The 72089-nt window shown below is 41.9% G+C and overlaps 2 protein-coding genes across 4 annotated transcripts; one reads left to right on the top strand and one right to left on the bottom strand.

The window, feature by feature from the left end:
• Positions 1 to 36082: 36082 nt before the first annotated feature.
• LOC135473803 (DNA-directed RNA polymerase II subunit GRINL1A-like) lies at positions 36083 to 57579 on the bottom strand. 3 transcript variants are annotated; one of them, XM_064753700.1, is made up of 7 exons: positions 57521 to 57579; positions 54303 to 54456; positions 53361 to 53888; positions 46165 to 46426; positions 40552 to 40588; positions 38579 to 38633; positions 36083 to 36719 (listed from the first exon to the last, which is right to left on the bottom strand). In XM_064753700.1, exons 2-7 carry the CDS (start codon positions 54410 to 54412, stop codon positions 36611 to 36613), a joined length of 1101 nt encoding a protein of 366 aa, XP_064609770.1. In that variant the 5' UTR covers positions 54413 to 54456; positions 57521 to 57579; the 3' UTR covers positions 36083 to 36610. The 3 variants fall into 3 exon arrangements, with proteins under 3 accessions (XP_064609770.1, XP_064609767.1, XP_064609769.1); XM_064753697.1 differs by lacking the exon at positions 38579 to 38633 and having other exon boundaries at positions 40497 to 40588; XM_064753699.1 differs by lacking the exons at positions 38579 to 38633; positions 57521 to 57579 and adding an exon at positions 57412 to 57444 and having other exon boundaries at positions 40497 to 40588.
• A 294-nt stretch (positions 57580 to 57873) lies between these two features.
• On the top strand, positions 57874 to 68783 carry LOC135474062 (sugar transporter SWEET1-like). Its single transcript, XM_064754060.1, has 6 exons — positions 57874 to 58031; positions 60597 to 60674; positions 63669 to 63792; positions 66257 to 66418; positions 67063 to 67182; positions 68390 to 68783. The coding sequence occupies exons 1-6, from the start codon at positions 57964 to 57966 to the stop codon at positions 68492 to 68494; spliced, it is 657 nt and encodes a 218-aa protein (XP_064610130.1). The 5' UTR covers positions 57874 to 57963; the 3' UTR covers positions 68495 to 68783.
• The last annotated feature ends 3306 nt before the right edge of the window (positions 68784 to 72089 follow it).

Here is a 72089-nt window from a genome sequence, read left to right as displayed (position 1 = left end):
GGTCTGTATGTACATGGGATATTGAGATAAGTGGTCTGATCAGTATGTACATGGAATATTGGGATAAGTGGTCTGATCAGCATGAACATGGGATATTGAGATAAGTTGTATGGTCAGCATGCACATGGGATATTGGGATAAGTGGTCTGATCAGCATGCACATGTGAAATTGGGATAAGTGGTCTAATCAGCATGCACATGGAACATTGAGATAAGTTGTCTGGTCAGCATGCCCATGGGATATTGGGATAAGTTGTCTGGTCAGTATGTACATGGGATATTGAGATAAGTTGTCTAGTGTATATGTACATGGGCTATTGAGATAAGTGGTCTAATCAGTATGTACATGGAAAATTTAGATAAGTGGTGTGATCAGCATGCACATGGGGTATTGGGATAAGTGGTCTGGTCAGTATGCACATGTGAAATTGGGATAAGTGGTCCACTCAGCATGCACATGGAATATAGAGATAAGTTGTCTGGTCAGCATGCCCATGGGATATTGAGGTAAGTTGTCGGATTAGTATGTACATGGGATATTGAAATAAGTTGTCTGGTATGTATGTACATGGCATATTGGGATAAGTGGTCTGATCAGTATGTACATGGGATATTGGGATAAGTGGTCTGGTCAGAATGTACATGGGATATTGAGATAAGTGGTCTGATGAGTATGTACATGGGATATTGAAATAAGTTGTCTGGTATGTATGTACATGGGATATTGGGATAAGTGGTCTGATCAGCATGCACATGGGATATTGAGGTAAGTTGTTTGATAACTATGGACATGGGATATTGAGATAAGTGGTCTGGTCAGTATGTACATGGGATATTGAGATAAGTTTTCTGATCAGTATGTACATGGGATATAGGGATAAGTGGTCTTGTCAGTATGTACATGGGATATTGAGATAAGTTGTCTGATCAGGATATATATAGGATATTGGAATAAGCGGTCTGGTATGTATGTACATGGAATACTGGGATAAGTTGTTTAGTCAGTATCTACATGGGATATTGAGATAAGTGGTCTGGTCAGAATGTACACGGGATATTGAGATAAGTTGTCTGATCAGTATGTACATGGGATATTGGGATAAGTTGTCTAGTCATCATGTACATGGGATATTGGGATAAGTTGTCTGATCAGTATGTACATGGAATACTGAGATAAGTGGTCTGATCAGTATGTACATGGGATATTGGCATAAGTGGTCTGATCAGTATGTACATGGGATATTGGGATAAATGGTCTGGTCAGTATGTACACGGGATATTGAAATAAGTTGTCTAATCAGTATGTACATGGGATATTGGGATAAGTTGTCTAGTCAGTATGTACATGGGATATTGGGATAAGTTGTCTGATGAGTATGTATATGGGATATTGGGAGAAGTGGTCTGATCAGTATGTACATGGGATATTGAGGTAAGTTGTCTGATCAGTATGTATATGGGATATTGGGATAAGTTGTCTAGTCAGTATGTACATGGGATATTCAGATAAGTGGTCTGGTCAGTATGGACATCGGATATTGGGATAAGTGGTCTGGTCTGTATGTATATGGGGTATTGAGATAAGTGGTCTGATCTGTATGTACATGGGATATTGAGGTAAGTTGTCTGATCAGTATGTATATGGGATATTGAGATAAGTGGTCTGGTCAGTATGGACATCGGATATTGGGATAAGTGGTCTGATCTGTATGTACATGGGATATTGAAATAAGTTGTCTGGTCAGTATGTACATGGAATATTGAGATAAGTGGTCTGATCTGTATGTACATGGGATATTGAGATAAGTGGTCTGATCTGTATGTACATGGGATATTGAAATAAGTTGTCTGATCAGTATGTACATGGAATATTGAGAAAAGTGGTCTGATCAGTATGTACATGGGATATTGGGATAAGTGGTCTGATCTGTATGTACATGGGATATTGGGATAAGTGGTCTGATCAGTATGTACATGGAATTTTGAGATAAATGGCCTGATCAGTATGTACATGGGATATTGGGATAAGTGGTCTGATCTGTATGTACATGGGATATTGGGATAAGTTGTCTGATCAGTATGTACATGGCATATTGAGATAAGTTGTCTGGTCTGTATGTACATGGGATATTGAGATAAGTGGTCTGATCAGTATGTACATGGGATATTGGGATAAGTGGTCTGGTCTGTATGTACATGGGATATTGAGATAAGTGGTCTGGTCAGTATGTACATGGGATATTGGGATAAGTGGTCTGGTCTGTACGTACATGGGATATTGAGATAAGTGGTCTGGTCAGTATGTACATGGGATATTGGGATAAGTGGTCTGATTAGCATGTACATGTGATATTGGGATAAGATGAGAAAGAATAGGATATGAATTGATTATGAGGTACCCGAGGTAAAACAACATTACTAAATCTTTCTGGTCGCCTTTTTTGTATTTCTATTTGATGCCTTTGCAAGCAGTAACAAGTAAACGAATATTTGTGAATAAGACCTTTTCTTAGTTTTTATGCACTCCTGTATATCACCACAGGAGCCATTTTATATTCCATAAGGTGGCTGATAGAGATGATGTTGTATACGATATAAGTATTGTACGAGATACATGTAGGTGATGGGTATCCAGTTTAGAAATTCCATGACTAAGGTACATGTAGACAGATACTGTCCTAGAAGCAGTGGCTTCTGGGAAGAGTGGGGTTAGGTTTAGTCTTGTACGAGATACATGTAGGTGAAGGGTATCCAGTTTAGAAATTCCATTACTAAGGTACATGTAGACAGATACTGTCCTAGAAGGAGTGGCTTCTGGAAGAGTGGGGTTAGGTTTAGTCTTGTACGAGATACATGTAGGTGAAGGGTATCCAGTTTAGAAATTCCATTACTAAGGTGCATGTAGACAGATACTGTCCTAGAAGCAGTGGCTTCTGGGAAGACTGGGGGGAGGTTTAGTATTGTACGAGAGACATGTAGGTGAAGGGTATCCAGTTTAGAAATTCCATTACTAAGGTGCATGTAGACAGATACTGTCCTAGAAGCAGTGGCTTCTGGGAAGACTGGGGGGAGGTTTAGTATTGTACGAGAGACATGTAGGTGAAGGGTATCCAGTTTAGAAATTCCATTATTAAGGTACATGTAGACAGATACTGTCCTAGAAGCAGTGGATTCTGTGAAGAGTGGGGTTAGGTTTAGTATTGTACGAGATACATGTAGGTGAAGGGTATCCAGTTTAGAAATTCCATTATTAAGGTACATGTAGACAGATACTGCCTTAGAAGCAGTGGCTTCTGGAAGAGTGGGGGGGGGAGGTTTAGTATTGTACGAGATACGTGTAGGTGAAGGGTATCCAGTTTAGAAATTCCATGACTAAGGTACATGTAGACAGATACTGTCCTAGAAGCAGTGGCTTCTGGGAAGAGTGGGGGAGGTTTAGTATTATACGAGATACATGTAGGTGAAGGGTATCCAGTTTAGAAATTCCATGACTAAAGTACATGTAGACAGATACTGCCTGAGAAGCAGTGGCTTCTGGAAGAGTGAAAGGGAGGTTTACGCACTGATGTGTAGGCAGACGCAGACTGATATTGTCATCCAGGCAGGGTACCACCCCCTCGAGAACACCGAAGGGAAACTGGACAATGGTCATCTTCCCTGGGAGCAGAACAAAATACAGCAAAATATGGTATCAGCCTACCATCGCCTGTCTGGTATCTGCCTACCATCGCCTGGTCTGTATCTGCTTATCATCGCCTGGCCTGTATCTGCTTACAATCGCCTGGCTGGTACCTGCTTACCATCGCCTGGTTGGTATCTGCTTACCATCGCCTGGCTGGTATCTGCTCACCAACGCCTGGCTGGTATCTGCTTACTATCGCTTGGCTGGTATCTGCTCACAATAGCCTGGCTGGTACCTGCTTACCATCGCCTGACTGGTATCTTCCTACCATCGCCTGTCTGGTATCTGCTTACCATCGCCTGTCTGGTATCTGCTTACTATCGCCTGTCTGGTATCTGCTTACCATCGCCTGGCTGGTATCTGCTTACCATCGCCTGGCTGGTATCTCCTTACCATCGCCTGGCTGGTATCTGCCTACCATCGCCTGCCTGGTATCTGCCTATCATCGTCTGGCTGGTATATGCCTACCATCGCCTGACTGGTATCTGCCTACCATCGCCTGTCTGGTATCTGAATATCATCTCCTGGCCGGTATCTGCCTACCATCGCCTGGCCTGTATCTGCTTATCATCGCCTGGCATGTATCTGCTTACCATCGCCTGGCTGGTACCTGCTTACCATCGCCTGGCTGGTATCTGCCTACCATCGCCTGTCTGGTATCTCCTTACCATCGCCTGGCTGGTATCTGCCTACCAACGCCTGGCCTGTATCTGCCTACCATCGCCTGTCTGGTATCTGCTTACCATCACCTGGCCTGTATCTGCCTACCATCACCTGACCTGTATCTGTCTACCATCGCCTGGCTGGTATCTGCTTACCATCGCCTGTCTGGTATCTGCTTACCATCACCTGGCTGGTATCTGTTAGTCCTACGGACGCTATTAGAGCATTGTTCCGAAAAATATTGCAATGGTTTTAATTTTCAACTGAAGCACTTCCGTGGCCAACGGAGGGTTAGTTGTACATCTGCTGGTAAACTAAAAATAAATCCCTCAAAATTGTGTTTGTTCCTAGTTGAAGCATTAAATCTGGTATATGTTTTCTTCACCCAGCTGTCCACAATAAGCTGGAATACAGTGGATGTGATCATTTTGGCTGTATTTACCGGTGTGTTTATTTCAGTGTTTGTCGGTAGGGCGTGTCAGCACCATTCATCAGGATTTGTTCCAATCTAGTTATTGTGGTAATTCCCCTCAGCCGGACAATGGTCACTAGTGCGAATTTTTTTCTCCAGAGGCCACACCGTTATTCCTGGAGTAGTCACTTAACGGACGTGAGGCTTTCCGACTCTCAGGTCGAGATCTGTTGTCATTAGTTCATCTCATCCGTCACTTCAGGTCAAGGGAACGTCACGAGCACCAGTTTTAGATGGATAACGTACGGTTTCGCTTTTGTCGTCAGTACATAAACGTGGTGTCTACAGCCGACAGATCAACACGGAATTTGGTCCTCAAATGACTGCACTAATAAACTTGTCAGCACCGGCCACGTACGCTCCTAACCTCGGCTTTTAACCTTGTTTGAACAGCTTGAACAGCCAATAAATCTATCTGTACTGTTAAGGAAAACTCTTTACTCATGGAAGCCGGTAACTTATCAAATAAAGCTTCAATCGTTTAGAGCTTCGCGGATACGGGCAAGTTTATTTTATCTGGTCGACGATGGTATAGGATTAGGCCTATGTTCCTGCAGGCTCGTGTACAACTTCTCCACGACTAAAGTCGTACCTGCGGGCAACCCTCGATTCCCGTCTTTGCCAGGAATTGGTAAACTGTTTATATGTTAAGGGTTAAACGGTGCAAATTTTATTTCCTTGTTTTGATGGAAAATAAGCTGCCTATCTCCATGCTGTGGTGACGTCCAGTCCGCCCGCCCATATACCAGTAAATTCCAAGGAGAATTGGTAGCCTTGGGTTTTCCTAGGTGCTTCCGAAACCCCATTAGGATGCGTTAATGGCTAGTCGACCAACAGATCCTGTACACACCTGCCACAGGTATATCAACACAAAATGGCCACGAAAACATCCACAGCATGCATCTAAAGATCAGCTGCTATTGTGCATCTATATCCATCAGTCATTGCAACAGAACATTTGTTGTAAAGGTCACTAGAGGAGCAAATGTGAACAAAATATGTACCGTTAACACTAGTACGAGTGCTATTCTACTCGAATACAAGATCAAATGACGCAGAACTTCTCTTATGCAGTACAGCTCGCGGCTACTCGAGTATATAGTTTTCTCCCTAACAACATGCGCAATAAAGAGGGCGGTTTCTTCAAATATTCTTCTCATGGATTTTTTGGAGAACAAGCTTAACTGTATTCTCTGAACAACAACTTTTGAAGAGGAGAAATATGTTCGAAAAAAAAACGTAATGTTGTGGTTCCTCTTATCTGAATAATACAAAAAAAAGGTTAAAAAATGTTAAGTAAATGCGGATGAAGAATTATTTATCACCAAAACCGTGTTTACAAAATAAACTCCTGAAGCTAAGGTGAACAAGTGTTTTAGAACCTTGTTTTCTTGTTGTGTAGTGTTAATGCGCTATGCTTGTTTAACAATGGTCAATTCAGTATCAGTCGTGCTTGCCTATATCTGTCAATCTTTCGAAATGCATGAACTAGCCATTGAGGTTGTCTGCAGTGTGATGAACATAGATCTATAAGCCAATGACCCGTAAAAACATACAGCGAAATTGAAGTAATACGATGGACATTTTGTTCAGTTTATTCGTTACCTCGAAAGATCAGAACCTTGCTCTCCTTGTCTATGCATGTAGACGTCATCAATACGTAAACCCTTATCGACAACCAGAATCAATAAACCAAAATAATATTTCAAATCGCAGAAAGGGATACATACTTATTTTATATGCCAACAGTAACTGAGGAATGCACATGAAATATAAATCCACATATCTGCAGTCTATACATTTCCCGCAGAAAAAACAGTGAGTTCGATGTCGTTATAACAAACAAATATCTAAATACAACTGCCTTATGTAATAAGGTATTTCAACCATTCATTATCTTGAAATCATCACGGATTAAAGTCCACATTCTTCAAAATAAACTTCACATTTTCAGGTTATTTTTATACCCTTGTTATTCAAGTTCAGCATATGCTGATTTCCATTTCGGTTGCTAGTAGAAAGGTCTGCCATCAGCCCACAGATTTTCCAGGGCTCTTCCCGGTTTCCTCCCACCATAATGCTAAACATTCGAAATATCCTTCAGTACGGTGTAAAATACTAATAAAAGCATTAGTGAATAACGTTTGGTAGTACCAACGTGGTAATATGTATTGTACCAACATGATAACGCTTTGCAGTACCAACGTGGTAACGCTTTGTAGTACCAACGTGGTTACGATCTGTAGTACCATCTTGGTAACGATTTGTGGTACCAACGTGGTAACGGCCTGTGCTATCAACGTGGTAACGCCTTGTAGTACCAACGTTGTTACGCTTTGTCATCCCAACGTGGTTACGCTTTGTGATACCAGCGTGGTAACAATTTGTGGTATCATTGTGGTAACGATTTCAAGTATGAAAAGGACTGAACTTGTCCAAATACAACTCATATCACACCATAAGATGAGATTTCTAATAAAATGATACAAATCGAATGAGGAGGACTATGTTGTGATAAAGATATATGATACAACTTGTTTCAAAGATGGTTTGACAATAAGACGTGTGCCCGGAGCTGTTACTCTGCACAGCGCGCAACGGTCTCTTACGGAATGTCTCCCCGGAAGTCAATAAGCACCAGGCATAAGGACGGATCAAACGATGACCACTGATGTCTTACGGACTGTCACCCAGACCGTCAATAATCACCAGGCATAAGGACTGGTCAGACATTGACACTGATGTCTTACGGAATGTCGTACCGGCCGTCAATATGCACCAGGCATAAGGACGGGTCAGACGTTGACACTGATGTCTTACGGAATGTCGCCCCGGTCGTCAATAATCACCAGGCATAAGGACTGGTCAGACATTGATACTGATGTCTTACAAAATGTCGTACCGGCCGTCAATAAGCTCCAGGCATAAGGACGGGTCAGACAATGATACTGATGTCTTACAAAATGTCGCCCCGGTCGTCAATAAGCTCCAGGCATAACGACTGGTCAGACGATGACACTGAAGTCTTACGGAATTTCGTCCCGGCCGTCAATAAGCACCAGGCATAAGGACGGGTCAGACAATGATACTGATGTCTTACCGAATGTCGTCCCGGTCGTCAATAAGCTCCAGGCATAACGACTGGTCAGGCGATGACACTGAAGTCTTACGGAATTTCGTCCCGGCCGTCAATAAGCACCAGGCATAAGAACGGGTCAAACAATGACATTGATGTCTTACAGAATATTGCCCCGGTCGTCAATAAGCTCCGGGCATAAGGAAGGGTCAGACGATGACACTGAAGTCTTACGGAATGTCGTCCCGGCCGTCAATAAGCACCAGGCATAAGAACGGGTCAAACAATGATACTGATGTCTTACAGAATATCGCCCCGGTCGTCAATAAGCTCCAGGCATAAGAACGGGCCCAGGCATAAGAAAATGTCAGACGATGACACTGATGTCTTACGAAATGTCTCCCCGGCCGTCAATAAGCTCCAGGCATGAGGACTGGTCAGACGATGACACTGAAGTCTTACAGAATGTCGCCCGACCGTCAATAAGCTCCAGGCATAAGGACGGGTCAGACATTGACACTGATGTCTTACGGAATATCGCCCGACCGTCAATAAGCTCGAGGCATAAGGACGGGTCAGCCATTGACACCGATGTCTTACGGAATGTCGTCGCGAATAAGCTCCAGACGTAAGGACGGGTCAGACATTGACACCGATGTCTTACGGAATGTCGTCCCGGCCGTTAATAAGCACCAGGCATAAGGATTGGTCAGACATTGACACTGATGTCTTACAGAATGTCGCCCCGGTCGTCAATAAGCGTCAGGTATAAGGACGGGTCAGACATTGACACCGATATCTTACGGAATGTCGTCCCGGCCGTCAATAAGCACCAGGCATAAAGACGGATGAGACATTGACAATGATGTCTTACGGAATGTCGTCCCGGTCGTCAATAAACTCCAGGCATAAGGACGAGTCAGACGTTGACCACTGAAGTCTTACGGAATGTCGCCCCGGTCGTCAATAAACTTCAGGCATAAGAACGAGCCCAGTCATAAGGACGGGCCAAACAATGACACTGATGTCTTACGTAATGTCGTCCCGCCCGTCAATAAGCTCCAGGCATAACGACTGGTCAGACGATGACACTGAAGTCTTACAGAATGTCGTCCCGGCCGTCAATAAGCTCCAGGCATAAGAACGGGTCAGACAATGATACTGATGTCTTACGGAATGTCGTCCCGGCCGTCAATAAGCTCCACGCATAAGGACGGGTCAGACATTGACAATGATGTCTTACGGAATGTCGTCCCGGTCGTCAATAAGCTCCAGGCATAAGGACTGGTCAGACAATGACACTGATGTCTTACGGAATGTCGTCCCGGCCGTCAATAAGCTCCAGGCATAAGGATGGGTCAGACATTGACACTGATGTCTTACGGAATGTCGTCCCGGCCGTCAGTAATTAACTTAGTGTATCGTTTCCCCCAATCTTCGCAAAGACTCAGTGTAACTGCATCAATTTGTTATGATGTCCCTGATCGAAGATTATATAACGAGCACCAAGGAAACATTAACAAGATCACATTGCACGGCTTCCATCGGGAATGACTGAAGCCTGTAGGGAGATCACAGAATCACAGCTGGCAACAGCTGTAAACCACGTGATGTACGGTTTACTGATTGTATAGTGTACTGTAATTAAAATGGGTGTGTTTTGTGTGTGTTTATATAGTAGCAAAAGAACACCACACACTCAACTGATTTGTTTTATTCTTACTCGTACGACTGTCTCTCCACAGTGTTTAAACCGTTTTCACAGTATTTGTATCAGACACTGAGGCTACTGTTCCATGTATGGATATATACACACACAGATCAAACATCACTTATTTAGCCATTTAAACTACAGACAGGCTCTGCAATCTACCGATACTATGGGGACACGACACGACATAGTGTATGTTCATACCGATGAACCAACCGATGAAAGGGTTTTAGGGTAGTAATCTGTTTGAAACGAATATAAAAGACCACAGCATAGGGGATAAAACAAGAGCAGCGAGGACAATGTCCTAGTTAGAAAATGCTCATACGTAACTGGTGAGATACTGCCTCCTGTAAATTGTCTTCGGTGAGGGTTTTATTCCAACTGTTCATATCAGTGCTTGGATAATAGCAACCTACACAAGCCCTAACATCATGGCATATTTGGAATTACATAAGAAATACAGCGTTGTTCACAGCGCTATTGACGGTTACCCTTACTGGATTGTAATTCTTCGAGAGGCGAGAACTGCTCTTATTGGTTAAATAAATGTCGAGGATGACTTTTCCTGGACGCAAACGTACCATACAAAGGCCAAATTAATCCTCATTATGGAATACAGAGATGCCAAACAAATCATGATGTCGGACTACTGAAAAGCCAACTAACTTATGAAGACGGACTACCGAGAACCCAACCAAATCATAATGGCTGACCACAGAGAAGCCAATCGCCATGATCGCGTAGTACAGAGAACCCAACTCAATCATGATCACGGACTAGAGAGAAGACAATCAAATCATGATAACAGACTACAGAGAACCAATCCAAATCATAAAGACGGACTACAGAAAAGCCAAAGAAATCATGTTGTCCGAGTATAGAGAAGCCAACCAAATCATGATGGTGGATAACAGAGACGCCAACCAAGTCATGATGACACACTAATGAAAAGCCCACTTAATCATAATGATGGACTACAGAGAAGCCAAATTAATCATGATGCCGCACCACAGAGAAGCCAACCAAATGATGATGGCGGACTACAGAGAAGCCAACCGAGTCATGATGACACACTAATGAAAAGCCCACTTAATCATGATGACGGACTACAGAGAAGCCAAATTAAACATGATGCCGCACCACAGAGAAGTCAACCAAATCATGATGGCGGACTGCAGAAAATCCAACCAAATCATGATGACGGGCTACAGAGAAGCCAAATTAACCATGATGACGGACTACAGAGAGTCTAACCAAATCATGATCACAGACTACAGAGATCCCAAGCAAATCATGATGACAGACTACAGAGAGCCCAAGCAAATCATGATGAAGGACTAGAGAAAAGCCAATCAAATCATGATGGCGTACTACAGAGCGGCCAACCCAATCATGATGACAGACTACAGAGAAACCAAACAAATCATGATGATAAATGATCATGGTGCACCACAGACAATCCACTGATCTGACCACGAGACAAGTTCACGAACGTCTAGTTTACGTCAATCATGGCTCGCACATAAATGCACAACACATCAGCATTTCAGGTATGCCTAATGTACAAGAAATTTATCAGTGAAGCCTCCATTGCTAATCAGCTAGGATATAAAATATCAGAATATTTCAGATAACTTAAAATTAATTCAGACTGTTAGAGACAACTGGGACATATTCGTTAATTGAACAGACTCGATATTTACATAGATTATCCTTTCCGGTTAATTATGTTTATACGTACACATATAGGAATAAATATATCAACACAAACTGTATAACTCTTTTCATTCGTGCACTGGTTTGAAATATTTCCAGATATCACAGTGTATTTGTCTAACGTAGATTATCTAACGTAGATTATCGGATTTAAGATCATCATTTGGGAGAACAAGCGTTTTTATTTCAGTACTGGAGAATAGTAAAACTGATAGTCAGGAAACAGGTGATTTTACTTGACATATTAGCAAAATGGCTGGCAAGCCAGCCCTGTTCACATAACTTATTCTGAATCTTTTTCCGCATAAATAAGCTATATAAGTAACTGAATCCATATTTGAAGAAAGGTCCTGTTTGACAGGGCCGCGCAGCAGGCTGTTCGTGGACAATGTAGTGAACATACGAGGACTGAGATAGTGCAAAGTGATCAAAGAGATAACTCACCTTGCAGGTAGCGTAACAGTGCGCACATCGCTTCACCGAAGGTAAAATTCCTGAGGAGTACCGGTATGAGTGTGAAGGGCATACAGAAAACTGCCAGCAGCAGATCACTAACAGCAAGGTTCAGGATGAACGCGTTCGTCACCGTCCTCATCCGTTTGTTCTGCACTAAAGTTGTAATGACCAATGTATTTCCACCCAAGGCCAACGCAAAGATTAGCGAATACAAGGGTATCCTTACCAGCCCACCCCAGTCCGTGAATGGGGTGAGTGGTGGGAAACTAACGTTATAGTCTCCAGTGACATGGCTAATATTGTTCAAAACTCCGTCATCTGCAGATACAGATATGCTGAAGTCATAATCCAGCCCATGCCCATTGACTGAGCTTGTATTGATACCGACATCAACCTCTGACATTCTGTCTTTTCTCTCAAACCTGAAGGAAAATCTCGTAAAATTCCACGCGCTACGTTAAAGTCTTGGTCTTGGAGTGTAGTATCGAAAAATGAAACTATAGCCGCCTGACTGGCTTATTGCTACTGTGCCGGATTCCAGACACGTCGACGCAGTGTAGCCAGCAACTGCTCTCCGCAGCCTCAGCCTAACGATTCCGAGGAACTAACCAAGCGGGAAGACGAGTTAGAGAACCTACCAAAGTACGAGTCTGACTAGACAGGGCCGGGTAATGACATATGCGCGCAATTATCTGATGTGTTACAGACAGCCCTGTGATGATCATCAGTCAGAATCAAACATCCATTGTCGCTGCTAAAAAGTAAAACTAGCTTTCTGTACAGAATATGGAGGAATCGGAAGAATTCCAGCAGCACAGGTGATTAAAGCGAGATTCACCAATTAATGAAAAAAAAACCCTTGCCGGTAATGTAAGAAGATTTGAAACATGCCCAGTGTTAATATAAATGTAGGTCGATCATTTTAACAGTTCGGACTTTTCTATATATCAAATTAATAATACCGCAACAAACATTTGAATATTTCACTTATACCTTGTCTTCGTACACTTGTACGCGGGATGGTGGGATTATGGTGGGAGAAAAGAGCAGAGCCAGGGGGAACCCAAGACCATCCGCAGGTTGCTGACAGACCTTCCCACTTACGCCCGGAAAGGAAGCATTAGCTGCACTTGAACTCACAGCGACCGCATTCGTGAGAGGCTCCTGGGTCATTACGCCTCCTAGCGCGCTAACCAATAGAGCCACGGAATCACCCGCAGCAACAAGGAACATTAATTATCATGCATGTACCGCGTAGAGTGATTCTTCGTTTCCATTGGTCAGTACACGATCACATGATATTCCTCACAATATAATGTACAACGACCTTGAGCTCATGCAGGGCAACGTCACGCTCACAAAGTATAATACCACGTTCACAAGGCAATAGCCAATGATCCCATGCTGATATCAAACGTCCACGTGCGTTTATTCTACCACATACACCAGCTTTATGTCCTTATCTGACATCTGGTTGTTGTCCGTCGCCACTATCAATGTACAAATTAAACGATTTAAAACCACCAACTGAGCAACTACTCTGTTATGTTTTTTTGCTTTCTCGACATGTGATATCCGACTGATGCTTCGCGTTCATAGAATATCTCTTCTCTCAAACTGATAATTTCCGATATCCCATACTTCAGCTTGCACCAATTGCTATTACATAGCCGAAGCTCCCCAGTACTGACGTACATAGACAAAGTTGAGTGGTACAGACGTATGTAGCTGAAGTCGACCAGTACTGACGTCCAAAGCCGCAGTTAGCCAGTATTGACGTACACAGCCGAAGTTCCCCAGTACTGACGTACATAGACCGAAGTTGACCTGTACTGACGTATATAGCTAAAGTTGACCAGTACTGACGTACATAGCTTAAGTTGAGTAGTACTGACGTATACAGCTGAAGTTGACCAGTACTAACGTACACAGCCGAAATTGAACAGTAAAGACGTACAGATATGAAATTGACCAGCACTGACCTACATAGCCGAAGTTGACCAGTACTGATGTACACAGCCGAAGTTCCCCATTAATGACGTACATTGCTGATGATCAGTAGTGACGTACATAGCTGAAGTTGACCAATAATGACGTACATAGCCGAAGTTCCCTAGTACTAATATACACAGCTAAAGTTGACAAATAATGTCATATATAGCCGAAGTTCCAGATTAATGACGTACATAGCCGAAGTTCCCCAGTACTAATATACACAGCTAATGTTGACCAGTAATGTCGTACATAGCCGAAGTTCCCCATCAATGACGTACATAGCCGAAGTTTCCCAATACTGATGTACATAGACGAATTTCACCCGTACTGATGAACATAGCCGAAGTTCCCCAGTACTGACGTACATAGCCGAAGTTATCCAGTGCTGACTTTTATAGCCGAAGTTGGCCAGTACTAACGTACATAGCCGAAGTTCTCCAATACTGATGTAAATAGCTGAAGTTGACCAGTACTGACGTGCATAGCCGAAGTTTACCAGTAATGACGTACATAGCCAAAGATGAACAGTACTGACGTACATAGCTGAACTTGACCAGTGCTGACGTATATAGCTGGAGCTGACCAGTAATGGCGTACATAGCCTAAGGTCTCCAGGACTGAATTTTCTAAATACTAACGTACAAAGCCGAAGTTCTCCAGCACTAATGTACATAGCCGAAGTTGGCCAATACTGACTTTTATGGCCGAAGTTGGCCAGTACTGACGTACATAGCCGAACAGCCTCAATACTGAAGTACATAGCCTAAGTTCTCCAGTACTCACGTACATAACCCAAGTTTCTAAATGCTAACGTACATAGCCGAGCCCCTCAGTACTGAGCGAAGTTGGCCAGTATTGGTGTATATAACCGAACAACCCCAATACTGACGCACACTACCGAAGTTCTCAAGTACTGACGTACACAGCCAAGTTTTCCAAATACTAATTTGGCTGTTCTCAAGCGTACGTTCTCAAGTACTAACGTACATAGCTGCAGTTCTCCATTACTGACGTATATAACCGAAATTCCTCGATACTGATGAACATAGCCAAAGTTCTCCAGTACTGACGTACATAAACAAACACGGACAAAGTTCTCCCGTACTGGCGTACATAGCTAAAGTTGAATCGTAATGACGAACATAGCCGAATTTCACCAGTACTGACGTACATAGCCGAAGTTGAATAGTAATGAGGTACATGGCTGAAGTTGACCAGTACTGACGTACATAGCCGAAGTTGGCCAGTAATGACGTACATAGCCGAGGTTCCCCAATAAAGACTTATATAGCCGAATACATTCCTGAATACTAACATACATAGCAGAAGTTCCCCACTACTGATGTATATACGTACATAGCTGAAAATCTCTTATACTGATGTATATAGCCGAATTTCCCCAGTACTGACGTACATAGCTAAAGTCCTACAGTAACGGTGTACATAGCCGACGTTCTCCAGTACTGAAGTACATCGCCGAAGTTTTCCCAGTACGTGACGTATATTTCCATATATTTATTTATTTATTTATTTGATTGGTGTTTTATTCCGTACTCAAGAATATTTCGCTTATACGACGGGGGCCAGCACTATGGTGGGTGGAAACCGGGCACAGTTCGGGGGAAACCCACGACCATCCGCAGGTTGCTGACAGACCTTCCCACGTACGGCCGGAAAGGTAGCCAGCATGAGCTGAACTTGAACTAACAGCGACCGCATTGGTGAGAGACTCCTGGGTCATTACGCTGCGCTAGCGCGCTAACCAACTGAGCAATGAAGGCCCCTATTTCCATACAATCCCATTGAAAAACAATATAGGAAGCAATGGCCTCTGTGTGCTTTTACTGAGAGATTTTTGACGCTTGTCGAGAAGTGCCAAGTTGAACAAGACATGGAATGGGGACTGATCGAATTCAGGAAACGATGAGTTTCTCCCAAAATTTGTATACGTAAAATGCTGCACAAGTCAACCCAGTGAAATGCATACATACACTGATATAACCAAGAACAATAACTTCGTGCTAATCTATGACTGACAAAAACAGACCCAAGAAATTACATGTTTTTTTGTCATGGAATTTATTGCAAAGTCGTAAAAGTGTTAACGTAAACACTCATTGGAAGACTTTTTAGAGCTTTGGAAAAGGAAACATAGCCTGTGTTTGAACACATGTATAGACTACAAAACGCACACATGTAGCATAGCTACCAATAAATTAAACATAAATAGAATCTTTTCAACGATTACATGATAAAAGGGCATGGGAAAGAATGCTATTGTTTAGTTATTATACGTCACAGAGATGCAGAAGATCGAGGAATGCAGAGACATGAAGAGCAGGATAATGGGGCTGTCCTTCAAGGTAAAGGTGTAGTACAAAAAGTTGTCATTAGTACAAAGGTTAGAATGTGCGGTACAGAATGCTGTAGCCATTATTCGGGGTAAAGCCGCGGTACAGATTGTTGTAATCATTTTTTAGCGTAAACGTGCAGTACAAAATGCTGCAATCATTATCCAGGGTAAAGGTGCAGTACAGAAAGCTGTAAAAATATTTCTGCGCAAAGGTGTGATACAGAATGCTGTGGTGATTATTCGGGGTAAAAGTGTAGTTAAATTGTTGTATTCATTATTCAACATAAAGGTGTGGTACAGAATGTCGTAATCATTATTCAGGGTAAAGGTGAGAATAAGAAAGCACCACAGTATAAAGTGGCCTTCTTTGAGGGTAATGTTGCAGCACAGAATAATTTGATCTTCTTTGAGAGTAGGGATACAGCAAAAGAAGAATGTACGTCGCAGCACGTGAGTAACGATGCAGTACGTGAGTCCCTTGATCTCCAGTGAAAAGTCAGATTACCATTTTATGTCGCATGTCTGAACAGAGATGACAAAGCGGTCCCCAACACCGATCTGACCTAAAACACAAAGAAACATGATACGAAGAGGTAAATTTGCTGTTAAACTTACAGGAGGGAGGGAAGGGAGTTGGGAGGTGGGGGGTGGGGTGGAGAGCTGACGACTGCCGTACCTAACGCCGCTGGGTAACTTTTTTCCCGCCCTATTGTTCGTCGCTGACTTGACAATTGTCCTCTTGCAATGAATGTGTATGAACAAGAGAACAACATCGAAATGAACATCATGCTGGCTTCCTCTCCGGCCGTACGTGGGAAGGTCTGCCAGCAACCTGCGGATGGTCGTGGGTTTCCCCCGGGCTCTGCCGGGTTTCCACCCACCATAATGCTGGCCGCCGTCGTATAAGTGAAATATTCTTGAGTACGGCGTAAAACACCAATCAAAAAAAAAAAAAAAAAAAAAAAAAAAAAATGAACAACAGACTACACAGCTTGAACCCGAATGCCTTTGGGCGGGAAAGTCCATTTCATGGCAAAGCTTAACGCCAGTTATGACAGTTCTTTGGTCAATACTTTGTCCACTTTTACGCGATTCAACATTTAAATTTTGACCGATGGTGCATTCTTCTCAAAATATTGTTTCTCACATTTAATTTAAGACGACTAAAACCCCATGTCACTAAATCTACATGCACTTTTAATAAAAATTAAGCTAAAATTATGGGCTTAGTTGGGTCGTCGAATAAAATTTCGATCCTGTTATTACGTAATATCAAGAGTGAATGATAGTCAGGTCATAGATAGCATCGTGGATTTATAAAACAATGAAGGTTGGAGCAAAGTAGCTGTCATTTTATACCTCCAAGCTAAATAGCACAGACATGTAGCAGTGTTTTCTTGGTGGGGTTTACCAGGGCACAGACATGTAGCAGTGTTTTCTTCGTGAGGTTTACCAGGTCACATGAGGTTTACAAGGTCACATGAGGTTTACCAAGAAACAGGAGGTTTATCCAGGTTTCCGTTAATGTCCCTCAAGAAATCCAGATCGGAAAATCCGCAAAAAGCTATATTGCAAATTTCTAATTTGGTCTTCACTATAAAGTGCAGTTATTTGCAAAGCAAATAAACAGTTATCTCCTAAACTAAATTAATAATCGATAGTTTTTACTGTTTGATAACTTTAGTTTGTCAGGACTTACCACTGTTGCTGAGTACACTGCATGTATCCTTCTTAAGGCCATATAGAAAGTATGGATAAGCCTCAAGCTTTTCAAATGAGCAAGGTTTCCTGTTGCCGACGTTTATAACAGCAAAATAGCCACAATCGTTAGGACAAGTGTTGTAAAATCTGTTGATGAAGAAGCGTCTTTCGAATGTAGGATCTCTGAAAACAGAATCAGATATACGTGAGTGATCTTGTTAATTCCAGTCTAATGCTATACACACTATAGCTTCAGAGAATCACATTACTGCCATTTTCAGACAGTTCCGTAGTCTCTTACTCTCTTTACTTCGTTCCAGTTTTATTAGAGAATTATGCATGTAGTTTTCTCCTGGACATTCGTATTTCCATTGACTTGCAATATTCCCTTAAGATAACATCAATGTTTGATAAGATCGTAAATGTGGTTGTCATTATGACAAAGGTCAATATGAGCAAGGAAACCAAAAAAACAGGTCTTACCCCTCCACGGTATCAAAGTTAAGATTGCCTGATTTCAAGTCTTCGTAAGGGGAGGCAATCAGACGGGACTGATGCATCCAGGTGGTGAGTGAAGATGCGATACCATCAAACAGGAACCAGGTTTTTCGGACACCTTGATCGAAAACTTCCACTTTGACCTGAGAGGTAAACATAACGTAATTCGATCAAGAACATAAATCGTATTTAAGGAAAAACATCATTCAGTACATCTTCTATTTGTCACTGTTATGCGATGTCTTCCTTAGTCCTGCTTCACTCAGCTATACAGACAAACCTGGGTTAAAATGGTCAACTATGAGCGACATAATATAATCATAGCCCTCAGTCAGTAGCTAAAATACAAACAATCTTGTTTTTCTTCTTCAGAACTAACTTAAAACATTTCATCAGCCAACAGGTAAATAAGGGAGGAGATTGCACATTGCTATATATGGTTAAAATATAATAACATGATTTGAATATCCCAGTTTGTTTTTAATTTGACGAGCAACTCATTTCACTGTTTTTTCGTTAGGTCTGGCTGCTTTTTGTCGTCGGTGTTACCTTCTTTATGATTTTCTGGTTCCACTTGTCCAGAATACTAGCGGCTCTGAAGGGCAAGGTGCTACCGATGTCCTTGGCCTGCTTTACCCCCTCATTCAGGTCTCCTCCATTGATGAAGTCTTGAAACACATCGCGTCCGTTTCCAGCCACAGCCTTGAACGCCATTTTCCATTCACACTCCTTTTCTATAAAAAAGATTGTTTAGAGAAATGCTAGAAAAATACAAGAGTTGACCCATGAAAACAGCCAACAACACGTGACACTCAGTCAACAGTTATTTGAAAGGATTTCAGCATTAGTGTTACTATGTGATGTCACCTATAGGTTTAACCGCCTTTCACCGACAATGTGCAGTTTTTCAATTCTATTACCTGTGACATATCCTGAACTAGCTTATCAAAATTTATCCAACTGTTATCGCGGCAATTCATTTTTCTTAGAAACATGTTTGTAGAAAAAAGACACATCAATGTGGAGACTAATGTTCTTACTTCCCATTCAGTTGTGAAACAACCACATAACCATTGGATCCTGTATTTATGTATTACTATCGGTTTCCACAAAGTTAATCTGGACGGAGATATGCAGTGAGACTTACAGTTGTCTCTGCATGAGCAAACATTTGCGACTCCGGACGGAGATATGCAGTGATACTTACAGTTGTCTCTGCATGAGCAAACATTTGCGACTCCGGACGGAGATATGCAGTGAGACTTACAGTTGTCTCTGCATGAGCAAACATTTGCAACTCCGGGCGTTATCATGTGAGACGTGGAACACGCAGCCTTTGGACCACCCCGCCCCCCGTTTTCCCCCAACAACGAACCACGCATCCCCCCTCCCCCCTCCAAGAAAATGTGGACAGCGGCCATTGAAAAACATGTAAAGCAGATAGGTGTCCATAGCTAACTTTTGCTATCCCGCTATCACAGATTGTAACACAAGCTGCATAACATTCAGACCTGACAATTAAGAATCGGTTACCTTGCTTATGCTCTTCCTTGTGTGGCACGGCATAGTTACAGTTGCAGGAACATTTCTCAACAGCGGGGCACGTTGCTTTCTGCGGAAGTGGTTTCGGTCCTGGGGCCACCGGCTTGGGAAAAGGGTATGGATACACATTCGCCTGGGTCAGCCCGAGCCACAGGACAAGCAAAGCCACGGTGTAACAGTAGGTCTTCATTCTTACAATCCAGATGTTCTGAAATACAATGGTTTAACATCATCATTGTGGTCATCACATAATACACAATTCTGAGTCAGACCAAAATGCTGTAGAAGTGACAACGGTTAGAGAACAGTGTTTGTCATCAGCGTATGGGTGTGGTGATGGTACAAAGTGAGGAACCATCTGGGCAGAACTGTTGTCCTAGGAACACGGTCGTGTACATAGAAACTGCTTAAGAGTGACATTTTCAAATCTTTATTATCTAGAAATACCACGATCAGATTTCATGTTTGGACACTATACCGCATTGATATAACAGGTGATTGTCCACTTAACCTGTCAGCTGAGTCTGTGACAACAGACAGTCGGACAAATGCATGAGTTAAATCACCCCACTTGTGTGACTTATGCCGGGATAATGTCACAACGAAAATTAATTTATACGTTTTTGAAATGGTAATGTAAAGAAAAGTAACGAATGGTTACACATGTACATACCTCGACTTGCTTCGGTAGAGGACAGGTATCAGAATGACTCTACACCCGATCACTCCACATTTATATACTTAAACAAAAACTGCACATTTGACGGAAATCACTCTCCGAAACATCTAAATTCGTTAAACTCAGCATAAATCGTTATAGCCGGAGGATGGATTAAGATCGTCCATATCGCGATAATTGGGTGGTTTGGGGCTTATCTGTCAAATCTTCACTTGAAACGTCAAATCCAAATATAACTTTCCAAAAAAAGAAAAAAAAAAGACTGAACGGGCAAATAGAGCATATTTGAAATAACAAGTACTAGACAAATAACAGGTACTAGACAAAAGACAGGGCAGAACTTTGTATTTATTACAAAACTATATTTGTATATATACGTTTAGACACATCGAGAAAATATTCCCTTGACAATGTTTACATTATATTCAAACCGAGATATCTGTGTTTTATCAATTACTAGTCTACAGTATCCAAGGCTATATCTTTGTGCATGAATTAATGCGCATGTGTAGTGCCGCCTGGGATATACACCGATTTCATTTCAGTTTAATAGAAGTGTATATGCTGTATTTGCTCGGCCGAAATACTTTTTTAGGAAGTTATATTTGGATTTGACGTTCCCTTGAAGATTTAACAGATAAGGTTGAAATTAATCGATTGTCGCGATATGGACGATCCAAATCCATCCTCCGGCTATAACAATTTGTGCTAGATTTTTTTTTCCAGTTTTTGTTTAAGTATATAAATGTGGAGTGATCGGGTGTAGAGTCATTCTGATACCTGTCCTCTACCGAAGCAAGTCGAGGTATGTACATGTGTAACCATTCGTTACTTTTCTTTACATTACCATTTCAAAAACGTATAAATTAATTTTCGTTGTGACATTATCCCGGCATAAGTCACACAAGTGGGGTGATTTAACTTATGCATTTGTCCGACTGTCTGTTGTCACAGACTCAGCTGACAGGTTAAGTGGACAATCACCTGTTATATCAATGCGGTATAGTGTCCAAACATGAAATCTGATCGTGGTATTTCTAGATGATAAAGATTTGAAAATGTCACTCTTAAGCAGTTTCTATGTACACGACCGTGTTCCTAGGACAACAGTTCTGCCCAGATGGTTCCTCACTTTGTACCATTACCACACCCATACGCTGATGACAAACACTGTTCTCTAACCGTTGTCACTTCTACAGCATTTTGGTCTGACTCAGAATTGTGTATTATGTGATGACCACAATGATGATGTTAAACCATTGTATTTCAGAACATCTGGATTGTAAGAATGAAGACCTACTGTTACACCGTGGCTTTGCTTGTCCTGTGGCTCGGGCTGACCCAGGCGAATGTGTATCCATACCCTTTTCCCAAGCCGGTAGCCCCGGCACCCAAACCAGTTTATCCAATTCCGGGGAAACAAGGGTGCCCCGCTGTTGAGAAATGTTCCTGCAACTGTAACTATGCCGTGCCACACAAGGAAGAGCATAAGCAAGGTAACCGATGCTTAATTGAAATTTACGCAGTTTGTGTTATGAATTGTGGTGAATTGTTATGGATAGTGATATTAACTTGGTTCACGTGTGGTAATGATAGTAGATTTAGTATTACAATGCCTGTGTAAACACCCCTCTATCTGATTACCTGTTTCCCGATCACACTTTTCCTGGAAGGGGTTGGGAGGTGGACGGCATGCAGTCTAGGCGGCGTGCTCCTTGTCTCGCAGCACTTCCCCAGGTCACAGGTGTTTGTTCAAGAAGAGACAACTGTAAGTCTCACTGCATATCACCGTTTACATTGACTTAATGGAGACTGACATTAATACACAGAAACTAATACACAGAGATCTAATCAGTGGTGGGTTCAGTCTTTGTGATCAGTTACTTTGGAGAACAAAGTTGATTTTTCTGCAAGGACGTTTTCAACAAACAAAGATGTATAGCGACAATAGCACTTGGACATACATGGATCTTACTAATTCAGGTTATGCCACAGGTCATTAAACAGAGAAACTTCAGCCGGCCTCAACAGGTACTCGAAACCTGGTTGGCGCCTTTGTTGAGAGGTTCATATAAATGTATTATGGGTGGTAGCAAAAAAAAACTTGGACTTCAAGACGGGTAAATCTATAGGTGACATCACATAGTAACACTAATGCTCGAATCCTTTTGGATGCTTGTTTGTGACACCTGTTGTGGAATGCTTTCATGGGTCAACTCTTATATTAATCTTTTAAACAATTTTCTTAATAGAAAAACAGTGTGAATGGAAATTGGCATTCAAGGCTGTGGCTGGAAACGGACGCGATGTGTTTCAAGACTTCATCAATGGAGGAGACCTGAACGAGGGAGTAAAGCAGGCCAAGGACATCGGTAGCACCTTGCCCTTTAGAGCTGCTAGTATTCTGGACAAATGGAACCAGAAAATTATAAAGAAGGTAACACTGACGAAAAAAGCGGCCAAACGTAACGAAAAAAACCGTGAAATGAATTATTCGACAAATTTAAAAAATAAACTGGGATATTCAAATCATTTTACTATATTTTAACTGTACAAAAAATTGTACAATCTCTTCTCTAATCTTCATGCTGACTGAGGAAAAGTTTTAAGTATAAAAATAGAAACAAGATATTTTGTATCTGAGTTATTGATTGAGGACAATAAACATATTGTGTCGCTTAACAGTGGCCGTTTAAGCCAGGTTTGCCTATATAACTCTTTGTAACGACACTAATGGTGTCATTTACAAATAGAAGATGTACTGACTTATCTTTCCGTAAATACCACTTAATTTCTTGATCGGATTACGTTATGCTTCATATTTACATTTTCATCTCAGGTCAAAGTGGAAGTTTTCGATCAAGGTGTCCGAAAAACCTGGTTCCTGTTTGATGGTATCGCATCTTCACTCACCACCTGGATGCATCAGTCCCGTCTGATTGCCTCCCCTTACGAAGACTTGAAATCAGGCAATCTTAACTTTGATACCGTGGAGGGGTAAGTGTTGTTTCTTTTTTTGCTTGTTCATATCGCTTGGGAATATTAGACATGTTCGACATAAACATCTGGTGATCACATGATATATGATGATCATTTTCGTGATTCCAACATGGATATCCATGTGATTACTGACAGTCACATCTAGGATCTTATCATACATGCAAAACGACATGCATAATTCTCTAAAAAAAAAAACTGGGACGAAGTAAAGGGAGTAAGAAATTAGGGAACTGTCTGAAAATGGCAGTAATGTGATTGTCTGAAGCCATAATGTGTATATCATTAGACTGGAATTAACAAGATCACTCACGTATATCTGATTCTGTTTTCAGAGATGCTACATTCGAAAGACGCTTCTTCATCAACAGATTTTACAACACTTGTCCTAACGATTGTGGTTATTTTTCCGTTATAAACGTCGGCAACAGGAAACCTTGCTCATTTGATAAGCTTCAGGCTTATCCATACTTTCTATATGGCCTCAAGAAGGATACATGCAGTGTACTCAACAACAGTGGTAAGTCCTGACAAACTAAAGTTAACAAACAGTACAAACTATCGATTATTAATTTAGCTTAGGAAATAACTGTTTATTTGCTTTATTTGCTAAATAACTGCACTTTACAGGGCAAGCTAAATTTGGAAGTTGCAATATAACTGTTCCCTCCCCCGCTCAAAGAAAAAATTCCTGACCGACTCTAAGAACATTTTAAACAGCTGATTTACCTTTTTGTATTATGTTTCTTTGCGTTTCAGGTCAGGTCGGTGTTGGGGATCGCTTCGTTATCTCCGTGCAGGCATGTGATATTGAATGGTAAACCCGAGAAGACGTCTGCCATGATGACTCAGAAATCTGCGTACTGATCCATTCTCGAGGACGATTACTTTATACTTAGGCCGCCCTCTTACGACCACATCATTATGCATTATTGCATCCTCATCCTATAATAATACGGAGCATTATTCTGTAATGCATTCAATCCATACCATGAAAGACGATCACATTATTCTGTTTTCCGATCTTTATACCCTGAAAGACGATCACAGTATTCTAGATTCCATTCTTGATACACTGGAAGACGATCAAGTTATCCGGCACCGTAACCCACCATGAAAGATAGTCGCATTTTCCTGTACTACATCCCATCACATTCTCCTGTACTGAATCTCACCATGAAAGATGACCACATTCTCCTGTACTACATCCCACCATGGAAGATGACCACATTTTCCTGTACTACATCCCACCATGAAAGATGACCACATTCTCCTGTACTACATCCCACCATGAAAGATGACCACATTCTCCTGTACTACATCCCACCATGAAAGATGACCACATTCTCCTGTACTACATCCCACCATGAAAGATGACCACATTTTCCTGTACTACATCCCACCATGAAAGATGACCACATTATCCTGTACTGAATCCCACCATGAAAGATGACCACATTCTCCTGTACTACATCCCACCATGAAAGATGACCACATTATCCTGTACTGAATCCCACCATGAAAGATGACCACATTATCCTGTACTGCGTCCCACCATGAAACATAATGACATTTATTCTTTACTGCGTACTAAGTATTGCTCACATTATTCTGTTGCCGCAAGTTTTGCTCTGACAGAAGTTTATATTAATACCCTGCATTTCTGAGAAAGATGATCACATCAAATTCTGTTCTGCATCCTCCGCAAATTTGAGAAATATTATTCTTCAACAGGCTGTTTTTTATAATGTGATTGTAAAAAATGTTCTATTTATTTTAATTTATTGGATACCGTGACACGTCTGTGTTTTATACGTGTGCTGACCATTGTGTCAGCCTAAACACCGATGTGTTTAGCCTTCTGCTGTGCGCTTATGTCAAATACTTTGTGATTTCGCAATAAATTCCATTTGACGTTAGCAAAGAACATGTACTTTCTTGGTTGTGTTTTTGTGTCGCATATTAACACAGAGCTGTTTACTGATTTAACAACGTGATGGGTGTAGTACACTTGATCAGTTTAGACTTGATGGGTGTAGTTCACAGGATCAGTTTAAACTTGATGGGTGCAGTACACTGGATCAGTTTAGACTTGATGGGTGTAGTACACTAGGTCAGTTTAAACTTGATGGGTGTAGTACACTGGGTCAGTTTAGACTTGATGGGTGTAGTACACTGGATCAGTTTAGACTTGATGGGTGTAGTACACTGGATCAGTTTAAAGTTGATGGGTGTAGTACACTGGATCAGTTTAAACTTGATGGGTGTAGTACACTGGATCAGTTTAAACTTGATGGGTGTAGTACACTGGATCAGTTTAAACTTGATGGGTGTAGTACACTGGATCAGTTTAAACTTGATGGGTGTAGTACACTGGATCAATTTAAACTTGATGGATGTAGTACACTGGATCAGTTTAGACTTGATGGGTGTAGTACACTGGATCAGTTTAAACTTGATGGGTGTAGTACACTGGATCAATTTAAACTTGATGGGTGTAGTACACTGGATTAGTTTAGACTTGATGGGTGTAGTACACTGGATCAGTTTAAACTTGATGGGTGTAGTACACTGGATCAGTTTAGACTTGATGGGTGTAGTACACTGGATCAATTTAAACTTGATGGGTGTAGTACACTGGATCAGTTTAAACTTGATGGGTGTAGTACACTGGATCAGTTTAAACTTGATGGGTGTAGTACACTGGATCAGTTTAGACTTGATGGGTGTAGTACACTGGATCAATTTAAACTTGATGGATGTAGTACACTAGATCAATTTAAACTTGATGGGTGTAGTACACTGGATCAGTTTAAACTTGATGGGTGCAGTACACTGGATCAATTTAAACTTGATGGGTGTAGTACACTGGATCAGTTTAAACTTGATGTGTGTAGTACACTGGATCAGTTTAGACTTGATGGGTGTAGTACACTGGATCAGTTTAAACTTGATGGGTGTAGTAAACTGGATCAATTTAAACTTGATGGGTGTAGTACACTGGATCAATTTAAACTTGATGGGTGTAGTACACTGGATCAATTTAAACTTGATGGATGTAGTGCACTGGATCAGTTTAGACTTGATGTGTGTAGTACACTGGATCAGTTAGACTTGATGGGTGTAGTACACTGGATCAATTTAAACTTGATGGGTGTAGTACACTGGATCAGTTTAAACTTGATGGGTGTAGTACACTGGATCAGTTTAAACTTGATGGGTGTAGTCCACTGGATCAGTTTAGACTTGATGGGTGTAGTACACTAGATCAATTTAAACTTGATGGGTGTAGCACACTGGATCAATTTAGACTTGATGGGTGTAGTACACTGGATTAGTTTAGACTTGATGGGTGTAGTACACTTGATCAATTTAAACTTGATGGGTGTAGTACACTGGATCAGTTTAAACTTGATGGGTGTAGTACACTGGATCAGTTTAGACTTGATGGGTGTAGTACACTGGATCAATTTAAACTTGATGGGTGTAGTACACTGGATCAATTTAAACTTGATGGGTGTAGTACACTGGATCAGTTTAAACTTGATGGGTGTAGTCCACTGGATCAGTTTAGACTTGATGGGTGTAGTACACTGGATCAGTTTAGACTTGATGGGTGTAGTACACTGGATCAGTTTAGACTTGATGGGTGTAGTACACTGGATCAGTTTAAACTTGATGGATGTAGTACACTGGATCAGTTTAGACTTGATGGGTGTAGCACACTGGATCAGGTTAAACTTGATGGGTGTAGTACACTGGATTAGTTTAGACTTGATGGGTGTAGTACACTGGATCAGTTTAAACTTGATGGGTGTAGTACACAGGATCAGTTTAGACTTGATGGTTGTAGTACACTGGATATTTAAACTTGATGGGTGTAGTACACTGGATCAATTTAAACTTGATGGGTGTAGTACACTGGATCAGTTTAAACTTGATGGGTGTAGTACACTGGATCAGTTTAGACTTGATGGGTGCAGTACACTGGATCAGTTTAAACTTGATGGGTGTAGTACACAGGATCAGTTTAAACTTGATGGGTGTAGTAAACTGGATCAATTTAAACTTGATGGGTGTAGTCCACTGGATCAGTTTAAACTTGATGGGTGTAGTACACTGGATCAGTTTAGATTTGATGGGCGTAGTACACAGGATCAGTTTAAACGTACTCCTACGCTAGTCGATCCGTGCCCACACTATTGCTCCACCCAGCAGTTCAGGTTAGATGTCAGAGATCTATAATTCTCGGCATCAATGCACAGAGAATACAATGATTCCTACACTGATTGTTGACGAAAAAGGCTATATACGATACGTTAGTACTGGAGCACTTTGGAAATTAGCTCTGGGATCAGTTAGCGAGGTTCCCGGCTTAGCTTTCTCTGTAATCGCACTGAATCGCTACATTTACTAATCTAACCCCAAAGTGCCAACAAATACATGTGTCTCGGGATCTAACATGTAATTCTTAATTCATATCACCTCATTATTCTTGAATAATGACCTCTGTAAAATCACAATTAACACAAATGTAACGGACAAAGCCACTCGGACAGCATCAAAACTTCGAACAGCGCCATTTCCGAATCGCGTCACTCGTGTGCTATGATGGACTCGGCTGCTCTGCCCAAACATTAAGAGCGTCAATATATTCACGATTGTTGATTACAGTTCCTTTCTTCTCTATGAACACACAAATCAAAGTAAAAATCCAAACAATTTGTTAGTCGTTAATGGTGTACATCATTGGTTTCACTCCAATCATTCCACCAGTTTCCCGGATGATAATCAACCATCTTGTTGATAGGTCTTAGGCCCATGCCAGAGGGAAACAATAATCAACCATCTTGTTGATAGGTCTTAGGCCTATGCCAGAGGGAAACAATAATCAACCATCTTGTTGATAGGTCTTAGGCCTATGCCAGAGGGAAACAATAATCAACCATCTTGTTGATAGGTCTTAGGCCCATGCCAGAGGGAAACAATAATCAACCATCTTGTTGATAGGTCTTAGGCCCATGCCAGAGGGAAACAATAATCAACCATCTTGTTGATAGGTCTTAGGCCTATGCCAGAGGGAAACAAATAGTTCAGTAAATTCACACAATTAAAATTAGGCAGAAAAGTCCAGATGTCCATTGGCTTTTAAATGTACTTAGCGGTGTAAATATATCGATCTGGCCGTCTTGTGTACTGCGCTGCGACACAAACACTATTACGGTGGATACTGACACGACTTGATGGAAGATAAAATAATTTAGGATGGGAACAGGATAAAACAACTTGATGATAATTCATCAATCATCATAATTCACGACAATCATAGTAGAAATTCACAATTTTCTTTATAAAGACCGTATCCAAATAATTTCTTCTGTCTTCAAGAGTGGCTGTATTAAAATGATCTGATTTTCCGTAGGTTTTTGCGGTTTTAAAACATAAAAAAATTTCGTTGTATTTTTCTGATCTTTTACTCATGGATTTTATATATGGCGATTGTATTTCGAAGCAATAGTCAAGACTGCTAGGGACGAATTGGAAATATAGGGATAAAGGCAGCATGTTGTTCGCTTGGGTGTCAACTTCTCAATGCGATTGTTAAAACGTACAGTTCGCTACATGATAACACGATGCCAAGATCTTTACAACATTAAAGACCAAGTCCAACGAAATTGCATGTCATTAAATAGTAAAAATTTGGTATAAGCTTTTTTAAGCGAGGAGCTAAAAACGTTGATTTCTAAAAATGTAAATCTATTTTTGAATTTTTTTCGGCAAGATTGAGATTTGCCCCCAAACCCGTTTGCACTCTGTAATTTCCGTCGCCAGAGCCTTAATGACGTCACAAATAGACATCTGAGTTCGTTAGCCATATAGTGGAGGAAAGAGACAGAAGTGCGAAAAAATTGCATAGCAAATATTAAGAATGACGGGATGAGTTATGTGTTGGTAGCCCCATACAATATTGCAGGTGGTCATATAGGGGGAATCATCGCTAAAAATGGTAAAACAAATATCACCCTAAAATACATCCTTATGTGAATACAGACTTTACAACTCGCCAGTCGGAGTAAAAACCACTGACAACTACTCGTTGTTCTCTTTGGTTCAGAGAGAAGATTTTAACCAACTTAAAATTTATGCTATAAATGAAGCTTGTGATTTAACATATCGTGACGTGATATAGGTTAATCTTGAAAACTTCGTAAACACGCCGGTCAAATTAAAAAAATACACCAGCCATTTCGGGTTTCTTGTTGAAAACACTCGCAAATGCGGATCAGTCTATATGTCCGCCCACCGGATGTGGCATAAAGTGAAAGGAATGCAGCCTGGTGATACCCGTTTCTGACCTGAACATACGTGTTTTAGGTGGCCTACACGATCCGTGTATTGATCCGGACATGATGTTATTAAGACGTCACCTTTACACAAACGCGGCAAATGGTAAGACATGATCGTGAAGAATCACAGCCACACGAGAGTGCTGTCTGCCAGTGTCCGGGCGAGGTCACAGGCGGGACGCGCGCGCTATTGCACGTGTTTTATTCACAAGAAAGTCGCGTTGGTTTGTGAAAATTATGCGAGTATTTGGTCAGTTTACTATAAAATATCTGTCCCATGTGCCGACCGTCGACACCAATTAGAAATTCTGATCGGATATTTACTCCCTTCATTATGAACTGATTTTGTTGTGCAGGGGTAGGTTACATATTTCAAGATAAATTTTCCGCTTTTCCTGGCTAGTATATGTTCAAATAGCTGAAACACGAGGACCGATCCTTTGTTTGCAAACTGGGATATGTCGATGTCTGTAAACGGATCTATATTCACACCTTCCGACGATAATCCTGCACGCCTCAGTAAGTCACCGACACAGCCCAGTAGAGAGTTTGTCACGCCCCAGTGGAGCGTTATTGAGTATCTTGGAGCGCGACACGAGCGGTAAACAATTGACTTTTAGCCTGAGCTTTTAGGCATTAAAATGGAATTAACGTACATATCACATATATCTGATTCTGTTTTCAGAGATCCTGCATTCGAAAGACGCTTCTTCATCAACAGATTTTACAACACTTGTCCTAACGATTGTGGCTATTTTTCTGTTATAAACGTCGGCAACAGGAAACCTTGCTCATTTGATAAGCTTCAGGCTTATCCATACTTTCTATATGGCCTCAAGAAGGATACATGCAGTGTACTCAACAACAGTGGTAAGTCCTGACAAACTAAAGTTAACAAACAGTAAAAACTATCGATTATCAATTTAACTTAGGAGATAACTGTTTGATTTCATAAACATTGTATTTACACTGCACGGCAAGCTTAATTAGATTTCTGGAAGTTGAAATATTGGTATTCCCAAAAGCAAAATCCCTTTCCGACTCTAGGAACATTTTGAACAACTGATTGACCTTTGTGTTTCTTTGTGTTTTAGGTCAGGTAGGTGATGGGGACCACTTCGTTATCTCCGTGCAGACGTGATATTGACTGGGTAAAAGCTGAGAAGACGTCTGCCATGATGACTCAGAAATCTGCGTACTGAACTGCATCCTTAATTACGTTATACTTAGACTGCCTTTTTTACGATCAAATTTACAAGGCACCCTTATCCTATCAAACATGCTCAACGCATCATACTCTAAAACGAACACATTAGTCTGTATTGCATTCTCTTTACCCCTAAAGACGATTAAAATCTGTACTGATTCCCACCATGATAAATGAAAAAAACGTTTTTCCCTGAAAGAAGTTTATTTCAATGCCCCTACATCCCTTGCTCAGAAAGATGACAACATCATATTCCGTTCTGCATCCTCTGCCAATAACTGTTGGTAACATTTATTTTGGGAAATATTAGTCTCCCATACTCTGTTTCTCCCTTGTGATTGTGAAAAGATTTACTTATTGATTTATTGATTTATTTGTATTTATTGGCAGCTATGCCTCATGTACTTGTATGTCATACCTGTGGGGGCAATTACGAGACTAAATACTCAGTGAAGATATTTGTTTTTCTATCGGAAATATACTGTTCCTCACGCATTCTTCTACTGAGCGTGTAGGTCCAATACTTTATGATAAATTCCATGGACGTTAGCAAACAACATGTGCTGTCTAGCATCTGTTTTTGCTAGTCGCGGATTAGCACAGAGTTGATAACTGCTTTAATTACTTGATCGGTGTAGTACACTGGATCAGATTAAACGTACTTCTAAAGAATGTTGGTATGCAGTTGTGGTAGTACATGAATCGGATTCAGATGGAATTTGATCAGTGCCCACAGTATTTCCCCATCCAGAATCTTAGGGTAAATGTCAGATATCTATAATTCTCTCCATCAATGTTAAAGAGAATACAATGATTAAATAATTGATGGATGGCGAACAAGGTCACATACGGTAGGCCCTACTGGAGAACTTCAAGACTGGAGAACGTCAGTACTGTGGAACTGCGGTTACATACTTCCGTACTAGAGGATGGGTGGTGGGTGTGGCCTCGGTGACCAAAAAGCAGGACTCTCTCACCAGTGTGATCGCTGTGAGTTCAAGTCAAGATCATCCCGCCTTCCTCTCCGCCACTACGTGGAAAATTCTGTAAGCAACCTATGGACGGTCGCGGTTTCCCCTAAGGGCTGTGCTCTGTTTCCTCCCACTGGACACTGGACTAAACCCAAAGTAGATCACCACACCTCACCAGGAGGATAAGCTGATGATGGTCAGGGGTTTGGACACTGGCTTGAGCCCAGAGTAGACCACCACACCTCACCATGAGGATAAACTGATGAGTCAGGGGCCTGGACACTGGACTGAGCCCAGAGTAGACCACCACACCTTACCAGGAGGATAGGCTGATGACAGTCAGGGGCCTATACACTGGACTGAGCCCAGAGTAGACCACCACACCTCACCAGGAGGATAGGCTGATGACAGTCAGGGGCCTGGAAACTGGACTGAGCCCAGAGTAGACCACCACACCTCACCAAGAGGATAAACTGATGAGTCAGGGGCCTGGACACCGGCCTGAGCCCAGAGTAGACCACCACACCTCACCAGGAGGATAGACTGATGACAGTCAGGGGCCTGGACACTCGATTGAGCCCGGAGTAGACCACCACGCCTCGCCACGAGGATAGGCTGATGACAGTCAGGGGCCTGGGCACTGGACTGAGCCCAGAGTAGCCCACCACACCTCTCCAAGAGGATAAACTGATGAGTCAGGGGCCTGCACACCGGCTTGGGCCCAGAGTAGACCACCACACCTCGCCAGGAGGATAGGCTGACAGTCAGGGGCCTGGACACTGGACTGAGCCCAGAGTAGACCACCACACCTCACCAGGAGGATAAACTGATGAGTCCGGGGCCTGGACACTGGACTGAGCCTAGAGTAGATCATCCCACCTCACCAGGAGGATAGGCTCATGACAGTCAGGGGCCTGGAAACTGCACTGAGCCCAGAGTAGACCACCACACCTCACCACAAGGATAGGCTGATGACAGTCAGGCGCTGGACACTGGACTGAGCCCAGAGTAGACCACCACACCTCACCAGGAGGATAAACTGATGAGTCAGGGGCCTGGACACTGGACTGAGCCCAGAGTAGACCACCACACCTCACCAGGAGGATAAACTGATGAGTCAGGGGCCTGGACACTGGACTGAGCCTAGAGTAGACCACCACACCTCACCAGGAAGATAGGCTGATGACAGTCAGGGGCCTAGACATTGGATTGAGCCCGGAGTAGACCACCACACCTCACCACGAGGGTAGGCTGATGACAGTCAGGGGCCTGGACACTGGACTGGCAGAGTAGACCACCACACCTCACCAGGAGGATAAACTGATGAGTCAGGGGCCTGGACACCGGCCTGAGCCCAGAGTAGACCACCACACCTCACCAGGAGGATAGACTGATGACAGTCAGGGGCCTGGACACTGGATTGAGCCCAGAGTAGACCACCACGCCTCGCCACGAGGATAGGCTGATGACAGTCAGGGGCCTGGGCACTGGACTGAGCCCAGAGTAGACCACCACACCTCTCCAAGAGGATAAACTGATGAGTCAGGGGCCTGCACACTGGCTTGGGCCCAGAGTAGACCACCACACCTCGCCAGGAGGATAGGCTGATGACAGTCAGGGGCTTGGACACTGGACTGAGCCCAGAGTAGACCACCACACCTCACCAGGAGGATAAACTGATGAGTCCGGGGCCTGGACACTGGACTGAGCCTAGAGTAGATCATCCCACCTCACCAGGAGGATAGGCTCATGACAGTCAGGGGCCTGGACACTGCACTGAGCCCAGAGTAGACCACCACACCTCACCACGAGGATAGGCTGATGACAGTCAGGCGCTGGACACTGGACTGAGCCCAGAGTAGACCACCACACCTCACCAGGAGGATAAACTGATGAGTCAGGGGCCTGGACACTGGACTGAGCCCAGAGTAGACCACCACACCTCACCAGGAGGATAAACTGATGAGTCAGGGGCCTGGACACTGGACTGAGCCTAGAGTAGACCACCACACCTCACCAGGAAGATAGGCTGATGACAGTCAGGGGCCTGGACACTGGACTGAGCCCAGAGTAGAGCACCACACCTCACCAGGAGGATAGGCTGATGACAGTCAGGGGCCTGGACACTGGACTGAGCCCAGAGTAGACCACCACACCTCACCAGGAGGATAGCCTGATGACAGTCAGGCGCCTGGACACTGGACTGAGCCCAAAGTAGACCACCCCACCTCACCAGGAGGATAAACTGATGAGTCAGGGGCCTGGACACTGGACTGAGCCCAGAGTAAATCTGGTAAGATATCTGGACGCTGGACTACGCCTAGAGTAGGCCATGACACCTCACCAGGCGGATAAGCTGATGACAGTCAGGGGCCTGGACACTGGACTGAGCCCAGAGTAGACCACCACACCTCACCAGGAGGATAGGCTGATGACAGTCAGGGGCGTGGACACTGGACTGAGCCCAGAGTAGACCACCACACCTCACCAGGAGGATAGGCTGATGAAAGTCAGGGGCGTGGACACTGGACTGAGCCCAGAGTAGACCACCACACCTCACCAGGAGGATAGGCTGATGACAGTCAGGGGCGTGGACACTGGACTGAGCCCAGAGTAGACCACCACATGTCAGAAGGAATGAATAAATGAATGCTGGAAATTTAACGTAGAACAACAATTTTTCAGTCATTTGACCAGGGGGAGTCTTAAGGTAAGGTTACATATATAGTTTGCTGCTGCCACTGAAGTATTATGCTGAAGAGACCAGACATGACACCCCACCCATTCAGCTGGGTGGCGGTCAGGGTCCTGAACACTGGAATGAGCCTAGAGTAGACCACCACACCTTAACAAAAAGAAAAGCTGATGATGGTCAAGGGTCTGGACACTGGACTGAGACAAGAGTAGACCACCACACCTTACCGGAAGGATAAGCTGATGACGGTCAGGGGTCTTGACACTGGCTTCAGCCCAGAGTAGACCCACTCCCCAAGCTGAGGATGATCAGGGGCCTGGACACTGGACAGAGCCCATGAGCTTACCTCACGAGGAGGATAAGCTCATGACCGTCAGGGCCCTAAACACTGGACTAAGCCCGAAATACACAACCACGTCTCACCATAAGGATAAGCTGATGATGGTCAGGCGCCTGGAAACCGGGCTAAGCCCAGAGTAGACAACAAGACCTTGCCAGGAAGATTAGATGATGACAGTCAGACGCCTGGACACTGGGCTGAGCCCAGAGTAGGCCACCACACCTCACCAGGAGGATAAACTGATGACATTCCGTGTGTTGGACACTGGGCTGAGCCCAGAGTAGACCACCACACCTGGCCAAAGAGATAAGCTGATGATGGTCAGAAGCCTGGACAATGGACAGAGCCCAGAGTAGACCGCCCCACCTTGACAAAAAGATAAGCCGAGGACGATCCGCGGGTTGGACACTGGACTGAGTTTAGAGTAGACCATCACACCTCACCCAGGGTAGACCATCACACATCATTAGGAAAATAGTCTGATGAGGGTCAGGGTGAGGTGTGAGTGAGAAACACCGGACAGAGCGCGTAACAGACCATCACACCTCGCCAGGAGGATAGGCTGATGACACTCAGGGTCCTTGACACTGGAGTCAGTCTACTGTCACACACTTCACAAGGACGATAAGCTGATGACACTCAGGGTCCTTGACACTGGAGTCAGTCTGCAGTCACACACTTCACAAGGATGATAAGCTGATTAACATGATGAAAACATATGTGTTTTCCGTTTATATCATTGGGAAGAAAATTGTTGTCAGGTTCCGAAGTGTAGTTATGAACAAAGTAAGCTGCTTTAACAGCACCACTGGAAAGGTAAAACAACCTCTTGATAACATGAGCCCTGGCTACATGTAGCTCATGTACATAAAGCAATGCTCCAGTTTTGACTGATTGCCAACCCCATATCAGGGGCTCCAATTTCCTCCAGGTAGTGACACAAAAAATAAGGAATAACTAACGACTGGTTTTGTTTGTCTGGAAACACATTTAATATTATAAAATCTGGTGTCAGAAAGTCCACATTCAAACTGTTTTCAAAACTGCTGTGTTGCACAAATGGAAATCATCTCCATTTTCCTTGAATATAATGGAAGATGAAGATGAAAAGAGAAAGGTGAAGACATTGTAAGTACATGCTAATGATGAGTAAACGATAAACTGAAAATGAAATAAGTACAAGTTTAGGATGAAGTAAGGATGAGCTCACACTGAAGGAAGTACAAGGTGAGGAAGAACATAAGGAAAGGACAAGGACAGCGTGAGGATGAAGTACATGTAACGATAAGATAAGGATGAAGTAAGAAGTTTAATCCCACCTAATGCTGGCCGCCGTCGTATAAGTGAAATATTCTTGAGTACGGCGTAAAACACCAATCCAATAAATAAATAAATAAATGAAGTAAGAATAAGATGATGAATTAAGGATAAGATAATGAAGTAAGGAAAGAATGAGGATGAAGCAGAGGAAGAGCGAGGATGAAGGGAGAAGAAGCTCAGGATAAACTACTCTGGATAATCCTCCTCTGGATAATCCTCCTCTGGATAATCCTCCTCTGGATTATCATCGCTGTCTAGGTGGTCATCCTTATCATCATCATTCTGGGAGCGATATCTGTCAGAGAGTTAAGGAACCTCACTGATGTGTTTGTTTTGTGGCACAATCTATTCATTCAGGAGATGGTGAGTCCTAGATTCAGGTCAGCCTCAACGGTGACAAAGAACCTGGTATGGTAAGGCGGAGAATCGGTCCCAGTGTACAAAACTGAGCATCTCAACAAATTTAACTGTCTATAGCTGTGATTGACAGCTGTTAACACACTTGTACGGCTGCTTTTTTTTTTTTCACTTTTGTTTTACCCTTTTCTTTTCCTGGTATGTGACAAGCATGTGACTTATAAAGCTCTTAACATGCACTAAAGCAAGGTATAGGTCATCCAAAAATGGTAGCCTGATCCAGTCATATTGAAATATCTTATTTTTTGTGCTAGACACTGTGGTATGGGGAAAATCAATGCACCACAAACGTAACTTTCTGAGAAATTCTTGAGCACGTAGCTATGCAGCAATCAATTAAATACAAATATAACAAAAGTTCAGCCTTGTAGTTCAGCTATGCATAACATGTTAATTAAGAACCACAAAGATTCAAACTATTCCTAGACACTATTTCCACAGTGAATGCGTGAGTTCATTGTACTATGAAGGAGTGAGTGAACGAGTGCTTGGGATTTAACATCCTACTTAACAATTCTTAAGTCACATAATGACAAAGGATTCCTTAGAATGCATGTAATGTGCCTCCTTGCTGCAGGATGGATTTCCATCACTCTTTTATTTAGTGCTGCTTCACTTGAGACGTCTTACCGAAGGCAAGTAAGCTGCCCCGCCTGAGCAATGATAGTGATACGGGTCAACCAGTAATTGCACTATCCCCTTGCAATAGAGGTACAACTTCCTTTTTAAGATCCTTGGTGTGACTCGACCCAGGATTGACACTGGGTCTACTGCTCCAGAAGCGCACACTCTACCGACTGTACTATCAGGGCCAGTTGTACCTGGATTTTATCTGCCAATCTATCATGTAATGAAATGATTCTATAACGATACGCCATTGCCATCTTCCCCTCAGGGTTATACACTTCCATCTTCACATGGATTTTACCTGCCAATCTATCATGTAATGAGATGATTCTATAAGGATACGCCTTTGCCATATTCCCCTCAGGGTTATACACTCCCATCCTCACATGGATTTTACCTGCCAATCTATCATATAATGAGATGATTCTATAAGGATATGCCATCGCTATTTTCCCCTCAGTGTTATACACTCCCATCTTCATATGGATTTTACCTGCCAATCTATCATGTAATGAGATGATTCTATAACGATACGCCATTGCCATCTTCCCCTCAGGGTTATACACTCCCATCTTCACATGGATTTTACCTGCCAATCTATCATGTAATGAGATGATTCTATAACGATACGTCATCGTCATCTTCCCCTCAGTGTTATACACTCCCATCTTCACATGGATTTTACCTGCCAATCTATCATGTAATGAGATGATTCTGTAAGGATATGCCATTGCCATCTTCCCCTCAGGGTTATACACTCCCATCTTCACATGGATTTTACCTGCCAATCTATCATGTAATGAAATGATTCTATAACGATACTCCATTGCCATCTTCCCCTCAGGGTTATACACTCCCATCCTCACATGGATTTTACCTGCCAATCTATCATGTAATGAGATGATTCTATAAGGATACGCCATTGCCATCTTCCCCTCAGGGTTATACACTCCCATCTTCATATGGATTTTACCTGCCAATCTATCATGTAATGAAATGATTCTATAACGAAACGCCATTGCCATCTTCCCCTCAGGGTTATACACTCCCATCTTTACATGGATTTTATCTGCCAATCTATCATGTAATGAAATGATTCTATAACGATACGCCATCGCCATCTTCCCCTCAGGGTTATACACTCCCATCTTAACATGGATTTTACCTGCCAATCTATCATGTCATGAGATGATTCTGTAAGGATACACCATCGCCATCTTCCCCTCAGGGTTATACACTCCCATCTTCATATGGATTTTACCTGCCAATCTATCATGTAATGAGATGATTCTGTAAGGATACGCCATCGCCATCTTCCCCTCAGGGTTATACACTCCCATCTTCACATGGATTTTACCTGCCAATCTATCATGTAATGAAATGATTCTGTAAGGATACGCCATCGCCATCTTCCCCTCAGGGTTATACACTCCCATCTTCACATGGATTTTACCTGCCAATCTATCATGTAATGATATGATTCTGTAAGGATACGCCATCGCCATCTTCCCCTCAGTGTTATACACTCCCATCTTCACATGGATTTTACCTGCCAATCTATCATGTAATGAGATGATTCTATAACGATACGCCATTGCCATCTTCCCCTCAGGGTTATACACTCCCATCTTCACATGGATTTTACCTGCCAATCTATCATGTAATGAGATGATTCTGTAAGGATACGCCATCGCCATCTTCCCCTCAGGGTTATACACTCCCATCTTCACATGGATTTTACCTTACAATCTGTTATGTAATGAGATGATTCTATAAGGATACACCATCGCCATCTTCCCCTCAGGGTTATACACTCCCATCTTCACATGGATTTTACCTGCCAATCTATCCCGTATTTGATGATTCTATAACGATACGCCATCGCTATCTTCCCCTCAGGGGTATACACTTCCATCTTCACATGGATTTTACCTGCCAATCTATCATGTAATAAAATGATTCTATAACGATACGCCATCACCATCTTCCCCTCAGGGTTATACACTCCCATCTTCATATGGATTTTGGGGCCTCCATGGCTCAGTCGGTTAGCGCGCTAGCGCAGCGTAATGACCCAGGAGCCTCTCACCAATGCGGTCGATGTGAGTTCAAGTCCAGCTCATGCTGACTTCCTCTCCGGCCGTAAGTGGGAAGGTCTGTCAGCAACCTGCGGATGGTCGTGGGTTTCCCCCGGGCTGTGCCCGGTTTCCACCCACCATAATGCTGGCCGCCGTCGTATAAGTGAAATATTCTTGAGTACGGCGTAAAACACCAATCAAAAAAAAAAAAAAAAAAAAAAAATCATATGGATTTTACCTGCCAATCTATCATGTAATGAAATGATTCTATAACGATACGCCATTGCCATCTTCCCCTCAGGGTTATACACTCCCATCTTAACATGGATTTTACCTGCCAATCTATCATGTAATGAGATGATTCAGAAACGAAACGCCATTGCCATCTTCCCCTCAGGGTTATACACTCCCATCTTCACATGGATTTTACCTGCCAATCTATCATGTAATGAGATGATTCTGTAAGGATATGCCATCGCCATCTTCCCCTCAGGGTTATACACTCCCATCTTCACATGGATTTTACCTGCCAATCTATCATGTAATGAGATGATTCTATAAGGATACGCCATCGCCTTCTTCCCCTCAGGGTTATACACTCCCATCTTCACATGGATTTTATCTGCCAATCTATCATGTAATGAGATGATTCTATAACGATACGCCATTGCCATCTTCCCCTCAGGGTTATACACTCCCATCTTCACATGGATTTTACCTGCCAATCTATCATGTAATGATATGATTCTATAACGATACGCCATTGCCATCTTCCCCTCAGGGTTATACACTCCCATCTTCACATGGATTTTACCTGCCAATCTATCATGTAATGAGATGTTTCTATAAGGATACGCCATCGCCATATTCCCCTCAGGGTTATACACTCCCATCCTCACATGGATTTTACCTGCCAATCTATTACGTATTTGATGATTCTATAAGGATACGCCATCGCCATCTTCCCCTCAGGGTTATACACTCCCATCTTCACATGGATTTTACCTGCCAATCGCATTGCCGCATGCTGAGCTCGCAGTTCCTACATGGAGAGAAAACAAACAAGATTTACTGCTGGTGTGAAATTTGTCTTATGAACACTAAACATCTCTGTTCAGAAAAAAAGCATAAAGAAAGGTGAGAATTGGCAGTAAGCTACAAGTAAACCATTTTCAGCATGGCAAAGCCAGATGATGTACTTGGGAAAGGTGAGAATTGGCAGTAAGCTACATGTAAAACTGTCTTCTGATGTACTCTGTAAAAGATAAGACTACAGCACGCAGCTGGTACAGGTACATCCATGGCTCAGATATGTACACATGTTGGTACAGGTACATCCATGGCTCAGATATGTACACGTGTTGGTACAGGTACATCCATTGCTCAGATATGTACACGTGTTGGTACAGGTACATCCATGGCTCAGATATATACACGTGTTGGTACACGTACAGCCATGGCTCAGATATATACATGTGTTGGCACACGTACAGCCATGGCTCAGATATATACATGCATTGGCACACGAACACGTACATCCATGGCTCAGTTATATAAGTGATGGCACACGAACACATACATCCATTGCTCAATTATATAAGTGGTGGCACACGAACACGTACATCCATGGCTCAGTTATATAAGTGGTGGCACACGAACACGTACATCCATGGCTCAGATACGTACACATGTTGGTACAGGTACATCCATGGCTCAGATATGTACACGTGTTGGTACAGGTACATCCATTGCTCAGATATGTACACGTGTTGGTACACGTACAGCCATGGCTCAGATATATACATGCGTTGGCACACGAACACGTACATCCATGGCTCAGTTATATAAGTGGTGGCACACGAACACGTACATCCATGGCTCAGATATGTACATGTGTTGGTACACGTACAGCCATGGCTCAGATATATACACGTGTTGGTACACGTACAGCCATGGCTAAGATATATACTTGTGTTGGTACATGTACATCCATGGCTCAGATATATACATGTGTTGGTATACGTCCATCCATGGCTCAGATATATACATGTGTTGGCACACGAACACGTGCATCCATGGCTCAGATATACATGTATACATCTGTTGGTACACGTGTATTCTCTCAATTCTCTTATTTTTATTTAGTGTCAAATATTTGTAAGATACAGTTTCATTCGACTTTCAAAACGTTAGTTTGTGACAAGCTCCAATGTACCAGAAACCAAATTAACTTCCTTCTTCATATGTGCACAGTTAATACAGACTTATTTTAGCCTTTTAGTTGTATTTCTTGAAAATGGCAAAATGCAAACACTGACTTTCAGAAACATAACATTCTGTCAGGACAGAGACAATCTTAATAATGTATTCACTTTGAAATATCAAAATCAGACCAATATTTTACAAAAGTAGTTCTACTGAGAACTACTTTTGGTGTATCATTAAACACCAAACACACAGATGTACACTGATCTACAAAAGGAACCTTACCAAACAGCATGTATACATTAGTAGGACACAAATGTAGCAACATACTACATTTGTATATTTGGCCTCATATTTAACTTTTAGGGCCAAGAAACAAGTCTTCGGCAATTTTTGATTAATTTCTGTCAGAAAGAAATTAAGTGTTCGCCACAAAGTATCATTTTAAGTTGATGTCATCCTGATTCCGAGAGTGCAATTTACAGGTCAAATATAGCATTTACTTCGTTGAGAATCCCTCTCATATCGCCTGGTGTATCACTACTTAAAGTAGATCCCCGGCGCTGGTGGGTAGTTGGATGTCCCTGAATCTATTCCCATTGTTTAAAACAATGAAAACCGAAAAAAAGGGACAATTTGGTCATCAAACATCGGAAAATCCACTCCACTTTGATGGAGCCACCACTGACCTTGTGACGTCACAGTGGTACACTTACATGTACTGCAGACATGTGAGGCTTCTCTATGTGTACAACACAAACAGCAGGAAACATCGCTACACTTTTACAGATAATTTTGACATTATTCCATTCCTAAGGCTTACGACTGCAGTAACACAGCACAGGATACTGTAAAGTTACATATATGGCCTAAAAATGGCACAGATTTAGAAAATATTGGCCAGATCTTGTCAAAGTTGTCCTTTCATAACGAGGAACTTGATCGTAGTCGTATGAGACTGGCTAATTCAGCCATGCCTAGCGATACTAAAATGAAAGGCTGAAGGACGAGCCTAATGATACCCCCCAAAAAGTCAAACCAAAGATGTCTGAATTTTCACTCGCAGAATGGAGAAGTTGTTAGGCTACTTGCTTCTTTCAAGCAGCAGCTTGTGACATGAACTGTCACAACTGTCACAGAGCCGCTAGCCTTTGCCCTACAACGGCCATGAGGCCGCAGGGCTCAGTTCTCACCTCGCCAACAGGCTGCTATGCGTGCGTGACACACAACACCGGCGTTGTGTGACAAACTGTTGTTGTCAGCGCAACTCACAATCAGCTGGCCCGCCACTGCGTGTATCCTGGTGTCGCAGCCTATGTCGCTCAGCTTGGCTATAACAATTTATAGTCTGTTAACTGCGAAACTGAGCCCATCCAGGGCCCCACGACCGACGGCCGAAAATCCAATGTTTTTTTTAAAATGGAATGTCAACATGATATTTTTTTTAAATGCAGTTTATAGACATAGCATAAACACTGTCTTTAAGGAACATTTAGTGTGAAAATAATGTTGTTGGATTCTTCTTTAACATACAGGCATAAGGTCACAGTTCAGTCCGTGTAAACTGGATTGAATAAACTGGCCAAGGACTAGAGAGCTATAAAATAGCTGAGGGGCCTCCTTGGCTCAGTTGGTTAGAGCGCTAGCGCAGCGTAATGAACCAGGAGCCTCTCACCAATGCGGTCGTTGTGAATTCAAGTCCAGCTCAGGCTGGACTTTCTGGCTGCCGTCGTATAAGTGAAATATTGGCCTAAAACACCAATCACATAAATAAACAAATATAAACTGACAGTGAATGCACTGGTCAAGGACTACAGATCTGTAAACTAGCAGTGAATGCAATGCTCAAGGACTGCAGATCTGTAAAACTAGCACTGAATGCAATGCTCAAGGACTACAGATCTGTAAAACTAGCACTGAATGCACTGGTCAAGGACTACAGATCTGTAAACTAGCAGTGAATGCACTGGTCAAGGACTGCAGATCTGTAAAACTAGCACTGGATGCATTGCTCAAGGACTGCAGATCTGTAAACTAGCAGTGAATGCACTGGTCAAGGACTGCAGATCTGTAAAACTAGCACTGGATGCATTGCTCAAGGACTGCAGATCTGTAAAACTAGGACTGAATGCACTGCTCAAGGACTACAGATCTGTAAACTAGCACTGAATGCACTGCTCAAGGACTGCAGATCTGTAAAACTAGCACTGAATGTACTGGTCAACGACTACAGATCTGTAAAACTAGCACTGAATGCACTGGTCAAGGACTACAGATCTGTAAACTAGCAGTGAATGCACTGGTCAAGGACTGCAGATCTGTAAAACTAGCACTGGATGCATTGCTCAAGGACTGCAGATCTGTAAACTAGCAGTGAATGCACTGGTCAAGGACTGCAGATCTGTAAAACTAGCACTGGATGCATTGCTCAAGGACTGCAGATCTGTAAAACTAGGACTGAATGCACTGCTCAAGGACTACAGATCTGTAAACTAGCACTGAATGCACTGCTCAAGGACTGCAGATCTGTAAAACTAGCACTGAATGTACTGGTCAACGACTACAGATCTGTAAACTAGCAGTGAATGCACTGGTCAACGACTACAGATCTGTAAACTAGCAGTGAAGAACACATGGCCAACGACTACAGATCTGTAAACTAGCAGTGAATGTACTGGTCAATGACTACAGATCTGTACACTAGCACTGAATGTACTGGTCAATGACTACAGATCTGTACACTCGCACTGAATGCACTGGCCAAGGACTACAGATCTGTAAACTAGCACTGAATGCACTGGTCAACGACTACAGATCTGTAAACTAGCACTGAACTACAGATCTGTAAACTAGCACTGAACTACAGATCGGTAAACTAGCACTAAATGTACTGGTCAACGACTACAGATCTGTAAACTAGCAGTGAAGAACACATGGTCAACGACTACAGATTTGTAAACTAGCAGTGAAGAACACATGGTCAACGACTACAGATCTGTAAACTAGCAGTGAATGCACTGGTCAACGACTACAGATCTGTACACTAGCACTGAATATACTGGTCAATGACTACAGATCTGTACACTAGCACTGAATGTACTGGTCAATGACTACAGATCTGTACACTAGCACTGAATGCACTGGCCAACGACTACAGATCTGTAAACTAGCAGTGAATGCACTGGTCAACGACTACAGATCTGTAAACTAGCACTGAATGCACTGCTCAAGGACTACAGATCTGTAAACTTGCACTGAATGCACTGGTCAAGGACTGCAGATCTGTAAACTAGCACTGAATGCACTGCTCAAGGACTGCAGATCTGTAAACTAGCACTGAATGCACTGCTCAAGGACTACAGATCTGTAAACTAGCAGTGAATGCACTGGTCAAGGACTGCAGATCTGTAAAACTAGCACTGAATGCACTGCTCAAGGACTGCAGATCTGTAAACTAGCACTGAATGCACTGCTCAAGGACTACAGATCTGTACACTAGCACTGAATGCACTGGTCAAGGACTGCAGATCTGTAAACTAGCACTGAATGCACTGCTCAAGGACTACAAATCTGTACACTAGCACTGAATGCAATGCTCAAGGACTGCAGATCTGTAAACTAGCAGTGAATGCACTGGCCAAGGACTACAGATCTGTAAACTAGCAGTGAATGCACTGGTCAATGACTACAGATCTGTACATTAGCACTGAATGCAATGCTCAAGGACTGCAGATCTGTAAACTAGCAGTGTATGCACTGGTCAAGGACTGCAGATCTATAAAACTAGCACTGAACTACAGATCTGTAAACTAGCACTGAACACACTGGTCAACGACTACAGATCTGTAAAAGGAGCAATGAATGTACTGGTCAACGACTACAGATCTGTAAACTAGCAGTGAATGCACTGCTCAAGGACTACAGATCTGTAAACTAGCACTAAATGTACTGGTCAACGACTACAGATCTGTAAACTAGCAGTGAATGCAGTGGTCAAGGACTACAGATCTGTAAACTAGCACTGAATGCACTGCTCAAGGACTACAGATCTGTAAAAGGAGCAATGAATGTACTGGTCAACGACTACAGATCTGTAAACTAGCAATGAATGTACTGGTCAACGACTACAGATCTGTAAACTAGCAGTGAATGCACTGGCCAAGGACTACAGATCTGTAAACTAGCAGTGAATGCACTGGCCAAGGACTACAGATCTGTAAACTAGCAGTGAATGCACTGGTCAACGACTACAGATATGTAAACTAGCAGTGAATGCACTGGTCAACGACTACAGATATGTAAACTAGCAGTGAAGAACACATGGCCAGTGCACATGCTACATGGACATGATCATGTACCTGCATAGAATATTAAAGGCAATGTAAAAAAATCATATACAAATCTATTACGTACCTCTTGCTTCATAGCTTGAACTTTTTGGAGCTGAAAAGATTCATCAAGGGAGACAGTTCTGACACGGTCATACTTGTATTTGGGAGGTGTCGCCGAAGACTCGGCAGTTTTGACATCCATGATGCGTCCTGTTAGTGGATTTCTGCCACCAGACGGATCTGCCTGAAGATTAACACTTTCGTAATCCCTGGCTGTTTGCTTTGCCACTCCCGTCCCCCTGTATTCCTTAGGAAGCTCCTCCAATGTACGGATTTTCAATGAGCTGCATTTTAAAAAAGAGAAATGGTAGAAAACAATTCAAACAGAGATTAAAAAATGTAAGAGATCTGCCAACATACATTCACTCCTACAAATATTTTCATGCAAAAATACCTTAGCTATTAAAATGTAGTAAAAACAGGGGAAGGCAGACAGCCTCGCATTAAAGGAGAAGAAAATATAAATATCAAGCAAATACCACTGAAAAGAGTGTGCATTTCCATGCAGGTGCAGGCCACAAAAAAATTCTAATATGTACCTCAAGGTGACAAATTATAAACAAAATCCGCTGTGGGCGACTCCATTTTACCTAAGAACTAGTCCTGAAGTGTTCTGTGTGAGGAGGAGAATTGCCGATGGAAACCACCGAAGTGCAGTTGGTACATTTCCAGTAGAACTCTTCTTCCCAGAAGTAAGTGAACAGTGCAGTTCGTTTTCCGCTTGACAATGGGGAAACCGGAATGCTGGATGTAGGTTCCGAGTTTACACGAACAAGCCAGCAGTTTTAACCAGTCTCATTGGCAGAGAGGCAACACACCTCCAGCATAAATTACAGGGTGTTAGAGAAGGAGGACGGGATGGACTCAGCGATTTATGCCAGCTTTGCCGTATTCAGGCTTTACGTGTATGGAGAGGAAACTTATGCAGCAAAAATGCAGCAGGCACCACCAGATAGAAAAAAATGTGTTCTTTTCATCCTGTAGTGTCATGTTTTTAAGTTTTCTTAAAAAAATTCTATCTGAGGTTCTTGTTCTATGTTTGTTTAGAATCAAGATCATTACATGTTTTGCAGTTGTGAAAATGTTTTTCCCTGTTACAAAAGGGAATCCGACTTAATATTTGTTGCATTGCTTCTCCTACATTTATACAAGTCAAGTTGATGTCAACATGATTGACCCACATGATTTCTGCCAAATCTGCCATGTGCATATCGGTCCTAAGTGGACTTGAGAGCAGTTATATTTATTTATTTATTTGATTCCTGCCTTACACAGTTATACTTACTGTCATTCCTTGTGAGGGATTTTACCGGGGTCGAGATATGGGCTTTCATGCCATTCATCATTTGTACTCCATTTTCTGTATGTAGCACTTTGTAAGCTTGTGTTTCGCCACTTGCTATTTTCTGAGACGTTATTTTGGAGCTTGTATCGCTCATCGTCTCTTTGTGCAATTACGTACATTTCATCCCAGTTCACCCTGAGAACTTACACCTTTGTAGACAGTCATGGACCAGCCATCATCAGAGGGCCGTGCCTTTGTCACTTATCCGTGTATCATCTTTCCATTGGAGAATTCCTCTTAACTGTGGATTCTATATTTGTGTGGACTGACTTGCCTTTGGAAGCCAAAATATTCCATCCGCATTTAGATGCTATCATCAGTTAGAGACTGTATACTTTTGTAATTATTTGTATTGTTTTGTATCTTATTGTCTGTTGAATTACTTGTCTAGTTTGTTCAAATATATGTATTGAACTTATTCCAGCCTCTATGGGTTTGATCTTATGTAAGGCCTATCACTGATCTGAGAGTTGAACAAGCCAGTTACACTACAGCTCAGGCCTAGAGGCAATTGCTTACCATCCACAGACATAGGCCCATCCCAGTTTGCAAGCAAAAGCGCAAGCATCAGTTTCCAACTGTTGTCGACAGTCAGCACACTAATTTTGATGTACATCTATATTACGCCATGTGGAACCATGTGACAGATATTTTATAGTAAACTGGCCAAATCTTCGCATAAATTTTAAAAACCAATGTGACTTTCTAGTGAAATAAAGTGCATGCAATTGCACGCGTGTCCCGCCTAGGACCTCACTCCCACACCTACAGACAGCACTCTGATGTGGCCGTGCCTCTGCGTGATCCTTCACGCGCATGTCTTATCATTTGTCACGTTTGTATAAAGGTGATGTCTAAATAACATCATGTATTCATATTTATAACTGCAAGGATCGTGTAAAACATTACCGCTCAAACTGAAGAAAAAAACACTTGTAATCACATGTTTATTGATACACGTATAAGCTATTCACTGTCATTTAATCTCAACTTTTATTCAAGCTCACAAATAATATTTGGCAGGCCTAACTGAATTCATCTGAGTACAGGTTCAAATCCTGTATTGTTAAGCATAAATGAACAGAGTGGAATCAATTCCATGAAGACATTTTGTGGTCACAGAGTCAGAAATAAAAAGGTACACTATGTCTGCTAAGCCAAAAATTCAAACAATGTGTATTGATATACCTCTGCGTGTATGCAAACTGGTGCAAACGGGAAATTATTACCGTATTACTTTTTCTGTGAGAAAAAACATTCAAACGAATCATTTTTTTTCTTCTTGCGTTTACTATGTGGGTGCTTTTCCTACATGGTTTGGCACAAACTCCAAATTCTCCAGAGCCATACAGTCAAAGTCTAACTTGTTCTGTATCATGTTTTTATTTTTTACCACTTCTGTTCATGAAACTTCATACTGTACTACCACCTTGTTGTTTTTACCACTTCTGTACATGAAACTTCATACTGTACTACCACCTTGTTGTTTTTACCACTTCTGTTCATGAAACTTCATACTGTACTACCACCTTGTTGTTTTTACCACTTCTGTACATGAAACTTCATACTGTACTACCGCCTTGTTGTTTTCACCACTTCTGTACATTAAACTTCATACTGTACTACCGCCTTGTTGTTTTTACCATTTCTGTTCATGAAACTTCATACTGTACTACCGCCTTGTTGTTTTTACCACTTCTGTACATGAAACTTCATACTGTACTACCGCCTTGTTGTTTTTACCACTTCTGTACATGAAACTTCATACTGTACTACCACCTTGTTGTTTTTACCACTTCTGTACATGAAACTTCATACTGTACTACCACCTTGTTGTTTTTACCACTTCTGTACATGAAACTTCATACTGTACTACCGCCTTGTTGTTTTTACCACTTCTGTACATGAAACTTCATACTGTACTACCGCCTTGTTGTTTTTACCACTTCTGTACATGAAACTTCATACTGTACTACCGCCTTGTTGTTTTTACCACTTCTGTACATGAAACTTCATACTGTACTACCACCTTGTTGTTTTTACCACTTCTGTACATGAAACTTCATACTGTACTACCACCTTGTTGTTTTTACCATTTCTGTTCATGAAACTTCATACTGTACTACCGCCTTGTTGTTTTTACCACTTCTGTACATGAAACTTCATACTGTACTACCGCCTTGTTGTTTTTACCACTTCTGTACATGAAACTTCATACTGTACTACCGCCTTGTTGTTTTTACCACTTCTGTACATGAAACTTCATACTGTACTACCACCTTGTTGTTTTTACCACTTCTGTACATGAAACTTCATACTGTACTACCGCCTTGTTGTTTTTACCACTTCTGTACATGAAACTTCATACTGTACTACCGCCTTGTTGTTTTTACCACTTCTGTACATGAAACTTCATACTGTACTACCGCCTTGTTGTTTTTACCACTTCTGTACATGAAACTTCATACTGTACTACCGCCTTGTTGTTTTTACCACTTCTGTACATGAAACTTCATACTGTACTACCGCCTTGTTGTTTTCACCACTTCTGTACATTAAACTTCATACTGTACTACCGCCTTGTTGTTTTCACCACTTCTGTACATGAAACTTCATACTGTACTACCGCCTTGTTGTTTTTACCACTTCTGTACATGAAACTTCATACTGTACTACCGCCTTGTTGTTTTTACCACTTCTGTACATGAAACTTCATACTGTACTACCGCCTTGTTGTTTTTACCACTTCTGTACATGAAACTTCATACTGTACTACCGCCTTGTTGTTTTTACCACTTCTGTACATGAAACTTCATACTGTACTACCACCTTGTTGTTTTTACCACTTCTGTACATGAAACTTCATACTGTACTACCACCTTGTTGTTTTTACCACTTCTGTACATGAAACTTCATACTGTACTACCACCTTGTTGTTTTTACCACTTCTGTTCATGAAACTTCATACTGTACTACCACCTTGTTGTTGCACTGCGTGTCAGCTTCAAAGTCTCAATTAAGTGCTCTAAATCACTGAGTGGCAGATAACTTTCCACTGCCAAATGATTTCTACAACAAGAAAAATCTTCTATGGAAGAAAAGAAAGACATTTGTCCATCTTTTAACTTGTTATGGGAAGATGAAGAATGAGCTAGTTTTAGCAGTTGTAGTGATCCATTACAAATCTCACATGTTATGGGAAGATGAAGAATGAGCTAGTTTTAGCAGTTGTAGTGATCCATTACAAATCTCACATGTTATGGGAAGATGAAGAATGAGCTAGCTTTAGCAGTTGTAGTGATCCATTACAAATCTCACATGTTATGGGAAGATGAAGAATGAGCTAGCTTTAGCAGTTGTAGTGATCCATTACAAATCTCACATGTTATGGGAAGATGAAGAATGGACTAGTTGTCCCAGTCGTAGTGATCCATTACAAATCTCACATGTTATGGGAAGATGAAGAATGAGCTAGTTTTAGCAGTTGTAGTGATCCATTACAAATCTCACATGTTATGGGAAGATGAAGAATGAGCTAGTTTTAGCAGTTGTAGTGATCAATTACAAATCTCACATGTTATGGGAAGATGAAGAATGAGCTAGTTTTAGCAGTTGTAGTGATCCATTACAAATCTCACATGTTATGGGAAGATGAAGAATGGACTAGTTGTCCCAGTCGTAGTGATCCATTACAAATCTCACATGTTATGGGAAGATGAAGAATGAGCTAGTTTTAGCAGTTGTAGTGATCCATTACATATCTCACATGTTATGGGAAGATGAAGAATGAGCTAGTTTTAGCAGTCGTAGTGATCCACTACAAATCTCACATGTTATGGGAAGATGAAGAATGAGCTAGTTTTAGCAGTTGTAGTGATCCATTACAAATCTCACATGTTATGGGAAGATGAAGAATTAGCTAGTTTTAGCAGTTGTAGTGATCCATTACAAATCTCACATGTTATGGGAAGATGAAGAATGAGCTAGTTTTAGCAGTTGTAGTGATCCATTACAAATCTCACATGTTATGGGAAGATGAAGAATGGACTAGTTGTCCCAGTCGTAGTGATCCATTACAAATCTCACATGTTATGGGAAGATGAAGAATGAGCTAGTTTTAGCAGTTGTAGTGATCCATTACAAATCTCACATGTTATGGGAAGATGAAGAATGAGCTAGTTTTAGCAGTTGTAGTGATCCACTACAAATCTCACATGTTATGGGAAGATGAAGAATTAGCTAGTTTTAGCAGTTGTAGTGATCCATTACAAATCTTACATGGGCTCACTCGTAAATCACTACTTAAAAGATTGTCACTTTCCGATCAAAAACACACACATCAGATGTTTTACTTCAGTTTCATGTCTTGTGTTACTCTTTCAAAAATGTTTTAAATGATTCTGACAATGAACTAAATTTTGGTCAATTTTCCACAGCCAGCGTGAATGTCTACCAATGCAATGCTCAGCCTTATGTGTGATCAGTCACATTGGACGGATCACTGACTCTGCAGGTGAGTGTCTGTCCCAGAGCTCTCTAAAGGCCCTCTACAAACTCTCTACAAATTCTGTACAAGACCTCCAGGATCACGCTAATCTCCTGCCTGGTTTTGACTTTTACCCTGCGCTGTACTGTATTTCTCATCGTTACTCTCTGAGAGCGGTACACTTATACGTAAGATACACTGTAAGTACCAGTGTTAAATACAAATAAAAGCTTCAGTAAGCTTCTAAACATCAAATCTAAATCACTGGTGAAAGCACCATGGAGGAGCTTCCAACTGCTCATGATTTACTTATGACCATAGCAATACTAACATCCTAATGTCCGCCTTGTATCAGGTTACGGACAGCCCCGATGCTACTGCACTCGGGAGCCTGTCCACCTTGTATCAGGCTACGGACAGCGCCAATGCTACTGCACTCGGGAGCCTGTCCACCTTGTATCAGGCTACGGACAGCGCCGATGCTACAGCACTCGGGAGCCTGTCCACCTTGTATCAGGCTACGGACAGCCCCGATGCTACATCACTCGGGAGCCTGTCCACCTTGTATCAGGCTACGGACAGCACCGATGCTACAGCACTCGGGAGCCTGTCCACATTGTATCAGGCTACGGACAGCGCCGATGCTACTGCACTCGGGAGCCTGTCCACCTTGTATCAGGCTACGGACAGCACCGATGCTACAGCACTCGGGGACCTGTCCACCTTGTATCAGGCTACGGACAGCGCCGATGCTACTACACTCGGGAGCCTGTCCACCTTGTATCAGGCTACGGACAGCACCGATGCTTCAGCATTCGGAAGCCTGTCCACCTTGTATCAGGCTACGGACAGCGCCGATGCTACAGCACTCGGGAGCCTGTCCACATTGTATCAGGCTACGAACAGCCCCGATGCTTCAGCACTCGGGAGCCTGTCCACCTTGTATCAGGCTACGGACAGCCCCGATGCTACAGCACTCGGGGACCTGTCCACCTTGTATCAGGCTACTGACAGCACCGATGCTACTGCACTCGGGAGCCTGTCCACCTTGTATCAGGCTTCGGACAGCCCCGATGCTTCAGCACTCGGGAGCCTGTCCATCTTGTATCAGGCTACGGACAACCCTGTTTCTACAGCACTCGGCACACAACCTCCACTAAGCTTTTATGTACACGATGCACTAAAACACTGAATTGACACCTCCATCCTAGGATTCCTAACAGACACAATGAGCTGATAAACAGCATCCTGGATGATTCACAAAGCTGCCACAAGCTAAGTTAATTGTTTCACAGTAGATAAGATCAACTTTGACCTTAAACTTAGCAAATCAGTACATTCCAACCAGATTTGTAAAAATGAAAATCTGAGCACTGGGCATTCTCACCTGTTTGGTTTGAAATGCTCTTTCTTGCTAGCCGATGCCTGCTCACTCTTCTGCATGACTTTGAGATAACTGTTTACAGTTTCCGACTCCTGTTTTGGGTGTTCCTTCATCATATACACCTTGTTATGCTGAGCAGTGTTCATAAGTTGGGCTAGCTGGGCGTCAGCTTCTGAAGTGTCCATGGAAACTTTGTCTCTCACAGACAAAGACTGAATTCTCAGGCAGAAGTCTTCATTAGTCGAGCTGGGTTTAGCTTCTGTAACTTCTCCTGAAGCTGTATTTTTGTCTCTTAATTTTGCAAATTGTGACGTTGCTCTTTTCAAGTTTCCAGGCACTGCTGTTTCCACAGATGAGGGTGAGTCAGATTTCACTTGGGTATTCTCTGCAAGCATCCTTACTTGCATGTCTTCACCTATCTGGGATGTCTGGCACATCTCCTGTTCCTTTCTCTCTGTAATAATTCTCTGTAAAGTGTCTGCAAAGGCTCGAACCTTCCGTCCGCCATCGGGTAGAGAGCGCAAAAAAGTCCTAAAAAAATGTAAAACAAAAAATAATGTATGATAACTTGAGACAGTTTATCAGGTACCACAATGTATGTAATCATCTACTCCTGGATTAATCTTACTATAGTATAACTCAGCTCTGTGATTTATTTATTTATTTGATTGGTGTTTTACGCTGTACAGCTCTGTGATTTCACTGTATGAATCCATGCTGGCAACTATGCTATAAGTATGCTGTTTGATATTAAAAAAAACACAATAATATTCAAGTAGAATTCACCACTAACTCCACAACACATTCATACCACAAAATACTGTGTTGCCTAATGAGTTACAGCTATTCCACGAACACAAAGCAGAAAAACAAAATCCAAAGTCAGATGTTTTTTCAGCATTACTTTCCCAGCCACACTGTTGCTATATGTGATTAAAACCATACTGTTTTTGTAAGATGGCCTCCTGCCTCCTTAGTAAATCCATCAGCTCTACCGTGGACTTTGTGTGAAGATCTCCCAGGTAACCCTGGTGCTCTGGGGCAGAGCCAGGCATCTTCTCAACTCTCCAGCTTTGTGGGCGACTTCAGAACATTATACCTGCAGTCAAGCGGAACACAAACACAAAATATTACATGTATATCTGTGATGTTTTACACACACGCACCACAAATTACTCACTGAGAACATAAGTAATTAGTGAACAAGTACAAATTCAGAATAGCTACGACTCAGGCCTCTCACTAAAGTGATACAGAATTGAATCAGATATTGGCTAACAGCGGAGACAGCATGGCCAGTGTTAAACCCAGTAGTTAAGTCCTTGGTCATGCTTGATTAAATCAGCCACACCTAAACTTGACTTTGGGCTAAGCATAGCCTGGACTTGCCTCTTTCTCATGTCAACCTATCAGCAACAATTCTGTATCTCTTTCAGGGAATGACCCATATTAAAAGATGGAATGAGAGCAACTTGAAACTGGTACAGTAGCTCAACAACTTATCATTACTATCTGAATACTAAACCATGGGATAGTCACATATCAGATACATGTATATAAATGGTACCCAGTCATATCCTCCAACAGCCAACTTGTCTAAGTCAAATCCTCTAATACCTTACCGGCCCGGATAGCACAGTTGGTAGAGCATCCGCTTCGGGACCGGTAGATAATGGGTCAATCCTTGACCGAGTCACACCTAAGACTTTAAAAGAGGAAGTTGTTACTTCCTCGTTTGGCATTCAGCATGAATAGTGCAACGACTGATTGACCCGTATCAGTATAATGGCTCGGGCGGGGTGGCTTACTTGCCTTCGGTAAGTCGTCTCAGTGAAGCAGCACTAAATAAAAGAGCGGTGGAAATCCGTCCTGCAACAAGGAGGCACATTACAAGTACATGCACCCTAAGGATTCCTTTGTCGTCATATGACTGAAAAATTGTTGAGTATGACGTTAAACCCCAAGCACTCACTCACTCACTCTAATACCTTAGGTCGAATTGCCTACAGCCTAAGTCAGATCACCTAACAGTATATACGTTGGATATTTTGGATTACTAGTTCCTTTTTATCTGCATTTGTTTGCATTGAGAACTTGTGCTTCATTTTTGATGCCTATATTTTAGGAAACTCCATTTTTACTGCTCAGACCAGTGCCCGCGAGTAGCCTCGGAAGCGGAGTTCTGCAAGAGGACAAGATGTCATCTCCCTTTACCTCACCTCGCCAAGCACAAAGAAAAAAATTAGATAGAGAATAAATTAACATCTGGATTTACATACTGTTGTTTTTTTTCAATTAAATACAGTATTACAAATATACGTATCTGTTTTATGCCACATGCGCTTTGGTTCCTAGGCTTAGAGCACATTTTAATTCCAGCATCACATATATTTTCATACTAATGTGTTTCTTTCGAAACAAGAGAATCTGAAACAAATGATATACTAATAATAAACAATATTTGGACAAAAGATATGAACGAGTGTGTGTCAGTGAATACTAGCTATCTTTTGTACGAGCCCATTAAAGCAATATCCCCCGAGATGAGTTTCTTTGGGTTGATTGTACTTTAAATAACATATCATCGGTAATAATCTGAAACGGATTAGAACAATAGTTATATGGATTTATTAGAATGCATAACGATCTTCAATTGAGTAAGAAGTGACACTTGGAAGACTAGAATGAGCTGTAATACCTGGTACTGGTGCTGAATGAAGACTGATCAAAGAATGGTTGCACCACTGGTGGCAAGTGTCACTATAATTAGGGTCAGTTCAATCGGTATGGCTTATATGCCGACGTATGTACATATGCTCTTATTTAAATGCTGTGTTCAAGTAATGTATACATTTACAAACATCATTTGCCTGTTTGCCAACTCCGGCTTCTTTTGGAGAAGAAATATTTGCAGAGAGTACGGCCATGGAAAATTTGGAAGAAAACACTCCCTCTCCTGCTCTGGCAGCCACTGTGTGAACATCCTAAGACTGTCAACAGGGCCAGACAAAGACTACGACTAAATAAAAGTTAACACATCCTTGCAATGGAACAGGTGGTGTGTGATTTTGAGGCCGGAATATGGAGGGCACTGCGAGACATCTTCTTGAGTGTAAAAGATCACCAGTCAAAGATATCTGAGTTATGGAGAAATTATTCAGATGGCATCATCACTGCTGAGACATGCGAATGGTCATCTAAGGGACTAAGATATTAATCAGTATATTATCATTATCCTGTATTAAATAATACACTGTTCAGTCAATGTTTATTATCTATATACAATTTGTTCAAGAAAGAAAGATGTATGAAAATAGTTCTGGTGCAGAACTGCCAATATCTTATAAGTATCTTTTGTATTAAATATTTGTTATCATGATGCATTTGTGAAGTAAAAGAGATTTATATATACATTAGATACAACAGATACATATATTTGTAAAACAGCTCTATTTTACTGAAAATAACAACAGTATGTTTATCCAGATGTTTATTCTCTATCTGATTTTTTTCCTTGTGCTTGGCAAGCTGAGGTAAAGGGAGAGGTAAGAAAACAGTAATCCAAAATAACCAATATATAGCCTATATTGTTTGGCCACCTGACTGTAGATGATTCAACCTAAGGTATTAGACAATTCGACTTAAGGTATTAGACGATTCGACCTAAGGTAATAGATGATTTGACTTAGACAACTTGGTTGTTAATATGACCTGTATTCACATAAATAGGCCTCTTAAAACTTGTTACTGGCCTTCTGCAGTAATGTTATGATGCTTAAAAATAGATGTCAGTATAGCACACTGGTTTAACTTTCATAAAATGTCATGAATAAACACAGGAAACAGGTAAAAAATAAAATATGCACATGGAAAAGTCGTGTGCGAGATTTTTATTTTTTATTTTTACCATGAACAACTAATTATAACATCCCGTTAAGTTTCATCCGGGATAAAGACAGATCCGTCAATCTTAATCTGTGCAACAACTGTTGTTGTTGTTCACGAGTTGTTGTTGTCAATTTGTTATGAGGTCATTTCAAAAAAAGAAAATAACCCGAAAGTTTCATAAAATCAGCAGAAGATGAACTTTCCAATCTTGACAGATTCACGCTTTGTGTCATATGTCTTTGCGTTTCTGAGGGCCTCCTACAAACGACTCTTACGGTAAATCATGAACGCTGCTTCCACCGCTATGTCCGCTTGAAATGACGGGATCTCCACTATACACAGAGCATGCATTTTGTCACTTCCGCCCAGATTGAGGTCAAAGGCTACTTCACTTTTAGGGAGTGCAACAGCACCATTAATAGGTGAACAAAGTAAATGTACGAAATAATTATCTTCAAAAAATAAGAAAGCTTTGTTTGTTACAATTTCTGGATGAAGAGAATTGATAGGCATACAAATAAAGCAATTTCTTAACCTTTTTAGATGTTCGTTACGGATGCTCTCCATCCTAGCAAAACATGGGATCGCCCATGATCTATTTTTATCACATAAGTATTTTCCAGGGTTATCAAATGGGTTGACATCCTATTATAGATGATTAACTTTACACTTTATAAGCCACGTTCATATTCCAAGTTTAACACTGCTCTTATGAAAGATGGACACTTTCACATCAATCGAGTGGCTGACACAGATTGCAACACTGGTAATGTTCGCAGCCGGCATGTAAGTGGATTTTTACGATGGAGCCAGCTGTGATTTGTGGTAACATTGAAGAGGGATAGGGCACAGTACAGTATGCGTCTGGGCACTTCAGCTCCTGAAGGCTTGACCTAGTTCTACGTGCCTGTACCTCGGACTGGCTTATCCAAGTCCATACGAACCACATGTGTTGTTCAATCAAAAACTTAACTACATCAACGTTTTTTGTGTATTTGTGTGATGAATTTTAATCTTTTTGAACTTTTATCTTCCATTAAGTTGTTTTGTTCATGCAGTTCCATGTACCAATATCATCCTTTTTTTCGTCTCAAATCGACTTGGTTTGTTACACCAGGGAAGAGCATTGGAAGTTACGCGTGGTAGGTCAATGTATAGTCATGTAACTCCCTCTAACTCCCAATTCATTGTACACTGATACACTTAAATTTATAAATGTCAGAGATATGTTCAAGACTTATTTATAGAATGTACACAGTCAGATGTTAAGTTTTACTAAAACTTATTAAACACTGTTTCATTAAACAGTGAAGTGATGTTTAATGATTAATTAATGGTCTTTAAAACTAAACTGTCTTAAACAAAATTGCCAGTGTATAGACCTACATGTAGACTACATATTAAGGCACACAAAAACATGTTAGATTTCTTGTATTTTACCATTTCTGATTAAAGCATGCAGGTCCATGCAGGACACAACCATATAAATAGATCCTAGTGTAAATTTCACATAAAACCTATTGTATAGTTGGTGTACTCTACTTATGGATTTATAGGATCCTTACCAACCAGTATGCATTTGTATGGCACTGCAGGATAAAGTGTATAGGATCCTTACCAACCAGTATGCATTTGTATGGCACCGCAGGATAAAGTGTATAGGATCCTTATCAACCAGTATGCATTTATATGGCACTGCAGGATAAAGCATATAGGATCCTTACAAACCAGTATGCATTTGTATGGCACCACAGGATAAAGCATGTAGGATCCTTACAAACCAGTAGGCATTTATATGACACCACAGGATAGAGCATATAGGATCCTTACCAAGCAGTATGCATTTATATGGCCCCACAGGATAAAGCATGTAGTGAGTGAGTGAGTGCTTGGGGTATAACGTCGTACTCAACAATTTTTCAGTCATATGACGACGAAGGAATCATTAGGGTGCATGTACGTGTAATGTGCCTCCTTGTTGCAGGACGGATTTCCACCGCTCTTTTATTTAGTGCTGCTTCACTGAGATGACTTACCGAAGGCAAGTAAGCCACCCCGCCCGAGCCATTATACTGATACCGGTCAACCATCGTTGCTCTATCCCCTTGATGCTGAACGCCAAGCGAGGAAGTTACAACTTCCTCTTTTAAGGTCTTAGGTGTGACTCGATCAAGGATTGATCCTGGATCTACCGGTCCCGAAGCGGACGCTCTACCAACTGTGCTATCCGGGCCGGTAATAAAGCATGTAGGATCCTCACCAACCAGGATGCATTTATATGGCACCACAGGATAAAGCATGTAGGATCCTCACCAACCAGTATGCATTTGTATGGCACCACAGGATAAAGCATGTAGGATCTTTACCAACCAGTATGCATTTATATGCCACCATAGGATGAAGTATGTCGGATCCTTACCAACCAGTATGCATTTATATGGGATCCTTACCAACCACTAGGCATTTATATGGCACCAGAGGATAAAGCATGTAGGACCTTTACCAACCAGTATGCATTTATATGGCACCACAGAATAAAGCATGTAGGATCTTTACCAACCACTAGGCATTTATATGGCCCCACAGGATAAAGCATGTAAGATCCTTACCAACCAGTATGCATTTATATGGCACCACAGGATAAAGCATGTAGGATTTTTACCAACCAGTATGCATTTATATGGTACGATAGGATGAAGTATGTTGGATCCTTACCAACCAGTATGCATTTATATTTCACCACAGGATAAAACATGTAGGATCATCACCAACCAGTATGCATTTATATGGCACTACAGGATAAAGCATGTAGGATCCTTACCAACCAGTATGCATTTACATGGGATCATTACCAACCAGTATGCATTTATATTTCACCACAGGATAAAACATGTAGGATTATCACCAACCAGTATGCATTTATATGGCACCACAGGATAAAGCATGTAAGATCCTTACCAACCAGTATGTATTTATATGGGATCCTTATCAACCAGTATGCATTTATGTTTCACCACAGGATAAAACATGTAGGATCCTTACCAACCAGTATGCATTTATATGGGATCCTTACCAACCAGTATGCATTTATATGGCACCACAGGATAAAACATGTAGGATCATCACCAACCAGTATGCATTTATATGGCACCACAGGATGAAGTATGTTGGATCCTTACCAACCAGTATGCATTTATATTTCACCACAGGATAAAACATGTAGGATCATCAACCAGTATGCATTTATATGGCACTACTTTCACTTTCACATGTGAACATACATGTGCTGCTGTTTGTTTGTTTTGTTTGTTTTTTAACTTTTAACATAATTGGGATGTTTTTCCTTCTCAGACCACCATGCTGGCACATGTATAAAACTGGTAATACAAGAGGAGTGCCGTACTACTTCTTCCTGCTAGGTGGAATCAAGTAAGTTTCACAACAGGTCCACTTGAATAGCATACTTGTGATGAAGACTTCTTATGAAGTTGAGCATATGTAATTTCAATTTAAAAACAAGGCAGTCAGGAAATAATAACCTGTGCTGTAATATACCCTAGTCCTTGGAATCCTTGAAGTCAAAGGCTGAAAGCCAGGTCTGGCTGGTGCAGGTCAGGCTAATTAAGCTACATCTGGTTCAGGTCTAGCTGTTTTAACTGTGTGTGGTTCAGGTTTGGCTGTTTCATCTGCATCTGGTTCCGGTCTGGGTGTTTCGGCTGTGTCTGGTTCAGGTCTGGGTGTTTCGGCTGCGTGGAGTTCAGGCCTGGCAGTTTTGGCTGCGCCTGGTTCAGGTCTGGCTGTTTCGGCTACATCTGGTTCAAGTCTGGCTGTTTCAGCTGCGTCTGGTTCAGGTCTGGCTATTTTGGTTGGGTCTGGTTCAGGTCTGGCTGTTTCAGCTGCGTCTGGTTCAGGTCTGGCTGTTTCGGCTGGGTCTGCTTCTGGTCTGGCTGTTTTGGCTGCGTCTGGTTCAGGTTTGGCTGTTTTGGCTGCATCTGGTTCAGGTCTGGCTGTTTCAGCTGCATCTGGTTCAGGTCTGGGTGTTTTGGCTGGGTCTGGTTCAGGCCTGGGTGTTTTGGCTACATCTGGTTCAGGTCTGGGTGTTTCGGCTGTGTCTGGTTCAGGTCTGGCTGTTTCGGCTGCGTTGAGTTCAGGCCTGGCAGTTTTGGCTGCGTCTGGTTCAGGCCTGGCTGTTTCGACTGCATCTGGTTCAGGTCTGGCTGTTTCAGCTGCGTCTGGTTCAGGTCTGGCTATTTTGGCTGGGTCTGCTTCAGGTCTGGCTGTTTCAGCTGCGTCTGGTTCAGGTCTGGCTGTTTCGGCTGCGTCTGGTTCAGGTCTGGCTGTTTTGGCTGCATCTGGTTCAGGTTTGGCTGTTTTGGCTGCATCTGGTTCAGGTCTGGGTGTTTCAGCTGCGTCTGGTTCAGGTCTGGGTAGTTCTGCTGCGTCTGGTTCAGGTCTGGGTGTTTTGGCTGCATCTGGTTCAGGTCTGTCTGTTTCAGCTGCGTCTGGTTCAGGTCTGGGTAGTTCTGCTGCGTCTGGTTCAGGTCTGGGTGTTTTGGCTGCATCTGGTTCAGGATTGGCTGTTTTCGGCTGTGTCTGGTTCAGGTCTGTCTGTTTTGGCTGCGTCTGGTTCAGGTCTGGCTGTTTTAGCTGCGTCTGGTTCAGGTCTGGGTAGTTCTGCTGCGTCTGGTTCAGGTCTGGCTGTTTTGGCTGTGTCTGGTTTAGGTCTGGCTGTTTTAGCTGCGTCTGGTTCAGGTCTGGGTGTTTCGGCTGCGTCTAGTTCAGGTCTGGTTGTTTCGGCTGCGTCTGGTTCAGGTTTGGGTGTTTTGGCTGCATCTGGTTCAGGTTTGGGTGTTTTGGCTGCATCTGGTTCAGGTCTGGCTGTTTTAGCTGCGTATGGTTCAGGTCTGGCTGTTTTAGCTGCATCTGGTTCAAGTCTGCCTGTTTCATCTGCATCTGCTCCAACTCTCTGGCTAGTTTGGTTGCAGCTGGTTTAAATGTGGCTGGTTCAGCTGTTGCTGGTTCAGCTGTGGTTTGTTCTGCTGTGGTTAGTTTAGCTCTAGCTGGTCCATCTCTGGCCTGTTCTGCCCTGGCTTGCCCAGCTGTGGCTGGTTCATCTCTGGCCTGTTCAGCCCTGGCTGGCCCAGCTGTAGCTGGTTCATCTCTGGCCTGTTCTGCCCTGGCTGGCCCAGCTGTAGCTGGTTCATCTCTGGCCTGTTCTGCCCTGGCTGGCCCAGCTGTGGCTGGTTCATCTCTGGCCTGTTCTGCCCTGGCTGGCCCAGCTGTAGCTGGTTAATCTCTGGCATCTTCTGCCTTGGCTGTCCAAGCTGTGGCTGGTTCAGCCCTGGCCTGTTTTGCCCTGGCTGGCCCAGCTGTGGTTGGTTTATCTCTGGCCTGTTCTGCCCTGGCTGGCCCAGCTGTGGTTGGTTCATCTCTGGCCTGTTCTGCCCTGGCTTGCCGAGCTGTGGCTGGTTCATCTCTGGCCTGTTTTGCCCTGGATGTCCCAGCTGTGGTTGGTTCATTTCTGGCCTGTTCTGCCCTGGCTGGCCGAGCTGTGGCTGGTTCATCTCTGGGCTGTTCTGCCCTGGCTGGCCCCACTGTGCTTGGTTCATCTCTGGCCTGTTCTGCCCTGCCTGGCCGAGCTGTGGTTGGTTCATTTCTGGCCTGTTCTGCCCTGGCTGGCCCAGCTGTGGCTGGTTCATCTCTGGCCTGTTCTGCCCTGGCTGGCCCAGCTGTGGTTGGTTCAGCCCTGGCCTGTTCTGCCCTGGCTGGCCGAGCTGTGGCTGGTTCATCTCTGGCATGTTTTGTCCTAGCTGTCCCAGCTGTGGTTGGTTCAGCCCTGGCCTGTTCTGCCCTGGCTGGCAAAGCTGTGGTTGGTTCATCTCTGGCCTGTTCTACCCTGGCTGGCCCAGCTGTGGCTGGTTCAGCCCTGGCCTGTTCTGCCCTGGCTGGCCTAGCTGTGGCTGGTTTATCTCTGGCCTGTTCTGTCCTGGCTGGCCCAGCTGTGGTTGGTTCAGCCCTGGCCTGTTCTGTCCTGGCTTGCCGAGATATGGCTGGTTCATCTCTGGCCTGTTCTGCCCTGGCTGGCTCAGTTGTGGCTGGTTCAGCTCTAGTTAGTTCACCCGTGTCGCTAGGTTTGTTGGGTTTAGTCATCTCTGAAATGCCCACCTTGATATCAACAAAACATCCTAACCTAAATCCCAATCAGATTAATAAATAGATATGAATGTATTAAGTACTTGATGTTGGATTATAGAACATCCAGCAGTCCAACGTGTCACAAAATTGTGACTTTTGTTGTGTTTGAACACTTATGTTATGAACATGGAGGTTGCCAGAAGCCCATGTAAAAATTGTCATGTGCTAGTCCTTCTAACCTTTATGAAGCTTTCACTGGCTCAGTTTCAAAACTATTTCTCTTTGCAGTAACATCATGGCAGTGTACTATGGCATTTTGATAAACAACTCTGTCATCCTGTTTCTGAACATTGTGGGCACAGTTCTGAATGGCATGTATTCCTTCACATACATCTATGTGGCTCATTCAAAGGTAAGCCTCAGCATTGATATGTCATTGTTTTAGATTCTAATTTCAGAGAACAAAGCATGTATGTACGGCCAGATGTTGAAATTTCCATTGTAAAAATTATTTTTTTATTAAAACTTTTCTGCCTAAGGATCATTTCATCTTAGAGTATTTTGCACAGGGATGCTGAACCAGATGTGCACTTATTTACAATGCCTCACCTGGTTTGAATGTTCATCTGGAGCTGCATGTACAATGTAAATACAACACAGTTTGGTTCTGTGGTACCATGTACTGTTTGTCTTACTCTAACCCCATTCCTGTTATTGGGTCACTTGTGGGTTTTCTCAATATAGGTACATCTCATAGATGATACTGTATTGTCAAGTTCAAGTCCAGCTCATGCTGGCTTCCTCCTCGGCCGTATGTGTAAATGCCTTCCAGCAACATGCGGATGGTTGTTGGTTTCCCCCCGGGCGTTGATCATGGTGATGATAGTTTCTAGGTTGTGGAGATGTACATGTAGTTAGTTGTAAAGATGTAGTTATATTGATGAAAAAATAGTCATGTTGTGAAGATGTAGATATATTGAGGATAATATGTAAGTTGTGAAGATGTAGCTATATTGATGATAAGAGTCAGGTTGTGAAGATGTAGTTATAATGATGACAGTAAAGTCGTGAAGATACTGTGATATTGATGACAGTAAAGGTGTGAAGACGTGATATTGATGACAGCAAAGTTGTGAAGATGACATTGGTGATATTGATGACAGATAATATGTAGGTTGTGAAGATGTAGTTATATGGATGATAATATGTAGGTTGTGAAGATGTAGTTATATTGATGATAAAAGTCAGGGTGTGAAGGTGTAGTTATATTGATAACAATAGTCAAGTTGTGAAGGTGTAGTTAGATTGATGATAATGTGTAGGTTGTGAAGATGTAGTTATATTAATGATAATATGTAGGTTGTGAAGATGTTGTGATGTTGATGATAATTTGTAGGCCGTGAAGTTGTAGTTATACTGATGATAATAGTCAGGTTGTGAAGATGTAGTTATATAGATGATAATAGTTAGGTTGTGAAGATGTACATGTACATGTAGGTATATTAGTGATAACAGTTAGGTTTTGAAGACATGGTGATATTGATGATGAAGGTTAGGATGTGAAGATGTAGTTATATCGATGATACCAGTTAGGTTTTGAAAATGTTGTTATATTGATGGTAACATTTAGGTTGTAAAAATTATAACAGAAAAGTTGTGAAGATGTAGTTATAATGATGACATTAAAGTTGAGAAGATGTGCTGGTGTTGATGGCAGTAAAATTATGAAGGTGTGGTGACATTGATGACAGCAAACTTTTGAAAATGTGGGGATATTGATGACAGTAAATTTGTGAAGATGTGGTGATATTGATGATAGTAAAGTTGTGAAGATATGGTGATATTGATGACATGAAAGTTGTGAAGATATGATGATATTGATGACAGCAAAGCTACAAAAATATGGTGATATTGATGACTGTAAAGTCGTGAAGATATGGTGATATTAATAACAGTAAAGCTGTGAAGATATGATGATACTGATGACAGTAAATTTGTGAAAAGGTAGTTTTAGTTGTATTGAATTATATTTGTTTATTTCATTGGTGTCTTATTTCACTTATAAGACAGCGGCCGGCTTTAGGTGTGGGAGGAATATATTGAATGATAAGATATCTCTACAAATACATTGTACACATGGAGGTTATAGGCTAGACACCGTCTGTCAGTACATCAGTTGCTATGAACAAAATTGTTTCTGCCAGTTTTAGGTACTGTTCATTATATCTTAGGAAATCTTGGTACATGGTTTCATCTTGACAAGTTGCAGGTTATGTTAAAGCTCTGGCTATTTTTGTACCCTTTTGACCCTTTTGGAACAGTTATCTGGCCATTTGTGGAAGAAGTACTTCGAATGGAAATGAAACTGTGGATACATAGCATAATTCACCATTACAAATGATATAACGATAAAATTTTTACTTTGCACTAAACTATGGCAGTTTTTGTCCACTTTTGTGTTTTGTGGACAGCTTTGCTTAGACTTAACACTTGGTACGGAATTTAACATGACAAGCTACAGACCAAGATTGTTTTGGATCATTTCGTCAATTTTGGACTGAATCGTGTCAGTAGGCCTACATGTATTTGTTCAGTTGTGGATTGCGTCCCACCTGTAGCTGTTATTCCACCAACTCATACAGGTAGTCAGGGACATGGACACTTCCAGAATGGCATATTATATATATTTTTATTTTGTGAAACCTGTTTTGAGGGGTTCACCTCGGGGTTATACTTTACACTTAACATGTTTTTAGAGTGGTAGATTGCTTCATTCCTCTGCCAGTTTACTGCAGAACACAAACGCTGTTTGACTTTTAGTCGATTCTGTTCATAGCCGTCTTTGTAATTGGAATATTATTTGCCTTGTTTTTCAGAAAAGTGCCTTGTTTCAGTTGATGTTGGGGGCCGGTTGGTTGATAGGCCTGGCCTATTACCTGACAGTCTTTGTCGAGTCCCCACAAACGGTAACCTATCAGTTAGGCCTGATTCTCTGCCTCATCACCACAGTACTCCTTACATCACCTGTTTTTGAAATCGTAAGTATCCAAGGCATACCAAGTCGAGGCTGGTTTGCTTACACAGGAGATACGGTTTCCTGTGTCACGCTTGAATATATCTACCATACCTAAAATTCAGCTTAGGCAAGGCATAGCCTAAACAGGCTTATCTTTCACACCGGCCAATCAGAATATATTCTGCTTCCCTTGTAAACATAGTCCCAATTGGCTTTATTTGTATTATGCAGACTTAATATCTGAAACAGATTTATATAACAGTCAGCTGATTTTGCAGTCAGTAATTATAGAATTTTATGTAGCCATGGCAACCGAAGACAAATTGGTCTAAAAATTGTTGGAAAATATATTGCTCACTTGTGACTTATTTTCTCCACAAGAGTTTTTGTTTCATGGTTGATTGAACTTTGATATTTGGAATCTTAGTAGGTGTCAGATATATACATTGTAGAAAAGCTGAATAGACATTGATCAGATGGTTGTTTGTCACTTATTAAGAAATGTAACAATTACACTATTGTCCTATATGCTATACCATTGAATATCTGGACTACCACCGAGCAAACTTTAAGAATTAATTCATTTGTTGTTATAAGGTTGTCAGAATTAGTATTTCAAAGATCCTGAAGATGTAGACTGACAAAGGGGGGTATTTTCTGTTTCAGTTGGACTGCATTAAGCAGAGAAGCGTAGCTGATATGTCCGTGGCGATGTTGTTTGGAGGTCTTGTCTGTAGTGCTCTCTGGTTATTTTACGGCATGCTCCTGGGAGATTTTTTCATATATGTAAGAATGCAGTTTTCTGTCCCATGCAAAACTGATGTGTACTGCATGTACATATATATAAAGGGTGTCCAAAAACACTCAGCTGAAGCTTTTAACCATAGTAAAATACTGAGGTGAAGCATTTAACCACTGTAAAACACTCAGCTGAAGCGTTTAACCACAGTAAAACACTCAGCTGAAGCGTTTAACCACTGTAAAACACTCAGCTGAAGCGTTTAACCACTGTAAAACACTCAGCTGAAGCGTTTAACCACAGTAAAACACTCAGCTGAAGCGTTTAACCACAGTAAAACACTCAGCTGAAGCGTTTAACAACAATAAAACACTCAGCTGAAGCGTTTAACCACGGTAAAACACTCAGCTGAAGCGTTTAACCACGGTAAAACATGCAGCAAAAGTTTTTACCATATTTAAATATTTAACAGAAGTGTTTAACCGCATTAAAACATTCACCAGAGGTGTTTAACCTCTTAAAAACATTCAGAAGTGATTAACCACATTAAAAGATTCAGCAGAAGTGTTTAACCACATTAAAACATTCAGCAGAACGATTGTTACATGAGAGGGTTGGCTAAACACAGCAGGATGAAGCAGTGGTTTCAAGTTTGCTCCGAAAAGTTTCCTTTGAGCTCTTTGTAGTATTCTGCAGGGTTTCCTCTGGGAATAGTTTGGTTTCCTGTCTGCTTTTTACAGTTTTCTCTGGGCCCTGTGGCTCCCCTGTGTGGTTTTCTCCTCCTATAACCACAGACAAAACTGTTATGTGTTTCTGCTGTAGTACAGTATTGTTGAATGTTCTGAATAATTGCATAGCTATGACAAGTAAATGTAATAAATCAAATACAAACAGTAAACTCATGTAGATGCTCATGTAGGTTTGACACACTGGTGAGTGTTCCTTTCTTTTTAGCCCTGGAATGGCACCCGTCATTTTGGTTTTAGCCCTGGAATGGCACCCAGCATTTTGGTTTCGCTCTCGGCCATGATTCTACCCAACACTTACAATACCCTACGCCTAAGTGCTTGGAGCAGGAGTTACTCCCCTTCTTTGTATCATTGACAATAAAACCTTGTGTTAGTGTCATCGATACGCAGAATACAATATTATATATCCTTCAAATTTACATTTTTCTTTACAAGAAATGAAAATAAAGAGATATGTGTCTGTGATGAAGTTAAATAGTTGATTTTTTTCTTGTTTTTGTTTCAGGCGCCAAACTTTCCAGGAGTGGCAACTGGTGTGGGTAAACTAGTACTGTTGGTCAACTACGGGGGAGGGGAAAAGACAGAAAAAACAAGCAAGAAGCTGAATTAATACTGGAAATCACCTAATCTGCATCTATTTGTGAATTTATTTTATTTGAAGAGATTTTATTTGAAAGCCCATCCCCAGAGAGGATGAAAAATATATTTTTACTCTAAAAAATTAACTTCTAATATTGTTCTGGATTAAGTGGTTTCTGTTTTCTCAAAGTTTAAAGTTTTTATGAAATGTTCTTTGCAAAGCATGTTTTGACTGTTGTTAACTACACGTGTATGGTGTACGTCTAGTTTGTATTCTTATGCTGCACAGGAGGAACTGTATGATAAACAGATGACCTTATCTCAATATTCTGATATTTGTTTATGTTTACGTTTTTGTATGTTAAATCTATAAACATGTTTTATCTATTCTGAACTATGTTTTATCTATTCTGAACTGTGTTCTATTTATTCTAAACTATGTTTTATCTATTCTGAACTATGTTATGTCTGTTCTGAAATATGTTATATATTAATCAGCTGTGCTCTAATGCATTACTGTAAGTTATATGCTTATATTTTAGTGTTTGGACTAAATTTATAAGGTATTATATTTTATTACATTGTTTAGCTATCTATCATGTGAGTTATTTACAAAATGCAACTCAAGCTTTGGCTTAAACAACAGGTCCGCAGTGTTATTTCTCTGTGTGTTCATCTTTTCATTTATACCATATGACCTACCAACAAGTTTTTTTTGTACCAGATGTTCTACCAACAAATTTTTTTTGGTACCAGATGTTCTACCAACAAGTTTTGTGTACCAGACGTCCTACCAACACGTTTTTTGTACCAGATGACCTACCAACAAGTTTTTTTTTGTACCAGATGTTCTATCATCAAGTTTTTTTGTACCAGATGTCCTACCAACAAGTGTTTTTGTACCAGATGTATTACCAGCAAGTTTTTTTTTCCAGATGTCCTACTAACAAGTTTTTAATCATAGCTCATAATTACACAGTGGCTTAAGATCGGCCTGAGGTTGGTTACAATTAATTTTGACCATTCTGCGTAATCCAGTGTGTTTAGTGTCGGTCATCTTGGATTTCCTGACCATCACACCTAGCACATAGTAATGATTTTGACCACACTACACATTTTGACCAAGCACATGGTAACAATGGTCATTTGGTTCCTAATAAGCCATTGTGAGGAACCTGCCTCTTAAACTTCTAGAAGTGTTTGTGCTCAAGATGAAATCGTGAGTGGGTAGAGATGTGTTCAAGATACAGTCCTGAATGGGTAGAGATGTGCTCATGATACAGTCGTGAGTGGGGAGGGATGTGCTCAAGATACAGTCCTGAGTGGGGAGGGATGTGCTCAAGATACAGTCGTGAGTGGGTAGCGATGTGCTCAAGATACAGTCGTGAGTGGGGAGGGATGTGCTCAAGATACAGTCGTGAGTGGGGAGGGATGTGCTCACGATACAGTCGTGAGTGGGGAGGGATGTGCTCAAGATACAGTCGTGACTGGGTAGGGATATGCTCAAGATGCAGTCGTGACTAGTTAGGGATGTGCTCAAGGTACAGTCGTGAGTGGGGAGGGATGTGCTCAAGATACAGTCGTGAGTGAGTAGGAATGTGCTCAAGATACAATGGGGAGTGAATAGGGGTGTGCTCAAGATGCAGTCGTGAGTGAGTAGGGATGTACTCAAGATGCAGTCGTGACTAGTTAGGGATGTGCTCAAGATAACATCGTGAGTGAGTAGGAATGTGCTCAAGGTAACATCGTGAGTGAGAGGTGATGTGCTCAAGATAACATCGTGAGTGAGTAGGAATGTGCTCAAGATACATTGGGGAGTGAATAGGGATGGGCTCAAAGATACAGTGGGGAGTGAGTAGGGATGTGCTCAAGATGCAGTCGTGACTGGGCAGGGATGTGCTCAAGCATGTCGACATAAAATTTTGAGTGGTTAGGGATTGTGTGTACTTCTAAACACAAGTGTTCCGATACTAAATGGAGATAGATTTGGGAAATCCAGATGTAGTACATTCTCACTTTTACATGGTCACGTGTTACAGCTGTTCCGCTGATAAATGCTGAAGGATTTGGGAAATCCCGATGTAGTACATTCTCACTTTTACATGGTCACGTGTTACAGCTGTTCTGCTGATAAATGCTGAAGGATTTGGGAAATCCAGATGTAGTACATTCTCACTTTTACATGGTCACGTGTTACAGCTGTTCTGCTGATAAATGCTGAAGGATTTGGGAAATCCAGATGTAGTACATTCTCACTTTTACATGGTCACGTGTTACAGCTGTTCCGGTGATAAATGCTGAAGGATTTGAGAAATCCAGATGTAGTACATTCTCACTTTTATATGGTCACGTGTTACAGCTGTTCCGGTGATAAATGCTGAAGGATTTGGGAAATCCAGATGTAGTACATTCTCACTTTTACATGGTCACATGTTACAGCTGTTCCGGTGATAAATGCTGAAGGATTTGAGAAAACCAGATGTAGTACATTCTCATTTGTACATTGTCTCGCGCACAGTCACATACAGTATGCTACAGCGTATTCATGTCAGCTTTTCGAGGACATAATATTTTTGATATTTCATACTTTGAAACAAGTTATTGTACCAGTACACTGAAGTTGCGAATTCTCGTTTTCCACCCTGTTTTATACATTCAGTGTAACACTGGCATCTTTTTATATGGACAGTACATTTTTACCGTTACTATAACCATTAAAGCTCGGCACAGCACAGTCGTTTCATCTAGATGGTGCTAGTTTTGGTTCTAATTGACCCTCCTGTAATGGCCTGCATTATGGGTTGTGGAAAACTCTGTGAAGCACAAGGTAATAAACCAAAGTGCTAGTGGCGTGAGATTTGGTACTATAAACTAAGGTTCTAGTGGCGTGTGATTTGGTACTATAAATCAAGGTTCTAGTGGCGTGTGATTTGGTACTGTAAACCAAGGTTCTAGTGGCGTGTAATTTGGTACTATAAACCAAGGTTCTAGTGGCGTGTGATTTGGTACTATAAACCAAGGTGCTAGTAGCGTGTGATCTCCTACTATAAACCAAGGTGCTAGTGGCGTGTGATTTGGTACCATAAACCAAGGTTCTAGTGGCGTGTGATTTGGTGCTATAAAACAAGGTGCTAGTGGCGTGTGATTGGTGCTATAAACCAAGGTGCTAGTGGCATGTGATTTGGTACCATAAACCACGGTGCTAGTGGCGTGTGATTTGGTATTATAAACCAAGGTGCTAGTGGCGTGTGATTTGGTACTATAAACCACGGTGCTAGTGGCGTGTGATTTGGTACTATAAACCACGGTGCTAGTGGCGTGTGATTTGGTTCCATAAACCATGGTGCTAGTGGCGTGTGATTTGGTACTATAAAACAAGGTGCTAGTGGCGTGTGATTTGGTACTATAAACCAAGGTGCTAGTGGCGTGTGATTTGGTACTATAAAACAAGGTGCTAGTGGCATGTGATTTGGTGCTATAAACCAAGGTGCTAGTGGCGTGTGATTTGGTGCTATAAACCACGGTGCTAGTGGCGTGTGATTTGGTACCATAAACCACGGTGCTAGTTGCGTGTGATTTGGTACTATAAACCAAGATGCTAGTTTCATGTGATTTGGTACTATAAA

The sequence above is a fragment of the Liolophura sinensis genome, chromosome 8, assembly GCF_032854445.1.
Source record: "Liolophura sinensis isolate JHLJ2023 chromosome 8, CUHK_Ljap_v2, whole genome shotgun sequence".
NCBI classification, from domain to species: Eukaryota; Metazoa; Mollusca; class Polyplacophora; order Chitonida; family Chitonidae; genus Liolophura; species Liolophura sinensis.
The sequence above is the reverse complement of the archived record's forward strand: the minus strand, read 5'-3'. Positions and strand labels throughout refer to the sequence as shown.

What these genes read in the sequence shown, in the direction of transcription:
- LOC135474062 (XM_064754060.1), top strand. Translation starts at nt 57,964, where the DNA reads ATGGACACTTTCACATCAATCGAGTGGCTGACACAGATTGCAACACTG. An exon ending in TTCCTGCTAGGTGGAATCAA is followed by an intron (nt 60,675 to 63,668) that starts GTAAGTTTCACA and finishes TTCTCTTTGCAG; the next exon opens with TAACATCATGGCAGTGTACT. An exon ending in CATCACCTGTTTTTGAAATC is followed by an intron (nt 66,419 to 67,062) that starts GTAAGTATCCAA and finishes TTTCTGTTTCAG; the next exon opens with TTGGACTGCATTAAGCAGAG.
- LOC135473803 (XM_064753697.1), bottom strand. Translation starts at nt 54,412, where the DNA reads ATGCCTGGCTCTGCCCCAGAGCACCAGGGTTACCTGGGAGATCTTCAC. An exon ending in GAGCATTTCAAACCAAACAG is followed by an intron (nt 46,427 to 53,360) that starts GTGAGAATGCCC and finishes TTTAAAATGCAG; the next exon opens with CTCATTGAAAATCCGTACAT. An exon ending in GAGGGGAAGATGGCGATGGC is followed by an intron (nt 36,720 to 40,496) that starts GTATCCTTATAG and finishes ACTCTCTGACAG; the next exon opens with ATATCGCTCCCAGAATGATG.